This window comes from Heptranchias perlo, chromosome 21, assembly GCF_035084215.1.
Source record: "Heptranchias perlo isolate sHepPer1 chromosome 21, sHepPer1.hap1, whole genome shotgun sequence".
NCBI classification, from domain to species: Eukaryota; Metazoa; Chordata; class Chondrichthyes; order Hexanchiformes; family Hexanchidae; genus Heptranchias; species Heptranchias perlo.
The window spans coordinates 38325341-38397429 of record NC_090345.1 but is presented as its reverse complement, the minus strand read 5'-3'; the positions used below and the strand labels follow the sequence as shown (position 1 = coordinate 38397429).

The 72089-nt window shown below is 45.7% G+C and overlaps 2 protein-coding genes and 1 pseudogene across 3 annotated transcripts; all 3 read left to right on the top strand.

Moving 5' to 3' along the window:
• Positions 1-1659: 1659 nt before the first annotated feature.
• Positions 1660-7387, top strand: LOC137340162 (interferon-induced protein with tetratricopeptide repeats 5-like). The gene is made up of 2 exons (XM_068002514.1): positions 1660-1773; positions 5434-7387. Exons 1-2 carry the CDS (start codon positions 1670-1672, stop codon positions 6881-6883), a joined length of 1554 nt encoding a protein of 517 aa, XP_067858615.1. The 5' UTR covers positions 1660-1669; the 3' UTR covers positions 6884-7387.
• A 7697-nt stretch (positions 7388-15084) lies between these two features.
• LOC137340163 (interferon-induced protein with tetratricopeptide repeats 5-like) lies at positions 15085-54690 on the top strand. 2 transcript variants are annotated; one of them, XM_068002515.1, is made up of 5 exons: positions 15085-15247; positions 22846-22908; positions 25964-26085; positions 43553-43690; positions 52748-54690. In XM_068002515.1, the coding sequence occupies exons 4-5, from the start codon at positions 43686-43688 to the stop codon at positions 54198-54200; spliced, it is 1458 nt and encodes a 485-aa protein (XP_067858616.1). In that variant the 5' UTR covers positions 15085-15247; positions 22846-22908; positions 25964-26085; positions 43553-43685; the 3' UTR covers positions 54201-54690. The 2 variants fall into 2 exon arrangements, with proteins under 2 accessions (XP_067858616.1, XP_067858617.1); XM_068002516.1 differs by lacking the exons at positions 15085-15247; positions 22846-22908; positions 25964-26085 and adding an exon at positions 41632-41869.
• On the top strand, positions 36112-40940 carry LOC137340336 (interferon-induced protein with tetratricopeptide repeats 5-like; annotated as a pseudogene).
• Positions 54691-72089: the final 17399 nt, after the last annotated feature.

The following is a 72089-nucleotide window of genomic DNA, read 5'->3' as shown; positions in this document are numbered from 1 at the left end:
ATGAGGGAATTAGCCGAGGATTTTATAAGTCAGAATGTGGGAAAGGGCCTAGATGAACAATGCTCGCCCAATAGCCAAGGCCCTCGAGTCAAGGTGGCTTGGGAAACCACTCCAATCACCCCCGTGATAGTCACACCCAGTAAACAGGGTCGACGAAAGAGAGGGATAGGTGAATGGATTGGAATGGAGGCAGCAGCAGGTACTGCGGTATTGAACCAATTCGATATAGAATCAATGTGGGAACATGATGAGGCTATGAGACAACAAATGAAAGGTATCCTAACAAAAATGGTGGATGGGGACCATGATTTGGTAGTAGAACAGAAGGAGAGCTTTTCCTCCCTGTCAGATATGGTAGAAGGAATGAAAACCCTTGGGCGGGAGATCAATAGTATCATTCTGGAACATAACAGGGAAGTCACTTCTCCGAAAGTGTCAAAAGCCATCACCTGTGCGATTTATGTTAAAGCAAATACAAAACAGTCGAATGACATTGAAAATAACCGTATACCAAACTTTAGTACTGAGAGGAACATTGACAAATGGTATTGAGGCAAAGAGAGGTTCACAGGAGCGATTTTCAAATAAAATTTGACACTGAGCCACATGAGATAATAGGACTGGTGACCAAGGGCTTGGTCAAAGAGGTAGGTTTTAAGGACCATCTTAAAGGAGGAGAGAGAGGTAGAGAGGCGGAGATGTTTAGGGAGGGAATTCCAGAGCTTAGGGTCTAGGCAGCTGAAGGCACGGCTGCCAATGGTGGAGCGATTAAAATCGGGGATACACAAGAGGCAAGAATTGGAGGAGCGCAGAGATCTCGGGCAGTTGTAGGGCTGGAAGAGGGTACAGAGATAAGGAGGGGGGAGGACATGGAGGGATAGGTAGTGCCTATTTAGAAAGGGGAAAGTATTGTTTGCATACCACCAGTAAAACATATCAATATGGCACAAGGCGGTGTCCGGTGATGTATCCCACCTTTTGCTTCACCCCAGCAGAAAAAAACTTCAAAGGGTTCTTTGGTTAAATAAACTGCTCCAAACATAATTTTCCGTCCATCTAATTGCTGCTGTAAAAAAGAATACCTGCCTGGTTAGTGTGTGCTAAGGGTTAAGGAATCTCATTGATCATTTCTCCTGATTCCTTAAATAGAGGAAATAGGATACAACACACACACCAATACAATATCAACTTATAAACACGGCCTTTACTGTTTCCTTCAATAGCACCATTCTGGAGCAGAAGAGGGAAGTCACCTCTCAGAATGTGCCAAAAGCCATCGCCTGTGCGGTGTATGGGGGATTGCAAAGAGTAAAATTATAACTTTAAAAAACTGACCCGTGTACATTGGGGTAAATTTTTAACTTTGCTGCTTGGCCGATCCCCCACCCAATATAGAAACCTATGAAACAATATTGAAATCAACTTACTGCCCAAGCCATGAAGTTGAAAATTTAACCCATTGACTTGTGAATGGGCTACGGATTTATTTGCTCTTCGGATCTTACTTAAAAGGCCACAGTTTAGGATCATTCAGTTATATTCATCAGCTTGGCTATCCTGTTTGGATAAAACGTTCGTTCTTAGTTTCATTTTCCTGCTTAAGTTCCTATTCATGTTCAGGCAACATTTCCTGGAAATCACATGACTGGACAGTATAAATGTGCTGGGAATGATAACAAACCAAATCCTGTTTACGATCAGCTCACCACTGGAAGTAAAGTTAAAGCTGAAAAAGGAAATCAACAGCATTTTCCATCCGATCAGCATCATGAGGTACAGTTTATTGAGAATTCCTTCTGTATTTGAATTTACATGAGGACTATTGAACAAGGAGCTTATTTTCAGAAATAGAATAGCATACATTACAAAGCAGTTGAAATGCATAGAGCTGGGATTATTTGTTCACAGTGAGATGTATAGATAAGGGTATACTGCTTCACCAAGACTGGTGATTGTCCGAAGAAATAAGAGACAAAAGGCAGATCTGTTTATTGTATTATATCAGGTAACATTTCAAATAATCAATAAAATAAGTTTCCACTCAGACTTTGCAGAAAGTACCAAGATAAATTAGAATGTTGTACTGTCGTAGAAACGAGGGGTATGATTTTAGCCTGGAAAAACAGGTGAGTTGGGGACAGGCAGAAAAAATTGCAAAAATCTAAAAACCGCCCCCAACCCACCCACTTCTGGTTTTCACGGGGGTGGGATGAGGGTCTGGCAACCGACCTGCTCTCAGGAGGCGGGTCAGGCATTTTAAGGAGGCTGCGGGCCTCCATTTTCAAAGCTTTTTTGATTTTAGCCCCTGGGGACTGGAATTCTCAGGCGAGGGGAGGCGAGAAGGCCCGAAACTGCAGGTAAGTGCCTTTATAGCACAGCTTATAGCTCAGAGGAGCTTCTCCCAGGCCCAACAAGCCGACCTGCAGCGACCCCCCCATGGACCGCTGACCCCCGCGATGACCCCAACCCACCCAACGATCACCGACTCCCCAGTGACTGACCCTACCCCGCTGACTGACCCCCAACCCATGATGACTGACGCCACGATGACCCCCGATGTCTGACCCTCGATGACCCCCAATCCCTCGATGACTGACCCCTCCCCCTGATGACTGACCCCCCCCGCAGTAACCCTGATGCCCCCCATGCGCCCTCCCCCCCACCATCCATCTCATCTAACACTTACCTGAACACGTCCTCTTCCTTCCTCTTCTCCCGTCGGACTGAGACCAGCCTGTCAATCAGGCCGGCCTGTCGGGCGGGAAACCGTCAAAAAATAAATAAAACACGTCCTTACGTCAAAATCATAAGGACACCCATATTTCTGGGTTTCCTGTCCGCAATTCGATACCCCCCACCCCGCCCCCTACTCAGCTCCAGGCTAAAATTATGCCCACGTATCCTATAAGTGCATTCAGGCTGTATGCAGACTTTGAAGAAAGAAAGTTTTACTTTGTGTCCTTTGGTAATCTAGAAAAGATTTACAAATTTAAAATCGTGATTTTCAGCATATATACAAACTAAAGCAATCAGAAGTATAAAGCAAAGGGAGAGAACAGCATGAACTAGGATGGGGGGATGAATGTAGCATGAAATGCAGGAGAAGAGTGTCAGGTTAAAGTGGGCAGGAGAAGGGGAAGTGATTACTTAAATTGAGAATGGGGGGAGGGGGAGAAGAGTGCCCACATGAACTGGAGAAAAGGACAGGTGTACCAGTTTGAACTGGGTGGCAAAAGGAGGAATGCCACCATGAACTGGGGCAGGGGGGTAAGAACGACAGCTTGGATTAACAGGGAAAGGAAGAAGAGTATCAACATGAGCAAGAGGCAGGTGGAGTAGAGTGCAAGAATGAGCTGGGTTGGGTGGGAGATGAAGTGAGCTGGTGTGAATTGAACAGGAAGAAAGCAAGGAAGAATTTGTATTGATATAACACTTTATCACACCTCTCAGAAATGTCCCAAAGTGCTTCATACTCAGTGAATTATTTTGAAGTGCCGTCACTGTTGTTTTGTACGGAAATGTGACAGCTCAATTTGCACGACTACAACAACTTGCATTTATATAGCGCCTTTAACATAGTAAAACATCCCAGGCACCTCACAGGAACGTAATCAGACAAAAATTGATACCGAGCTAAAGACGATATTTTGAGGGGTTAGTCAAAGAGGTAGGTTTTAGGGGGAGTCTTAAAGGAGGAGAGTGAGGTGGAGAGGTTTAGCGAGGGAAATCCAATGTTTTGGGACTATCTGGGCTGAAGACACGGCCGCTAATGGTGGATAAAGGAAGTGGGGGATGGTCACTAGGCCAGAGTTAGAGGAATACAGAGTTCTCAGAGGATTGTAGGGCTGGAGGAGATTACAGAGACAGGGAGGGGTGGGGCCATGAAGGGATTTGAAAACCAGAATGAGAATTTTAAACTTGTGGCTTTGATGGACTGGGACCCAAAGTAGGTCAGTGAACACAAGGGTGATGGGTGAGTGGGACTTGGTACGGGTAGCAGAGTTTTAGATGAGCTGAAGTTTATGAAGGGTGGAGGATGGGAAGCCGGCCAGGAGAACATCGGAATAATCGTGTGGTGACAAAAGCATGGATGAGGGTTTCAGCAGCAGATGGGCTAAGACAGGGGTGGGTCAGGCAGTGGTACAGAGGTGGATGTAAACTGTCTTTGTGATGGAGGACTTTGTGGGGTCAGGAGCTCAGCACACAACAAGGTCCTAAAAATAGCAGCAAGATGAAAGACCACCTGAACCACTGGAACAGGCAGATGCTGCCTTGGTTTAACACCTCACCTGGAGGATGGCATGGTGGAAGATTTTCAGCAGGATAAGGGTCAGTTCAGGAAACATGGTCTTTTAGAACGCTGAGGGGTTCCTTTGTGATGGGCCTTCCTTTCTACTTTAAGGATAGGTGCTCCTTCTGCATGTTGGAGTGGGGAAATCATCTGGCTCATGGCTAGCAGGGTCCCTGTGGAGCACCAGGTTGGAGGTCCAGTTTAGTAGAGAGTTACTTGGACTGCCAATATGAGAGGGAGATCGTTTTAGAATTAGCAATCACCTTTTTAGTGAGGAGACCACTAATAAGCCCATAAAAAAGCAAACCAAGCACTGAGGTTTATTTCTAGAGGGATCATAGAATCATAGCTGGGGCTCTTTTCTCTAGAAAAGAGAGGACTGAGGGGTGACCTGATAGAGGTCTTTAAGATTATGAAAGGGATTGATAGGGTAGAGGTAGAGAAGATGTTTCCACTTGCAAGGGAGATCAGAACTAGGGGCCATAAATATAAGATGGTCTCTAATAATCCAATAGGGAATTCAGAAGAAACTTCTTTACCCAGAGAATGGTTAGAATATGGAACTCAGTACCACGAGAAATAATTGAGGTGACTAGCATAGATGCATTTAAGGGGAAGCTAGATAAACACATGAGGGTGAAAGGAATAGAAGGATATGCTGATAGGGTGAGATGAAGTAGGGAGGGAGGAGGCTCGTGTGGAGCATAAACACCGGCATGAACCTATTGGATCGAATTGCCTGTATCTGTGCTGTACATTCTATGTAAATAGACTCCCATTTTGGAATGTAATGGGCAAACCAAGAGGCAGACTGAGTATTTCAACCAGTGCTCCAGTTCATGTCATTAGGGGTGGGGTGGTTGAGGTGTTGCTGTGTGTTGGGTGAGAAGACTAAATGACCAGGAGCTAGTACATCAGCCGGCATGATGGAGACAAGTGTAAGTACAGCTGAGATTTTGCAGTCATGCCATTTCCTTTTGCAGGGAGTTTTGCAGAAGTTATCTTCGTGTGACTAGCGTCTTCATGGTCAATGGGTTCAGGAGTCAGGAGCAGGCCTTAGTTAAACAAGTTAAAGGAGATAGAGGGAAGTGTGTGCCTCAACCAGTCTAAGATGGATTTTGATGAATTTTGTTCTCTTGCAGCAACGCACGGAAGGATTTGTTGAAAGAGAAGCTCGATCAGCTTCAATGTCAATTCACGTGGGGCCCACAGAAAGAAATCATTGACTTGGATGACATGAAGCATAGATTGCAAGATTCAATACAGGCTGGTGTGAAATATCAAGCCATGTCTTACAACCAACTCGCTTTTGTAAACTGTCTGCAAGGAAACTGTGACGAGGCAATTCAAAACTTAAAGGAAGCTGAAAAGATTCTGTGGGAGAATCATGAACATGAATTTGAGAAAAGAAGCATCATCACCTATGGAAACTATGCCTGGGTATATTATCACATGGGCCAACTGACAGAGGTCCAGTCCTACCTCGACAAGCTGGAGATGATCTGTAAACGATTTACTAATGGCTCTCGGTATACAGCAATGATACCTGAAGTATACGGGGAGAAGGGTTGGTCACTGTTGAAATCTTGCAGGAAATATTATGACGAGGCAAAGGAATGTTTTGAGAAGGCTCTGGAGGAAGATCCTGATGACACAGAATGGAATGTTGGCTATGCGATTGCTCTGTTTCGTCTGGAAGGGTTTTCTTGTACCTCAGAGAGTGGTGAACACAGTCAATCAATGAAACAGTTGCGACGTGTGCTGGAGCTTGATCCAGATGACTCTGTAGCCATGGTGCTGTTGGCTCTAAAACTACAAGAGTTCAACCAAAAGGAAGAAGCATTCAAATTAGTTGAACGAGCATTGCAGAAGTCCCCTGATCTTCCATATGTAACTCGATATGCAGCAAAACTTTTGAGAAGAGAAGGAGCTGTGGAAAAATCTCTGCAGCTGTTGAAGAAAGCATTAGAAATTACCCCAAACTCTACCTTCTTACACCACCAAATAGGTCTGTGTTACAGAAGCAAACTATTTCAACTGAACAAAAATCCAGGCAGCAAAGACCCTCGCAATCCTGCTTTTCAACAGAGAGCCGAGTTGATCAAACAATGCAAGTTCTATTTTCAAAAAGCATTTCAGCTAAAGCCTTCGTTTATTATTGCACATCTGGATTTTGCAGGAATCTGTTCGTTAAATGGTGAATATCTCAAATCAGAGGAAATCTACAGCAATCTCCTGAAATTTAAAGATCTTCATCCACAAAATAAACAATCAATATGTTTACAGGTTGGGTTATTTGAACTGCATCACAAAAGATCTGAATCAAATGCCATCACCCATTTTCTGGAAGGACTTAAAATCCAACGTGGAACAAGAGAATGGGAATTGTTTCGCACAAACTTGAGAAAGATTGCAGCAAAACAAATTGACAGGAATCGAAGAGACAGCAAGGCCTTTGGTATTCTTGGGTTACTGCACCAGCTGGATGGGGAGAAGCGTGAAGCTATTGAATGCTTTGAAAAGGCCTTGGAGTTTGATGGTGATAATGAAGAATATCTAAGTGCTCTTTGTGAATTACGCCTTTCTATCTAGGTCAACGCTGACTTTCCCAGCTAAAAATAAACACAGAGTTTGAAAGATACATTAATACTCTCTGATCTGTGAACAAGTTTGGCAGGGTACTCATCTGACTTAACTTATTTAACAAACACTGTTCATACATTCATTCTAAGCAACCTTTTGTTTGTACATGCATAAATACTTGTGAGTACAGTCCCCACCACTGATAGTGGGCGTGTTTGTGCGAATGCGATTTGCCCGTTATACACGATGGCCGGAATAACATCTGAAGAAAGTTTATTTTCTCTCTCCCTGTAACGAGTCGCCCGCAGCTCCCCGATTTTGCAGCCTCTTCAGTGGAAGCCGTTAAATTCCATCGGGTGACTTATGACTGAAGCATATAAAAATAGTTTAAATTGGCTAAAAATAATAAAGCTTTTAGTTGCAGATACAGATTTTCCAACCAGAAATATTAATTTGCTGTATTATCAGAGACTGAGTGTTAAAATAACCAATAAAAAGAAACTGTAGCTACGATTTTATTTGTGTCATTGATCTGTGCTAATGCTGACAGTAAGTGCCGTTCATAGTCCAACCTTTGAGATGGTGAACTGTACCAGCTCTGTAAGGAACATTCAGACCAGCCTTTAACACTGGCAGTAAACTTAACAGCGGTTGTTTGTGAAGTGAAACATGGCACTTGCACTGCTAGCTGTAGTCATAACGCTGTTAGAGAAAGGTTAGAAAGGAATGGTTGGGAAGGTCCAGAGGATTAGGACAATGGAGGAACTTAACATTAGGAGAGTTTGCAGAGGCCTCACATCATATTTAGACCTATTGGAAAATCAGCACCGGGAAGTAGTCAGGCTTTCTATGGAGGTGTTGTCTCAGGTTTGTACAATGCTGGAAACTGATTTAAAGATATTGCAGGATGTCCAGTGCCCATGGGACAGTACCACTAATGAGTCAACACCTTCAGGAGAGGAGAAGAATGGAAAAATAGACAGAAGATATTAAATGAGCAACAAAAATCTTTGAGGCTCTTGAGTCCTTTCAGGCCCCCGGCTGTGCTTTTTGTTAGTGGGAGGGTTTATAACCACCTCTAATCAAGAGGTCACTGAGTGTTACATAGGTTTGATGCTCACATGTAGAGATATAGCACCCATAAGACCTTTGTCTCCTCAATGTACAGAGCGCTGTGATGCCAGAAAATTAACCTAATGCTGAATAGACAATGCACAGCTCCTTCACCCTGAGACAATCACGTGAGTGTGGTTTGTTTGAATTTTAACTTCTGGGAATTAAGGTTTGTTCTGACTCCATGGCCTGTGGTCCCAGTAAGAAAACCAAAAATAGTAACAGAAAAGATGGGGTTACACAAAGCAATGGAAACAATTATAGAATAAATCTTTGGCGTTCTCACATAGTAATTTTGGTGTCTAGTTCACACTGGGGTGCTTTACATTATGAAGTATCTAAAGAATGTCAAATTGTCTCCTTGATAGTCTTCCCTCTTTCACCAAAATCCACACTGAAAGAAAATTCCACAAACCTTGATAAATTAGCTGACAGGACTTAATTTTAACCTTGTACGTACTGTGATTGCCTTCAACCTAGGGTTACCGACCCTCCAGGATTTCCTAGAGTCTCCAGGAATTGAAGATTAATCTCCAGGACACTGCAGTGAGCAACCCGGGAGAAAACTTATGGGGACATTAAATAAATTGTGTGTTTTTCATTTTCTTTGAATACTTTTTTTGGTAATCATTAAAATATTGAAGATGGGGGAAAAACGCTGTTTGACTAACAGTTAAGAATCAGCCAATCAAATAATGAAGAGTCTGCTCGCTTTCCAATGGGTGTAGGAAGGCGGGGCGTCGTGAGGATGGTCGTGTCTGACGACCAATGGTGGGAGAGAGGGGGCGGGGCTGTTGGGGGTGGGAGACCATGTGATTGAAGCCTCCAGGCATACATCCAACCAGAGTTGGCAACCCTGCTTCAACCATCCCTGCAGCTTTTTTTCATGATATCTTTGTTATATCATTATACTTTCCTGGGCTGGGTTTTCCTTTGGGACTGGTTCGATGTTGGATGTGAGTTAAGCGGAACTCATTCATTTTCCTGGGTTGGGGCTGAGTAGAACTGCAGATTCCCAGCGGGATCTCCGCTACACTTCATGCAGCCCACCACTGCCAGCCAGGGAATTGTGGCATTGCACAGCAGAGCCAGAAAGAGGAAGGGCCACCATTAACGGGAGCAGAAGTGCCCCAAAGATTAGCAGTGCAATTTTATTTATGACTCGTTAATGAGCAGAGGTTAATATAAACTTAGTGACTGGGGACAGAAGAGAGAGAGAGAAGTGTCCACTATTAGTGCCATCACTGTCCAAAAGGGCATTCTGCTGCTTCCCCAGCTTGTACTGCCACCCCCCCTCCCCTGTTGTTTGGTGATACATCAGGTGGGAGGCTGGGAATTCGGCCTGCTACCCACGCCCTGCACCCCTCACCCCACAAACATATTAAATGCAGGAGGGCAGCCATGTTGGCGGTGGTGGCGGGAGGGATCTTTCCGGTGGTGCTCTGAGGAGTGAGGATCTGATGGTTGACTTCCTCTCCCCATTTTCATCCTTCTTCCATTTTCGGATGGTGAAGCAGAAGTAAATCCAGACCCTTGTTTCTCACTCAGTGGTGGATGTGTGAGTTGACTGTTGTTTCAATGTTAATTCTTTTGTCACATTTCTAATTCTACCAATCTGGCGATCAGTGTGAGTGATGTTACAAACACTTAATGCGTTTCTATCAAATTCCTCTCTGCTATTTTAAAATAAACAGGTTAACGCCTTTATTAAAATAATGGAGAGAGGATTTTGTTACAAGTTCATTCAATAAAAACATTCAGACTAATTTCCAGGCTCTTGTTTTTTTGGCTCCAAGACAATGGAGACGACCTGAATCTCTTCATTCGATCAATCTCTCAGTGCAAAGCTCCTTACGCGAGGAGGATTCAAGGGGAATAATTAATTGTTTTTAGAACAAACATCATGCTTGATTTATGTAACCTACTGGTTCAGATACAATTATTTAGCACAGTGTGAGCTTTAATACTGTATTCCAACATTTATCTATTGTTATTATTTATCTTCTGGTCCCTTTCAGTTGGAGTTTATTCCTAGAAATCTGATTGATCCCGTAGGAATCACATGATCCACAACTCAGTTATTCTTCTGCCAATTTCTTTGGTCCATGGGATCATGTGACCCAAATCCTTAATCCTGCTCCAGTGATCTGATTGGTCTGTGGGAACGTGTAACCTACGGGTGGGGTCTGACTGGTTTCTTTTCTTTCAATAATGACAGTCACTCTGATTCCTTATTTTAACCAGGCCCTGCTCCCACCTCGACCTCACCAGTCTGGGGCCGGAAGTGTCCCCCTCGGGGGCTTCAGGCTGTTGGTCTCACGTTCACTGCCCTTGTTACTGTATCAAGATAACTTTGTATATTTAAAAATTTTGAATACAGCCTTGTTTAAACGTCTCATCCAAAAGTCGGCAGCTCCGAAATGCAGCACTCCCTCAGTATTGTACAGAAGTGCCAGCCCAGATTATGCACCCAAGTCTCAAGAGTGGGGCTTGAGCCCACAACCTCCTGACTTAGAGGAGAGACATACAAGCTCATGAAGGGCGATGATGACTAGGGACAGCTGAGAAAAGTTGGGAATATTGTTCCCAGTCTTCATAGTCCTGTGGTGCTTGTTTTACAGAGTTCTATGGATATTGTACAGTTTGGATTATTGCATCGTGGCAGGGTTTTAGGGCAGTTTATAATGCAAAAGAAACACTGCTGGGAGTACAGTGACTGTACATGATTGTGAAAAATTATAATGTTCTCAGTCACCATGGCTTGGATAACGTGAAATTTTTTCTACGTTAAGGATGATTTCCTCCATCTCCGGACTCTTGTGCCTACCTCACTTCCTTTGCCCCACCATTGGCGGCCGTGCATCCAGCTGCCTAGGCCCTAAGTTCTGGAATTCCCTCCGTAAACCTCTCTGCCTCTCGACCTCTCTCTCCTCCTTTAAGACGCTCCTTAAAACCTACCTCATTGACCAAGCTTTTGGTCACCTGTCCTAATATCTCCTTATGTGACTCGGTGTCAGATTTTGTCTGTTAATGCTCCTGTGCAGCACCTTGGAACGTTTCACTGTGTTAAAGGCACTATATAAAGGCAAGTTGTTGTTGTTGGTGTAAACTCTCAACGTGGTGTAAATCAGCAATGACACCCAGTGCTTGTGATACTCAGGAAATGCTAAAGCTGACACAATGTGTCCCTGCCCCATCATACTCGTGTGATATCTCTCTATCTAATCCAGGGGTGTCAAATGTACGGCCCGCGGAACAGTTCCACCCGGCCCACGGTGCGCTTTACTTATTGCTGCCAAGTTTGAAGCAGTGCCCGGGAGAACTGCGCCTTTTAAATTTTGCCCCTCCCTTCCCACCCCGCTCCATGACCTCATTACCTCCTCCCTCGCTCCGTGACCTCACCAACCCCACTCCTCTGCTCTGTGACCTCACCACCCCCTCCCCCGCTCTGTGACCTCACCACTCCCTCCCCCGCTCCGTGACCCCACCACTCCCCAACTCCATCCAGCTCCATGACCTCACTGCCCCCTCCCCCACTCAGTGACCTCGCCACCCCCTCCCCCACTCAGTGACCTCACCACCCCCGTCCCCCGTTCCGCGACCTCACCAGCCTCTCCCCTGCCCACCTGCTGGCGCCCCCCTCGGGAGTAACCAGACTGGTTTGTGGAGGGGAGAGAGACACATGGAGCGAGAAGAGATGTGGTGTTGAGCAGGAGATTGGGATTCGGGAGATTGAGATTGGGAAGGGGAGGCATCATGAGATTGGGACTGGGAAGGGGTGACACCAGGAGTTTGGGACTGGGGAGGGGGGATTTCAGGAGATGGGGAATGGGTGTGGGGGGGGCTTCTGGAGATTGGGAGTAGGGAGGGGGATAAGAGAGGGAGGGGGTGACGGGACTCGGGAGGCGCTTGAGGGAAAAAGGGAGACTGGGGAATGAAGGTCGGGAGATCAGGGTTTGGATGGAGGGAGAGTGGGAAAGTTGGGTTTGGGGGATAGTTTCTCTGTTCTACCCTATCAAATCCCTTTATCAAATTAAAGTCCTCAATTAGATCAGCACTTCAAAACTCAGGGGAATACAAGCCAAGTTCATGCACGCTGGCTTCATAATTTAACCTTTTAAGCTCTGGTATGCTTCTGGTGAGTTTGTACTGTACCCCCTCTAAGGCCAAGATATCTTTCCTGAGGTTTGGTGTCCAAACCTGAATGCAGTTCTCCAGATGGGATCTGACCAAGGCTCTGTACAACTGAAACATCACTTCCTCACTTTTGAATTCCAACCCCAACATTCCAATAGACTTTTTGATTACTTTTTGTATCCGTGCAGTAGCTTTTAGTGATTTGTGTACATGGACACCTAAATCCCTTTGCTCCTCCACAGCTCCTAGTCTCTCACTATTAAGAAAATATTCTGAATTGCCTTTCTCAGATCTAAAGTGTGTGACCTCACACTCCCCCACATTGAACTTCATCTGCCGTAGTTTTACCCATTCACTTAGTCTGTCTATGTCGCTTTGTAAATTCCTGCTCCCATCTACCCAATTTACTGTGCCTCCTAACTTAATGTCATCTGTAAACATTGATGTACAACTCTCCATTCCTTCATCCAAGTCATTAATATACAGTGAAAAGCTGAAGCCCCAGCACAGATGCCTGAGGAACACTGCTTATCACAGCCCGCCAAGCACAGATCTTTCCCTTTCTCCCTACTTTCTGTCTCCTATCTCCCAACTAATTACCAACCCATGTCACAAGGTTACATCCAATTCAATGCACTCTCAATTTTGCTAATAATGTCTTATTTGGAACCTTATCAAATTTCTTCTGGAAGTCCATTTCGTCAACATCCATAGACACTCCCCTATTTACCATGTTAGTGACCTCCACAAAAAATTCAACTAGATTAGTCGGACATGACCTGGTCCTTCACAAATCCATGCTAACTCCATTTGATCAGCTTATAGTTCCAAATGCTCAGTCGCTCCACCTCTGATGGTAGATTCCGGTTTATCCCATTTTCTGCTGATTTTCTGTTCTCTGCAGTGATGATTTTAAGTAGAACTCATTCCCATTGCATGTTTGTTGGATGCAAAGTTAAATGTAATTTTTAAAATTTGCTGGACCTCCTGCACTCCTTGTGGGCTGCAGCAATTCAGTTGCCAGCTCTGTTCCCCCTTTGTAACTGACTTTGCGGCCCCAACTTTAACTTTCCTGTCCTGATCTGACTGTCTGCAATTTTAAATTGTAGGCAGCGGGGACACTCGTCCCAAGCTGGGCATCACGGGGTCCCGATCTGCTATTTTAACTGGAGGCCTGAGCGCGGTAGCAGTCACTGCTTCCCCACTAGGACAAACTTGACAGAAGCTGGATCGTGGATCAGAGAACCTTTGTAAGGTAAATTCTGGTATGCTCCTCTGGGCCCCACAAGGAAATCATGGGCCTCCCTTGCCCCGGGACTTACTTGACTGTCGAGGACTGTTCCCACTGATCCCCAGCAGCAGCCTCCTGCCATTCAAATTTTCGCTCCCATCCGCCGGCCAGGTAGAGATTCAAGCCGGGCTTGGGCGGGAGTTGGGGCCTGGGTATGGAAATGAGACCCGGGAGTTAAAATCTCTCTGGGCCTCAACATGTGAGCTTATTGCTCTCCCTGGCCCCCCACACAGAAGGATCCCGCCCCGCAATAAAATCGAGGCCTGTAAGTCAGGATGCCTTGTTGTTTGAAGCACTGATTCTACTCATCTCCATGGGCTCCTCCTCCTCCACTGCTTCTTAATTCTTTTAATACTGCATTTTTCATTTGACAAGGTCGCTATTTTTAATAGTTAATAATATGCATTTTCAAAGTCTTGCCTCCCTCTCCCTCTCTCTGTCTGTTCAAACTCCACAGACCTGACTTGCTTTAGCACAATTCGTAAAGCAAGGTTGCTGTTGTTGGAGTTGGTGGAGAACTGTTGTATTTTTTTGACAGTGAGCATTTTACTTTTCCATATAGCATTTTGCCTCTACATTGCATTTTTGCAACGGTTTCACTTTGTAAGGCAAAACTCTCCTTCAGTCTTTTCATTGATGCTGCATTATAAATTGTAGCAAACAATGTTGGAAGGATGGGAATCCCTTGGGCATTTCCATAGTGCTACATTAATTCAAGGAGGAAGATGCTTTCATGAGGGGCCAAAGTTTTCAGGTTCAACTACACCTCAATTGGTCTAATGGCCCCTGTTAATACCCAAGGACCTGTATTTATAGACTACACCACTTCTCCCTGGGTATGTCAGAGCAAACCTTTCTTCAGAACTTGCACTTCACTACGGAGGCAACAATTGGGCTATGGCATCTGCTGCAGACAGTGGCATTGATCCTTTGGGTACAGGGTCACAATAAGGTTCTGAACAACTGCAGTCATGCCAGATAACAGCGGCCTGCCTGCTCTCTGGCATTTCATCAATTGTCTGTGGGGTTGGGTGGAGTCAGTGGACATGGGGACAACCTGAGAAGAAGTTACATCAACTGTTCCTTCTCCCAGCTGCACTACCACTGATCGCCATGAAAGCAGTCTATAAGGTAAATCCAACATAGGTGAAGCTTGCCATCAAAGCTCTTTCCAGACAACCCCACAGTTCGCCAATTCCAGTAGCAATTGATTTGTACGAGTGGGAACCCAAAGTCTCAATCATGCCACTCACGCAGTTTGTGAAAGAAAATTGTTTTCTGCTTGTTCTCACTGTAATTTGACGCTCTCCTGCAGAGGGCAGTGAAGCTTCCACTTGTTCCATGGTACTCTGGGTTTGATTAAATCTCTTACACGTGACTGCAGTGATGTCGGAGGTGCACTCCTGCGCATTCTCTGCCAGCTGCTACAGGCTGCTAATGACAGACTCAAGGGTTATCATGAAGGTCTCTTTTTCCTGCATTAGCCTCCATCTGAAGGCAGGCCCAGTAGAGTGCCAATCCCTTGCCCATCCAGCAGAGGATCCCCTTGGGCTCTTCGCCTGGTTTGCTCTTTGACTGTTCCACTCCGATCACCCCCACTTGCTCCTCCTCACTCGTGACTGGTGAATCACCTGATGTACCTTCCTCAAACTCACTACCTGCATTCTCCACGGTGCTAGGATCAGTGCTGGTGTGTTGGAGAGGTGGAGTTCTTTTAATGCAAGTTGCTGTGATGTGCCAGGGCCGGTGGTGCCACTTGCTGTGCCCTCATCGTCTCGTGAAGAATTTATAAGAAAAGGAAGAAGAATTACAATGAATCCCCCATACAAAGGGTAAGGGCATAAGATATTTGGTGCCGCATAACCTTGTTGACCAAAGTTTGCCCTTGCCATGAGGATTGAGAAAGTGAGTCAATGTAGGAAGGATAATAATAAATGGGGAATGCTTGCTGTGTGGTGACTCCATGTGCATTAATGCGGTTCCTGCTGCACTTTTGGTGAATTGACGGTGACGCGGCAATTGAAAGTCTGAGGAGATTCAGGAGTTTGATTTGACCCAATAAGTAGACTCTGAATAGTGAATTCCAAAATTAGAGGCCTAGATTAATAATCCAGAGACCATGGTCTTGATATTAACCCCCCATGATGGGCAGAAGGGGGTCGGGGGTGGGGGGGGCTGTAAAAGGATTAAATACGGGGAACGTGTCCCCTACACACTGTGCACACGCCCTCTGCCTTTTTTTACAGTGCAATTGGGGGGAGCCGGATTTAAAATTCCTTGCTGCTACACAGGTTTCCCAAGGTTTCCTTTTGCCGAATCTGGCGAGCTGCGTTGGGACATCTGTTTCGTAACATGCAGCTCACCCAGTGAATGTAAATGAGACCAGAGCCTCAAAATCACGGGGCGGGGGGGGCGGGGCCACTTCACCGCCGGAATGGGCGGTCGACCAGCGTACTCCCACGGTCGGTCGCCCAAAAGTCAAAATAGACCCCATAGTGCCTGGTCTCCACCCCAGTTGCACTGCCCAAACTCTTCCTGCCAGCCTTCAGATGACAGGACAGAAACATTGTGCCACAAAGAGGTGATTTCTATTTAAATTTGATGTTCATTGTGCCCAAGTGACATCATACTGATCTGCGACCTGTTTACCTTCCTTTCTGCTGGTAGTAGGGCAGCTCAAACCAGCATTTCAAACACAAGACGCACTGAGGACATTGCTCATCACAAAACCCTTTGTGGAGCACTGAGCGTTTCCTAGAGCTTTACCTTGGGTAGTCAGATTGTTTTGTGGCATCTGGGAGTTTAAGGAAGGCACCATCCTCTGTAGCATATGGGGGGTCCCTTCTTTGTATCCCCTATACATGTGGGTCCTGAAGTTCAATGGGGGTTTCCCCCATCTCCCACTGCAGTAAACTGGGGAAATCCTGGGTAAACAGCAGAGACCCAGCGTTATGGCTGAGTTATGGCAGAAGACAGAGGAAACCCCCTCACCGTGGTATTTAGAGGAAGAGGCGGAGGATGAATAGGAAACCATCTTGGATGCCAGGGTGGGTGAGGCAGCACCATAGCAGGAGGGCACCTTTCCAGCGTTACCCTGTTGAAGTCAAAGGAAGTAAAATCGGGAGAGATGGAAAACACTGCCAATTCGCTATCACCCTTTTTACACTATTGCACAATGTCAAGATCTACCCCTTTGTCTTCAGGTTTACGCAACTAACTGTGCTCAATTTGTTTCTCATCCAGTTGAGCAAGTTTGCCTGGCTTAAATTTAAAATCCTGGTTTGTGACGCTTCCTTCTTCTCAAACCTAACATCAAATTCAGTCATATTATGGTCACTATTTGCAAGCTATTTCCTTACCGTCAGATTGTTAACTAATTCTGGTTCAATGCTCATCACTAAAACTACTATGGCCTGTTGCCTCATTGGTTCTAAAACATATTGGGGGTAATTTTAACTTCTGGCGATGGTATAAAACAGGTGATATCGGATTGGCCGCTTGTGATACATCTCTCCCGATTTTCCTTTCCAATGACATCAATCCAATAATTCAATTCGATCTGATATCACCCATTTTACACTATTGTCAAGAGTTAACATTAACCCTATTGTTCCAGAAAACTGTCCCTAATACATTCTAGAAATTCCTTGCCTTTGAGCTGTTCTGCTTCTCCCAATCTATGTGAAAATTAATATCTCCCATTATAAGCACATTTTCTGCTAAATGCTTCCCTAATCTCCATATTTATACATCTGCCCATGACATCACTAGTATCAGGTGGTCTGTCGACAACTCCTACCAGAGTCTTGCATCAATTACTGTTCCTTAATTCTACCCACATAATTTCTATTGTCTGTTCACCCTGAAATCCTCTCTTTCTACTGCTGTAATAAAATCTTTTATTAATATGTCTACTCCTCCTCCTGTCCCAATTTCCCTGTCCTTTCTAAAGATCTTGTAGTCTGGAATATTTAGATCCCAGTCATGCCCAGCTTGTAGCTGGGTCTCTGTAATGGCAACTACATCAGACCCTTTGAGCTGAATTTGTACTTCTAGTTCATTTGTTTTAATTTTATGCCCATGCTTTGCACAGATAATATTTCCTCATTCAGGAATCACAGAGAGATATATTCTCCTCCATTTTATTGAAGAAATTGACACACGTATAAAGCGGGAAACATTGTTTCCATAATATCATAGTAGGTACAGCACAGGAGGAGGCCATTCAGCCCATCATGCCTGTGCCTGCCCTTTAAAAGAGCTATCCAATTAGTCCCATTCCCCTGCTCTTTCCCCATGCTCACATTTATTTTTTTCACCAAAATCACCAAATGGAGGAATATGTACCTCGGAGAGCTTGATTATCTTTGTCTATACTCATCCTTTTAATCATAAATCCATTCCCAATCAGTTATTTAACTCATTTAAAGGGCGCAATTAATGCAGCATTGACTGCTCTTGTTGTTAATTTATTAAATTCAGAATTTGATTAATAAATTGACCTTGTATTATAATAATAATTTTAAATTATATCATTGTTTTTCCTTGGCTTAGTTTGAGATCTGTTAAATGAATTGTGATCTATTGTTCTTGACATCTTGAAGTTCAACATTGATAAACAGTGCCATCTTGTACAAATTAGAGTCAAAAGAATCAATTTAGTTTTCTAAAGCACATGATCATAAATGTCAATACAACTCAAAAAGATTAACAGCTTCCCCAAAAAAGGTGACAATTTAAAATACAATGTGCAAGTGAGAAACATCCCTGAGTAAAGGCTTCAGGGTGACTACATTACAACAGTGACTACACTTCAAAAGTACTTCATTGGCTGTGAATCGCTCTGTGATGTCCTGAGGTCGTGAAAGGCATGACATAAATGCAAGTCTTTCTTTCTTTGACTTATTAAGTGGCCTCACGTAAAGGAGGAGGTAGTGGAGAAATTTTATAGGATAAAAATAGATAAAGAGGAGGTACTTAAAAGGTTTTTTTAATTCATTCTTGGGATGTGGGCATCGCTGGCAAGGCCAGCACTTATTCCCATCCCTAATTGCCCTTGAGAAGGTGGTGGTGAGCCGCCTTCTTGAACCGCTGCAGTCCGGGTGGTGATGGTTCTTCCACAGTTAAGTAGGGAGTTCCAGGATTTTGACCCAGCGACGCTGAAGGAACGGCGATATATTTCCAAGTCGGGATGGTGTGTGACTTGGAAGGGAACGTGCAGGTGGTGTTGTTCCCATGTGCCTGCTGCCCTTGTCCTTCTAGGTGGTAGAGGTCGCAGGTTTGGGAGGTGCTGTCGAAGAAGCCTTGGCGAGTTGCTGCAGTGCATCCTGTGGATGGTACACACTGCAGCCACTGTGCGCCGGTGGTGAAGGGAGTGAATGTTTAGGGTGATGGATGGGGTGCCAATCAAGAGAGCTGCTTTGTCCTGGATGGTGTCGAGCTTCTTGAGTGTTGTTGGAGCTGCACTCATCCAAGCAAGTGGAGAGTATTCCATCACACTCCTGACTTGTGCCTTGTAGATGGTGGAAAGGCTTTGGGGAATCGGGAGGTGAATCACTTGCCGCAGAATACCCAGCCTCTGACCTGCTCTTGTAGCCACAGTATTTATGTGGTTGGTCCAGTTAAGTTTCTGGTCAATGGTGACCCCCAGGATGTTGATGGTGGGGGATTCGGCGATGGTAATGCCGTTGAATGTCAAAGGGAGGTGGTTAGACTCTCTCTTGTTGGAGATGGTCATTGCCTGGCACTTGTCTGGCGCGAATGTTACTTGCCACTTATCTGCCCAAGTTGGTAGGTTGGGCTAATAAGATTGACAGCGGTTGACAAAAGGTTGACAGCGCTCAAAGTAGAAAAGTCACCTGGTCCAGATGGAATGCATCCTAGGTTGTTGAGGGAAGTAAGGGTGGAGATAGCGGAGACTCTGACCGTAATCTTCCAATCCTCCTTAGATATGAGAATGGTGCCAGAGGACTGGAGGATTGGAAATGTTACACCCCTGTTCACAAAAGGAGAAAGAGATAAACAACAACAACTTGCATTTATATAGCGCCTTTAACGCAGTAAAACGTCCCAAGGTGCTTCACAGGAGCGTTATCAAACAAAATTTGACACCAAGCTACATAAGGACAGTTTTGACAGTTGAGGTAAGTTTCAAGGAGCATCTTAAAGGAGGAGAGAGGTAGAGAGGTTTAGGGAGGGAATTCCAGAGCTTAGGGCCAAGACAGTTGAAGGCACGGCTGCCAATGGTGGAGCAATTAAAATTGGGGATGAACAAGAGGCCAGAATTGGAGGAGCGCAGAGATCTCAGAGGGTTGTAGGGCTGAAGGAGGTTACAGAGATAGGGAGGGACAAGGCCACGAAGGGATTTGAAAACAAGGATGAGAATTTTAAAATCGAGGTGTTGCTGGACCGGGAGCCAATGTAGGTCAGCGAGCACAGGGGTGATGGGAGAAAGGGACTTGATGCGAGTTAGAATACGGGCAGCAGAGCTTTGGATGATGTAGGAATATAGTTTATACCAAAACACAGTCAAGTATCCCGACAAGCCCCAGGTTTGGGAGGGAGTTGGGGCCTGGGTATGGAAATGAGACCCGGGAGTTAAAATCTCTCTGGGCCTCAACATGTGAGCTTATTGCTTGCCCTGGCCTCTCACACAGAATAAAATCGAGGCCGGTAAGTCAGGATCCCTTGTTGTTTGAAGTACTGATTCTACTCATCTCCATGGGCTCCTCCTCCTCCACTGCTTCTTAATTCTTTTAATACTGCATTTTTCATTTGACACAGTCGCTATTTTTAATAGTTAATAATATGCATCTTCAAAGTCTTGCCTCCCTCTCCCTCTCTCTGTCTGTTCAAACTCCACAGGCCTGACAATCCGGCCGGGTGCCGGATGGGAAACTTCCCTACTCTTCAAATAGTGTCCTGGGATCTTTTATGTCCACCTAAGAGAGCAGAAGAGGCCCTGGTTTAAAGTCTCATCTGAACGATGGCACCTCTGACAGTGCAGCAGTCCCTCAGTGCTGCACTGAACTGTCAGTCTAGATTATGTGCTCAGGTCTCTGGAGTGGGACTTGAATCCACAACCTTCTGACTGAGAGGTGAGAGCCAAGTTTGCTTCAGATTGTCTTGGTTTATCCTTTATTTTGAGATTTTTATTATTTTTTAAGCCCAATGAGCTGGTTTTACTCTCATCAGAAACATTGGTCACTTATTTATATTTTGGGTCAACCCAGATAGTTTGATCCATTGAAGTTGCTCGTATTTTGTTGGGGATTAAAGATTATCCCCTTTTCTGTTCATAGATTTCACCAATTTCTACAGCTCTATCTCCATGAAATATAACAGTCATTTCTCTATCTTCGGTCTTGGATGCTGTTTTCTGCACTTTGACTGTCTGGTATTAACCGCACAAGTTAAAGTTCAGATTAATGTTGTGAATTTGGTGTTAGTTTAACTCTAGTTAGAAAATAACATTCTGAACAGCTCAGCAGTACATCAATGCAGTCAGCACACACTGGCCTGGAAATTGGTTTCGGCCCGTTTTCAGATGCAGAATAGTCGGTGCACTCAGGCCCGTGCCAGACGCCTGAGACTCGAGGCTCGGGCTCGACTGACATTGGACCTCGGGCCTCAGCAACATATTTCTGACCAGCTGCAGACATCATTCGGGTGTCAAAAGGAAATTTGTCAGACTCGAGCACCAATTCAGGTCTGCTGCCTCGCCAGGCAGTGACCCTCAGGGTGGTCCTGGGAAGGGGGAGGGGAGGAGTTTGGGAGAGGGGGTGAACACGGGCCAGCAGCGGCCCACAATAGTGCTGTGAAACTGGGGGAAACAATCCTGCTTCTCCTGGCTCCACATTAAGTTAAGTTAAAAAAAAACGTTATTTTTTGGTGACTTCCTCCAGCGGTCTCTTTAAGGACAGCTGGATAGGCCGCAGAAGGAATCAACATGCTGACGCCTGCTCCGTTCAGCGCTGATGATCTTCCAGGAACGGTCTTAAAACAGCTGCTATGCCCCTCATTAACATATGCGAGGGGCCTAACGCCTGGACGCCTGAATATTGTTTGGCCCAATAAGGCACCCTTGGGGCATGGGAGACAGCGCTGGGAAATTGATGCTTTTTTCCCCCATTATATACCCAAAAAAAGAGCGCAGTGGGGTCCAATTTCTACCCCACTCATTACTGAAAGTATGGGGAACAGTTCATGGAAATGATCTCATCGCTCCCCGATCATTGTCATCCCAAAACACTTCACATGTAATTAATTTCTGAGGAGGAATCCCTTCGACTGCAAGGCCGTCAGACAGTGGTCGACATGAAACGTTCTGTGAGCTCTGCAGGGAAAGGAGAGGGTGGATCCGATCGGGCAGTTCCCCGATCAGACAGCCGACACAATTTGACAGAACGTCTTGTCGTCAGAACTGACCAACAGGCACCAGGATGTAGCCTGGTTGGTGGTGAGAAGGGCCCTCCCAGTGCAGTCCTTCCAACACACACGGTATCTCAGTGCCACTGTGAGCTGCCCCCGAGGCTGTGGCGGGGGTGAGACTGTCGTCCACCTCCCGATGGACTGCCCCTTCACGCAGAAGGTGTGCAGAAGGATGCGTTGGTTTCTATCCCAGTTCATCCCCACCAGTTTGGTAACACAGGACACTGTGCTCAATGGGCTGTTCCCCAGGACGCACACCGAGACAGATATCAACTGCTGCTGGAAGATCATCAACTCGGTGAAGGAGGCCCTTTGGTCCACCCGATACCTGCTGGTCTTCCACCTAAAGGAGCTGCCCACAATCGATTGTTGCTGATTGGTACAGTCCAAGGCCCAGGAATACGTGCTGCGGGACGCACTGAAGCAAGGTGCGACCAACGCAAGGGCTCTATGGTGAAAAGCCTATGATGGCCCTGTAAGGCTATCTCACCTTGTATTGTACAGCATGTATTATAAGATATGTACTGTGTTTAAACAGTAATAGTGGAATCCAATATTACAATTTCAAACACAGTATATATCTTATAATCTTACTTTCTTATTGCGTACGATCCGTGTTGTATTGTTTTGAATTGTATTGCATTGGAATTGTGGTATCTTTAAATTTTATGAACTAAAGTGTATTTTGAAATTAAAAAAACATGCAATTAATTACTTTATAAAGTCCAGCCATTGTTGTGATGCAGAAGAAGATAATGTCAACAGAACAGTCAATGTACACACAGTAAGTTCTAAACAACACATGAATAAGCAAATAATCCGGGAGGGGCTCTTTTGGTTTGGTGACATTGATCAACACATTGTCTGCAGATTATAAATTACCTTTTGGTTTCATCGTCCAGCCTTAAGCACAATTTTCCAAAATCACCTGACTCCAAAGGGGGTGGATGGTGTATAAATATCTTGGAAGAGCCGAACAAACTTATTTCTGTTTTTCCAGCTGATCAGACAACGTAAGTGAAATTAAACAAGAAACTGGCCTATTCGTTCAGAGCATCATAAGGTAAGAGAGATTTTCATGTGTCAGCCATGGCTCAGTGGTAGCACTCTTGCCTCTGGGATCGATGAGTTATGGGTTCAAGTCTCACTCCAGAGGCTTAAGTACACAATCCAGGCTGACACTCCAGTGCAGTACTGAGGGAGTGCTGTGCTGTCTTTCGGGTGAGACGTTAAACCTATCTGCCCTCTCAGGTGGATGTAAAAGATCCTATAGCACTAGGTCAAAGAAGAACAGAGGAGCTCGAGTGTCCTGGGCAATATTTATCTCTTAACCAACATCACTAAAACAGATTACCTGGCCATTATCACATTGCAGTTAGGGGGACCTTGCTGTACCCAAATTGGCTGCAGCATTTCCTATATTACAACAGTGACTACACTTCAAAAGTATTTCTTTGGCTGTAAAGCACTTTGGGATGTCCTGAGGTCATGAAAGGTGTGATATAAATGGAAGTCTTTCTTTGTTTAAAAGATACTATCCTTTATATTACACTAATTCAACCATAGAAATCAGTATTCTAAAGTCTCTTGTTCACTCTGGGATTGAAGGCTTTCATTGTTTTAGTTAGTATCAATGAAACAAGTCAAAATGAATCAAGAACCTGGAGAAGGACAGCAGCTGAGAAGGAGAGAGAGAGAGAGACTCACAGCAAGATCAAGGTAGCTGTGCAGAAAAGCCCTGCACTAGTCATTTGCAATAAAGCAAGATATTACCAGCCTATCACTCCCCCTTCCCTCTCACTTTTTCTCTCACCATTTCCCCCTTTCTCTCCAACAGCAGCTCTGACAGGAAAGGGAAGGGAGTGAAATGGAGGGCAATGAAAGGGAGGTGAAGGGGAGAGATCAGGGGTAATGGAGGGCAATGTAGGGGAGGTGAAGGGGAGAGATCAGGGGGAAATGGAGGGCAATGAAGAGATAAGGATGGAATGGAGGGCAATGTAGGGGAGTGATGAGGGGGAAATGGAGGGCAGTGAAGAGGAGAGGGAAGTGTGGTGTCAAATCTGGTTTGTGAAGCACTCAGGGGGTCTGTTGAATCTCCTGAATATTTTCCAAACCGACCGAACCTTAATCTCAATGTTTGGGGAATCGAGATTCCACTCTCCACATTCTCTGACATTTAAATCTGTAACTTTTGTCAGACAGCTCTGACCGTGGTAACCTGACATGCACAGAGCTCTCTCCTAAACAGGACAGTTACAGCCAGGCGGTAGCTAATCAATGTAAACTGGGCTCTGCCTGACTATGACTTGCTTCAGTTGAAAGGCACTCGAAGTGTCAACAGACTCACTTGAATACTTTAACCTGCACTGACTAACTGTAGACCTGGAGCTCTGAGACACCAAATGCTGGTTTGCTGCCAGAACTTAATTTGCACATTTAATCAACAGACCAATATTTAATCAGCACACTGTTCAAACTATACAACATGCAGAAAGTTGACAATTCAGATTAACCTGATTGGGTAAAGAAAGAAAAAATGACTTGCATTTATATAGCACCTTTCACAACCTCAGGACATCATAAAGTGTTTTACAGACAATGAAATACTTTTGAAGTGTAGTCACTGTTGTACTGAAGCAAATGCAGCAGCCAATTTGTGTACAGCAAGGTCCCAAAAACAGCAACGTGATAATGACCAGATAATCTATTTTTAGTGACGTTGGTTGAGGGATAAATATTGGTCAGGACACCGGGGGGATCACCTCTTATCTTCTTCAAAATGGGTTCAAAAACAGAATTTATTTGGTTAGAATTAAGGAACAATAGAGGAGCTATTATTCTGCTGGGTGTACACTATAGGCCACTAAATAGTGGAAAGGAGATAGAGGAGCAAATTTGCAGGCAAATTGCAGAAAGATGCCAGAACTATAGAGTAGAGATAATGGGGGACTTCAATTATCCTATTATAGACTGAGATAGTAACAGTGTAAAGGGGAAAGAGGGGGAAGAATTCCTGAAATATGTGCAAGAGAATTTTCTTGATCAGCATATATCCAGTCCAACAAGGAAGGAAGCAGTGCTGGATCCAGTTCTGGGGAATGAAATGGGGCAAGTTTTCATTTTATTCATTTATGGGATGTGGGCATCACTGGCAAGGCCAGCACTTATTGGCCATTATTAATTGCCCTTGAGGAGGTTGTGGTGAGCTGCCTTCTTGAACAGCTGCAGTCCGTGTGGTGAAGGTTCTCCCACAGTGCTATTAGGTAGGGAGTTCCAGGATTTTGACCCAGCGACGATGAAGGAATGGCAATATATTTCCAAGTCAGGATGGTGTATGCCTTGGAGGGGAACGTGCAGATGGTGTTGTTTCCATCTGCCTGCTGCCCTTGTGGTTCTAGGTGGTAGAGGTCGCGGGTTTGGGAGGTTCTGTCGAAGAAGCCTTGGTGAGTTGCTGCAGTGCATCTTGTAGATGGTACACACTGCAGCCAAGGTGCACCAGTGGTGGAGGGAATGAATGTTTAAGGTAGTGGATGGGGTGTCAATCAAGCGGGCTGCTTTGTCCTGGATGGTGTCAAGCTTCTTGAGTGTTGTTGGAGTCTTCGCACTGAGGACACCTTCCATTGTGTTGTGTGGCACTATCACCGTGCTAAATGTCATAGATTCAGAACAGATCTAGCAGCTCAAAACTGGGCATCCATGAGGCAATGTGGGCCATCAGCAGCAGCGGAATTGTATTCCACCACAATCTGTAACCTCATGGCCTGGCATATCCTTCACTCTACCATTACCAACAAGCCAGGGGATCAACCCTGGTTCAATGATGAGTGTAGAAGAGGATGCCAGGAGCAGCACCAGGCATACCTAAAAATGAGGTGCTAACCTGGTGAAAACTGTAAATGGGTGGGTTGGAGGCGGGTTGGGGGCAGGTCTGATATTGTTGCAATTTTCAATGACCCCCTGCCCTCAACTCACCCATTTTCCCTGTTAAAATCCTGCCCATGGAGTTTGCAAACCACGATTGAAGCAAGGATACAATTAACAGAAATTAATTTTAAAAACATTTGTTTATTGTTTATTGTTTTTGTTTACAATTCCAAAAATTTGTTGCTACTTACCAGGTTCTTGGTGTTTGGAAGGAGTGCTGATCGGGGTACATTTACCATTACGATCTTGGTATCCTTCTTGGCACTGACGGAAAAGCAGTTTCTTAAAAACAGCAACAACTGATCAGCACCATGAGGTAAAAGCTCCATCCACAAGAAACTAACATTGATTGAACTTTGCAGGTATATTGGAATATAATGAGTCTTTATCAATCTGAACGAGAACTTTACTGGGACCAATCTTCCTGTAATGGTATAAGTCAGTGGGTTAAATTATGAGGACAGGCTGCATAAACTTAGCTTGAATATAGAAGATTGACGGGTGATCTGATCGAGGTGTTTAAAATGTTAAAAGGATTCGATAGGGTAGATACAGAAAAACTATTTCCTCTGGGTGAGGGATTCAGGAACAAGGGGAGATAATTTTAAAATTAGAGCCAGGCCATTCAGAAGAGAAATCAGGATCCACTTTTACACACAAAGGGTGGTAGAAATCTGGAACTCTCTCCCCCCCCACAACCCCACCAAAAGGCTGTGGTGCTGGGACATTTGGAGCTTTCAAGACTGAGGTAGATAGATTTTTGTTAGGTACGGCTATCAAGGGATATGCAGCAAAGGCGAGTAAATAGAGTTGTGTTGCAGGTCAGCCTGGATCTAATTGAACGGCGGAACAGGTCTGAAGGGATGAATGCCCTACTCCTGTTCCTAATGTTCCTGTGTCAGTTCTAAATGGTGCAAATCTCCCCAGAAGGGCAATGTTCTAATAACACTCAATTTTCTGGGGTCAGCCCCTTTTCACAGCTTGAAATAAAAACTTGGACAGGTGAGAGGAGATAGTCTTAGTGTGGGGCTGGAAATTTGTGTGTAAGGGGAAATTTAAAGGGATGCAGACAATTGAAGGGAATTGGCAGAATAGGGGAGAGAGATAAATCCTTTGCCACCTTTGGAAAGGCTCAAAAGGCATGTTAATCCATCGGCTATCTTTTGCTTAAGGCTGAATGGGGAGAGGGTTAAGAAGCAACAGGTAAGAACAAAAGGAAAACAAACCCCAATGTGTAAGCAAAGAGCCTACAGGCTAGTGACAGAGCAGCCCAGCACCCAACCCCTGTTTGAAGGCTGCTACGGTGGAGTTGGTGCTACCTGAGGTGTTTGTCATTCCATGCCACCATCCCCAGAGCTTGTTGGTAATCTTCAGTTACTTGACCCTGCATCAATGTGCATGAGCTTCTAACTAGGAAAATATGGGAATATTTGCAAATGTTTTATGTATTGGTTTTGCAAAGTAATGCAAACTAGTATTTGTATTAAAATTACTTGCACACTGTACTTTTGTTTAGTGTGAATTATATGGGATTTCCATAAGAACCAAATAGGAAATATTTGAACAATATTGGTTGGCATGTGCCTAGTTTGCCAACTCTGGTTGGTCATATTCCTGGAGGTATCATCACATGACCCTCCTGCCTTCAACCACCCCACACCCACACTCCTAACACTGATCGCCCGACACATCCATTATCGAGGGAGAGTGGTTGCGGGGGGGGGGATCCCCGGAAATACCGGGAACACGGAGGTCCTGCCGAATTTAACGAGTTGGCTTGGGGCCGTTACGCGATTTAACATTTTTAACCTCCCCCCCAACTCTCTCCCACCCGCCGTGCGGGATTAATATCGACCCCTTTGTAACCTGAATGGATGATTCTTGACTGGCAGTCAAACAGCCTGTTCCCCCCATCTCTAATATTTTTATGATGTGGAGATGCCGGTGATGGACTGGGGTTAACAATTGTAAACAATTTTACAACACCAAGTTATAGTCCAACGATTTTATTTTTAATCCCACAAGCTTTCGGGGGCTTTCCCCTTCCTCAGGCGGTGTGGAGGGGAAAGCCCCCGAAAGCTTGTGGGATTAAAAATAAAATCGTTGGACTATAACTTGGTGTTGTAAAATTGTTTACAATTAATATTTTTATAACTAACAAACAAAAGGGCTCAAAGTAAATGGGGAAAAAAACACATTTTTAATGCCCCTATGATTTTTCTCCAGAGTTGCTGGAAGCAGTGCCCAGGAGATCAATCATTAATTCCAGTAGACTTCAGGACAATCCTAGAGGGTTGGCAACCTAACATGTGCTCCCCCCCACAAACCATTCAGGAGTCTGCCTTGGCTTAGTGGGTAGCACCTTGATTGTGGATTCAAATCCCACAGAATCTATGCTGCCCACTTGGAGGTGCTGTCCTTCAGATGAGATGTTAAACCAAAGCCCCATCTATCCTCTTAGGTGGATGTATAAGATCCCATGGCTCTATTTCAAAGAAGAACAGGGGAGTTCTACCTGGTGTCCTGGTCAATATTTATCCCTCAACCAACTTCAGTAGCACAGATTATTTGGTCAATTTCTAGTTGTTGTGGGACCTTGCTGTGCTCATATCGTCTGCTGCCTTTCCCTGCATTACAACAGTGACTCGGCTTCAAAAGTACTTCATTGGCTGTAAAGCGCTTTGGGATGTCCTGAGGTTGTGAAAGATGCTATATAAATGCAAGTTTTTTCTTTCTTGAAAAAATACAATCCTTTATATTACACTAATTAAACCATAGAAGTCCGTGTTCTAAAGTCTCTTGCTCACTTTGGGTCCGTTCACTTTCTTTGTCTTAGGTCGTGTCAATGTAACATGTTGGAAACATGCTTTTGTTGATGCTACCAAGGGTTGTTAATTCTTCTTAATAATAACTTCCACAATGATTCGGGCCCGAGTGTGACTGAACATGCAAGCTTTATTATAGACACAAGAACAGCGTTCTAATGCAGTTATACCAAACACAAAGTATTTATATAACAATGTTCTAATACAGTTATATCAAATAAACAAAGATGGTACAACCTGTCCCTGGAAAGTTTCAAGCTGATCAGGCCTGGTTCGTCGGGTGTGTGGGCCTCCGTCGCCCCAGAAACTGCTTCTAACTTTAGTGGGACAGTGTTTCAGTTTATATGTCTTTCTTAAGCATATTTGCTTCTGTTAGCTTCTGCTGGCTTAACGACATTAGTCCCATGATGTAGTCTGTCCCGGACATCTCCTCTCCCCCAGGGTGCCCGTTGTTCCAGACATCTTTATCCATTCTATGGTGTTAACTGTAGTCCATTCTATCCATCTTATGAGGGAGGGACATGCCCTTATCTTTCTGCGCATTTGGATTGTTCGGATGCAGAAATTTAAAATGTCTCATCCTGTATTTGCCAATCGCTGAAGTTACCTAATTATCTGAACAAAGCTCCTGCAATTAACATACAGGATTAGTCTGTGTCCAAGCCCTCAGTCTTTGATTGGGCCTTGGGACATTTTGTTATCTGTTTCTGACAATTGGCCTTCAATGTGTCTGTTTCATGGTTTTATTGTCTGCAATATTCTCAATCACTTTGCCTGGTGTCAGGCATATCATTTCCTGTGGGATGCTGGCTCCCTCTGTATTCTCACAGACGCAAGGTCTGCCCACAGTCTCGCTTTTTAGCCAAGCGCCTAAAGCTTTGCAGGATGGGATACATGATTATGTCAAATTGTAACTGTTATCAGTGATACTTATAGTCACGGTCTGTCCATGATTGAGTGGAGATGAGGGAGAATGCCCGGGCACAGTGCCCCACAATCTGGAAGTAGTGTGAACAGCTGCAGTGGGTCACTTCAGAAGGTGGAGTGTGAAGTGGGCAGGGGGGTGAAGTTAGCCAGAACATGGGAAGACAGGAGGGAGGGGGGCCAGTACATGCAGGAAAGGAAAGAGAGGCAAAAAAGCTCCGAATGCTGTTTGGAGAGGAGAAGAGTTCAAGAGAGAAACTCAAGAGAGCAGCGTAGAGATGATAAGAGTCCCGAGAGCAGCCTGGAGAAGGACAGGAGCTGAGAAGGAGAGAGAGAGAGAGAGACTCACAGCAAGATCAAGGCAGCTGAGCTGAATAGCCCTGCACTAGTCATTTGCAATAAAGCAAGATATTACCAGCCTATCCCTCCCCCTTCCCTCTCACTTTTTCTCTCACCATTTCCCCCTTTCTCTCCAACAGAAGCTCTGTCAGGAATGGGAAGCGAGCGAAATGGAGGGCAATGAAGAGAATGTTTGGGGAATCGAGATTCCGCTCTCCATGTTCTCTAACATTTAAATCTGTAACTTTTGTCAGACAGCTCTGACTGTGGTAACCTGACATGCACAGAGCTCTCTCCTAAACAGGACAGTTACAGCCGGGCGGTAGCTAATCAATGTAAACTGGGCTCTGCCTGACTGTGACTTGCTTCAGTTTAAAGGCACTCGAAGTGTCAACAGACTCACTTGAATACTTTAACCTGCACTGACTAACTGTAGACCTGGAGCTCTGAGACACCAAATGATGGTTTGCTGCCAAAACTTAATTTGCACATTTAATCAACAGACCAATATTTAATCAGCACACTGTTCAAACGATACAACATGCAGAAAGTTGACAATTCAGATTAACCTGATTAGATAAAGAAAGAAAAAATGACTTGCATTTATATAGCACCTTTCACAACCTGAGGACATCCCAAAGTGTTTCACAGCCAATGAAGTACTTTTGAAGTGTAGTCACTGTTGTAATGAAGGAAATGCGGCAGCTAATTTGTGCACAGAAAGGTCCCAAAAACAGCAATATGATAATGACCAGATAATCTATTTTTAGTGATGTTGGTTGAGGGGTGATTATTGCTCAAGACACTGGAAGGAACTCCCCTGCTCTTCTTCGAAATGGGTTCAAAAACAGAATCTATTTGGTCAGAATTAAGGAACAATAGAGGAGCTATTATTCTGCTGGGTGTCTACAACGGCCACTAAATAGTGGGAAGGGGATAAAGGAGCAAATTTGCAGGCAAATTATAAAAAGATGCAATAATTTAAGAGTGGTGATAATGGTTGGCTTCAATTATCCTATTTTAGACTGGGAAAATAACAGTGTAAAGGGCAAAGAGGGGGAGGAATTCCTCAAATGTGTACAAGAGAACTTTCTTGATCAATATGTCTCCAGCTGAATGAGGAAGGAAGCAGTCTTGGATCTAGTTCAGAGGAATGAAGTGGGGCAAGTGGAGCATGTTTCAGTGAGGGAGCATTTAGGAAACAGTGATCACAATATTATTAGGTTTAAAGTAGTTATCGAAAAGGACAAGAAACGTGAAAACACTCTATTAGAGGAGAATTATTTTCAGTGAGTTGAAAAGGGATCTGGCCATGGTCGATTGGAATCAAAGATTGGCAGGTAAATCAGCAAATGAGCAATGGGAGGCCTTCAAGGAGGAGTTGGTTCGGGTACAGACTGGACACATTCCCATGAGGGCAAAAGGAAGAGCATGAAAAACTAGGGGGCCGATTTTCGGATGGCGTTGGGGGTGGGGGGGTGCTCCTAAAATCGTAGAAATCCGGAGCGGGTTCGGAGCCCGGCTCCAACCTGCTGACTTCTGGGTTCCCGGGTAACGCGTTAGGGTGCGTGTGCGCCTCCCGAATGCGGGACTCCCACCGGAAATTAAAGCAGGTGGGATGATAATTTAAATACCTGTCCACGTGGCTGAAGTACTTGAGACACCTCATTGAGTGGACATTTTGGCAGGGGTGCAATTTTGAAGGATCCTCAGCGTGTTTCCCGTGCTGTGGGAAGCACTCCCTGTTGCAACAGACGTATTTCAGCGAGCAGCCAGTGGGAGATGCAAATGAGTATTTGACAGGTGGGGGGAAAACCTCATTTATTGCAGCAGAGCACTCTGTCACTTCAGACAAAGGCCTTTGTGTTTTCACTCAAAATTCTTACTTTCCACCCAAAACTCTGCTGTGCAAACATTTACCTACTTTGCGGACCCCCTCAAACTCACACCGTCAGGATGGGGGGGGCGCCATGGCTGCATTCATCACTTCATCCGAGGACGAGCAACATCACCAGCCTCGCCAGGCACGGCGTCCACCTCCGCCACGTGGAGCTCCACAACACAGTGCTGCGCCACAGGCACCTGCACAACAGCACGGAGGGCAACAACAGAGAGAGCGCCGTCGCAGGAGGCACTACCCTCGTCACAGGGTCTACAGTCCGAGGCTCAGCTTCCTGGACCTCTCTGAGGAGCAGCACATACGAAGCTCAGAGTGAGTCGCCAGGTAGTCGCAGACATCTGCAGCCTCCTTCATGCTGAGCTGCTCCCGGCTGGGCCGAGCAGCATCTCCTTACCTGTCGCTGTAAAAGTCACCACTGCCCTCAACTTCTTTGCCTCCGGATCGTTCCAGGGTGCCACCGGGGACATCGCCAGGGTCTCTCAGTCATCTGCGCACAAGTGCACAAGGCAGGTCACCGACAGCTTGTTTCGCAGGGTCTCGCACTACGTCAACTTCCCGATGGACGACCTCAGCCAGACGGAGAGGGCAGTGGGATTCCACGCTGTGGCTGGCTTCCCACGGGTGCAGGGTGTAATCGATTGCACCCATATAGTAATACGAGCACCTCCACATGAGCCAAGACTGTTCATCAACAGGAAGGGCTATCGCTCCATCAACACTCAGCTCATTTATGACCACCACAAGAGATTCCTTCACGTGTGTGCCAGATACCCTGGCAGCTGCCACAATTCCTTCATCCTCTGGGAGTCCAACATCCCGTCCCTCTTCCACGCACCCAACACTCGCAAGGGCTGGCTCCTTGGGGACAAGGGATATCCCCTGCACACGTGGCTTATGACACCTCTGAGGAATCCCTCAACAGCGTCGATATAACAACAGCCACATCGCGACCAGGTCTATAACTGAGCATGTTATAGGGCTGCTCAAGATGCGCTTCAGGTGCCTTGATCATTCTGGGGGAGCACTTCAGTACGCACCAGACAGAGTGGGACGCATTATAGTCGTGTGTCGTGCCCTGCATAACATGGCACAACATAGAGGGGTGCCGCTGGAGAGGGCCTCATCCACATCTGCCACCCATGCTGAGGAGGAGGAGGAGGCAGAGGAGAGGGAGGAGGAGGAGAAGGAGGCGGAGGAGGAGGAGCAACCCATGGGCAGAACAGCAGCTCACCTGGCTACTTGTAAGGCCAGGAGTCACTGATATGTGAGCGGCTCTCCTAATATCAGACAGTGTGAAGACTCCAGTCCTCACCACCTGGATCGAGCAGCAGCTACACCAGCCCCCCCACCCCCCTCCTGGCATAAAACAGTCTTGCAATTACACATGCACCCACTTTAGAGTGACCCAACGGGTGGCATCAAGTGTGGGCGTTCATGGTGAACCTCATGAATGGGCCTTATTACAGAAGCCAGTCAAGAATGGCCAAGACGTGGCAGTAGTGGTGACATTAATATTATTTAATGTGCGTTTAGCAAAAATACAAATATAAATAAAAACATGACCAACCGTCAAACACCCTTGTGCATCCCCTTTGTGCTTAAAAAACCTTTGCCTTTCACTTCCGACTACTTCTACGTGGTGCATCCCCTGTGGCTGCAGCAGAGGTAGTGGCAGGTTGCTCATGTTCATGCCCTGACTGCTTAGATGCTTTGGGCCTACGCCCTATGGGTTTTGGCGCCGTGAGGGCCCCTCCAAAGACTGCTCAACCTGCATCTGTGCAGGTGCAGACTCGGCCACCTGGAGAGGAGGCAGCATTGCGGATACTGGTTAAGAGGGGCATAACGGGTGAGACATAGGGGCACTTTGAGTGGTGTCCCCACTTCCATGTCCCCTTTCGTCATCATCCCTCCCCTGGGCCAGGCCCACACCACTCCTACCACTCTGCTGTACGACAGTTTGGAGGACATATGTGAAGTCTTGTAAGGCCAGTGCTGGAGTATATGCCTGCCTGTATAAGACAGCAGAATGTTGTTTACCCAGAGTCCGAAGGGCCGTTGTCAGGGCCTGAATGGACTCCTTTGTGAGCTGTGCTTGAAGCTCCATGGAGGCTAGTCTTCCCTCCATCACAGACATTCCCGCACTTACCCGCGACACTACCTCAGAGATGCCCTCACGTCCCTGTGACAGTATCTCAGAGATTCCCTCCTGTACCTGCGTCACCATTCCACTCAAGCAGGAGTTGGACTCCTCCATCCTCTGCGTGATTGTGGAGAGTGCGCGTGGCACCTGTTCCAGCACCTCGTAAATGTGCTGCTGCCCCTCGATCATTCTCCTTTTAATGGATGGCCCCCAGGGTTCAGCATCTGTGTCCAGCTGAGCAGAGCCTGGAGAAGAGTGCTCCCACCGACACGGACTCTCCACAGCTGCCCCTGCCACCAGTGTCTGTTCATGCTCACATGTGTGTGCTTGCTCACCATGTGCGACCCCAACTAACTGCAGATGGTGACCCACTGAGTTGTGTGTATTTGCGCTGGTGGATGGTTCGCTCAGATGTGACGGTGCACCCTCAGAGGCTGGCAGGTCCTCTGAGGAATCGCCCTTTGCCGTCACAGCGGCCGCTGAAGTCCCTGTGAGAGAACGGAAGGCAATATTAAGCATGATGACAGATGGTGAGGTGCTGAAGATGGCAAAGCATGTTAACATCAATTGGTATTGTGTGTGCTGAATGTTAAAGTTCTGTCACCACACATTTGTTGGGTGCCAGTCTTGGCGTCCCTGACGGACAGGCACTCGAGGGTGCGGCTCAGCTCCAGCGCCTCCTGCTCCGCGTCTGTAAGCACGACTACCTATTGCAGTCTCACTCCAGTCCTCACTCTCTCCCGTGCATTCTGGGCTCTCTTCTCCTATAAGGGGAGAAAGTAGAGAGGCGTGAGTGAGTGATAGTGATGTGGCCAACCGCTGAATGCATTGGTTTGGGTGTGGCTGACCATGAAAGAGATGCATCAGAGGGTGAGTATGAGACAGAGCCATGATATTGTATGAGGATTGGGTTGAGTCGTAGTGGCAGGGTGAGTACTGGGAGGTGAGGAAGTGGCGAGGAAATGCAGGTAGGTTGAGGATCAGCTTTGAGTGGGTGTGAGGAGTGATGTGATAGAGTAGTGTTGGCAGTGCAGAATGAGTTGTGGGGTGGGGTCGGTGATGTGGAAGACGGTATGTAGGAGAATGAGTAAGTGCACTCACTTTGGCTGACCTAGTTAGGTCATTGAAGCGCTTCCTGCACTGGATCCAGGTGCGGGAGATGTTGCTGCTGCTGGTGACCTCCTCTGCCACCTCGAGCCAGGCTTTCTTGGTGGCAGAGGCAGGCCACTTCCTCCCATCCACCGGGTAGAACACATCCCTCCTCCTCCTCACCCCATCCAGTAGCACCTGGAGTGAGACATCACTGAATCTCGGGGCAGCTTTTCCCCTGTGCTACTCCATTGTGCTGTGTGGATGTTTCCTCCAGGAGCAGCCATTGGAGGACTGCCCCTTTAAATAGAGCTCCTCCAGCTGACAGCCTGTGATACGGGTGTGCAGTCCGCCCGCTGCGCAGGTTTCGGACTCCAAACCCGGAAGCCACGTTAAGTGGCTCCAATTTACCCGTGATCGCGTGGGGAACGTACAGATTTTATTGGACAGGTTAACCACGCGCCCAATCACCCTCCCGCTGCCGTCCCGCCTCCCCGCTAATATCAGGGCCCAGAACTCCTTGGATGACTAAAGATATAGCGATCAAAATGAAACAGAAAAAGGAGGCTTATGATAAATTTTAGGCTCACAATTCATTATAGAACCAAGCAGAATACAAAAAATACAGGTGAGAACTGAAAAAGGAAATAAGGGCAAAGATCGTGTGTGAGATTAGATTAGCGGGTAACTTATGAAGGAACCCAAAAGTCTTTTGTAAACATACAAATAGTGAAAGGGTAGTTGAAGGAAGGGTGGGACTGACTAGGGACCAAAAAGTAGATTTCCGTGTGGAGGCTGAGGGCATGGTTGAGGTACTAAATGAATACTTTGCATCTGTCTTCACTAAAGAAGAGGACGCTGCCAATGTCACAATAAAGGAGGAGGCAGTTGAGAAATTGGATAGGATAAAAATAGATAAAGAGGAGGCACTTAAAAGGTTGGCAGCGCTCAAAGTAGAAAAGTCACCCGGTCCGGATGGGATGCATCCTAGGTTGCTGAGGGAAGTAAGGGTGGAAATTGCAGAGACTCTGGCCACAATCTTCAAATCCTCCTTAAATATGGGAGTGGTGCCAGAGGACCGGAGGATTGCAAATGTTACATCCCTGTTCAAAAAAGGGGAGAGGGAGAAACCCGACAATTATAGCCCAGTTAGTCTAATGTCGTTGGTGGAGAAACTTTTAGAGACACTGGAGGGGGATCCTGATGACATTGAATGGAATGCAGCTCATGCAACTGCTCTGTTTCGACTTAAAGAAACCTTTGGAGACCCATAGCGTCCTGAACACTGCAAAGCAGTGAATCAGTTACACCGTGCGTTAGCACTGAACCCAAATGACACTTTTGTCAAGATCATGTTGGCTCTCAGACTACAGGAATTCAATCAAACCGAGGAATGTTTCAGATTAGTTGAAGAAGTACTGCTGAAATCTCCTGATGATCCATATATAATTCAGTATGCAGCCAAATTTTTAAGAAAACAAAGATCTGTTGAATATTCCTTACAGCTATTGAAAAAGGCACTGAAGATTAAATCGTCTTCAGCACTCCTTCACCACCAGATTGGCTTATGTTACAAATCTAAGCTGATTGCACTGAAGAAAACACGTCCTAAATACATTAATCATGGAGAAAGAAAAGAATTGATTGAACTTTGCAAATACCATTTCCAAACAGCGTTTGATCAGAAACCCTCACTTATTTTTGCAATATTTGATTTGGCTGAAATCCTTGCAGAATCCGGAGAACATTCCAAAGCCGATGACATCTACGTCAACCTACTTAGAAATGAAGATTGCAGCCTTTACTATAAACAATTAATACGTTGGAACTATGGACAGTACGAGCTGCATGAGAAGAGATCCCAGCTGAATGCCATTCATCTTTTCAAGGAATGCTCAAAACTCAAAGTTAACAATAAGAAAAACGAGGAATGCCGTGCAAAATTGAAACAAATTGCTGAAGATCGAATGAATAGATATTCAAGAGACAGTGTAGCCTTTGGTATATTGGGGCTAATACACCAGGTTGATGGCAAGAAATCAGAAGCCATTGAATTCTTTAAGAAAGCCCTGGAGGGTGATCCTGAGAATGAAGAATATCGAAGTGCTCTACGAGAGCTGCATCAGGTTACATAGGGCAATGTTAAAATGTGTCTCCGATTGACCTGAGGAAATTGAATCCCGTTTTCAATGTGTTGTTTTGTGGTAAATAGTTCAAAAATAATCTTAACATTAGTTGACAGACTTCCCATTTGACATAGGGTTGTGTTGCTACTCATCTACCCTATCATTCTGCATTCACGTTCCCACTTGCTATGGTTACAGTAATGATAAGTATAAATTTCTGAGCTAATGACAAGGTCTCAACTCATTTTTTTTACTGATTTCAACAGCTGAAACTGAAAGGGACATAGTTAGAAACTGTGGGGTAATTTTGACTTTGGCCGATGGTGTAAAACGGGCGATAGCGAATGAAGTGGAATCGTGAGTTGTAAGGAGGATGCAAAGAGGCGTCAAGGCGATTTAGACAAGTTGAGTGAGTGGGCAAATACATGGCAGATGCAGTATAATGTGGATAAATGTGAAGTTATCCACTTTGGAAGGAAAAACTGAAAGGCAGAGTATTATTTAAATGGTGATAGATTGGGAAATGTTGATGTACAAAGGGACCTGGGTGTCCTTGTACACCAGGTGCAACAAGCAGTTAGGAAGCCAAATGTTGGCCTTCATTGCAAGAGGATTTGAGTACAGGAGCAAGGATGTCTTACTGCAGTTATACAGGGCCTTGGTGAGACCACACCTGGAGTATTGTGTGCAGTTTTGGTCTCCTTACCTAAGAAAGGATATATTTGGCATAGAGGGCGTGCAGCGAAGGTTCACCAGACTGATTCCTGGGATGGCAGGACTGTCATATGAGGAGGGAGTGAGTTGACTCAGCCTGTCTTCACTCGAGTTTAGAAGAATGAGAGGGGATCTCATTGAAATGTATAAAATTCTGACAGGGCTAGACAGACTGGATGCAGGGAGGATGTTTCCCCTGGCTGGGGGGTCCAGAACAAGGGGTCACAGTCTCAGGATACGGGGTAGGACATTTAGGACTGAGATGAGGAGAAATTTCTTCACTCAGGGGGTGGTGAACCTGTGGAATTCTCTACTACAGATGGCTGCGGAGACCAAGTCACTGAATATATTTAAGAAGGAGCTAGATAGATTTCTAGACGCAAAAGGCATCAAGGGATATGGGGAGAGAGTGGGAATATAGTATTGAGATAGAGATTCAGCCATGATCATATTCAATGGTGGAGCAGTGTCGAAGGGCTGAATGGCCTACTCCTGCTCCTATTTTCTATGTTTCTATGTTTCTATAGACGTCCATTATACACCATTCCCGATTTTCCTTTTCATTGAAATCAACTGAATTCTAATTGCCCCGTTTTATCCCATCTCCCATGGTTAGATTTTCCCATTGTGAGTTTATAGGTGTTCCAACTTCTATAAAAGGGAAATCCAGACAGCAGTGGTTAGTCAAGGGTTAGTTGATTGAGGTGCACTGTCAGTTTGTGTAGTTTAAAGTAATTTCTTCGAACCATTGTTAAAACAGTTTAGTGACTAATTGCACCATTGTCCTTTAATAATGAAAGGCATTTCTGTAGAAGTGTGAACCTTGTGTGGGCCATCACTGTTGTTCAGGTTGTTTCAATATATTTTGAATGTTTATGATTTCATATCCTGTTTTAGATGGGTTGATAATATGATACGATTTGCTGTGGATGGAAATTTGTAAATATCTGAGAGGAGCCAAACGTGTGTGCCTGCCACTTGACTCTGTGTGAATATTCCTTATTAACATTCGACAGTATTTCTTCGAACATTGTATTTAATTGTAGAGTTCTATTAGAAGGGGTTACACCAATGTTACCATCAAAAATAGGATGGTTTCAAACTTGACGTGCAGGAGAATTTGAGTTTAAGAGCTGACCCTTGAACTTGTGATGGGGGAGAGATCATCTGACCTTTCATTCAAAAGAGAAGCTCCAGCAGCAGGAAGAAGAGTATTTGATGAAAGAAATATTTTGAAGATAAATTGACTATAATTATGTTCTTTGGTGGCAAAATCACCGGAGAAAATGAACTAATCCCTTGTGATCTCTGTAAAGGGCAGTTATAATTAATCGTTGTGTTCTATTGTTATTGCTTAATTATGAATTTGCTTTAAATTGTAAATAAATGTGTGAATGATTCTTAGTCTCTTAAAACTCAGAGCTGTCTGAATAGGTTCCATTGCCTGAAGATCCACTGCGAAGGTGGACATTATGTTGCACGAGGGTTGCGTTGTCTGGTAGGGCACCCAACCCATAGGAAAACAGTGCAATATACCTCGAGTGAGCCTGAGGCCTAAAAGTTAAGGGCAAAGTGATCTTCACAGCTACCGGCAGTAACCTGCCTGCCCTCAAGTTTGCCTACACAGCAGATTACAGCATGTGACACATCTCTGGCACTGCCTCCTTGGTGAATCAGAGCCGACACATGCCAAGTTCCACAGAGAAGTTCAGGCAATTCAGATTCTGCCTGTATTTGCAGGTGGACACAGGCCTCTGTGATACAGAGATACTCCCAATGGAAAGGTGATGTCGCAAAAATAAAGCAGAAAAAGAAAGAACTTGCATTTTACACAGCACCTTTTAAATCCTTGGGACATCCTAAAGCACTACATAGCTAATGAAGTACTTTTGAAGTGTAGCCACTATAGTAACGTAGAGAAACACAGCAGCCAACAGCAATGAGATAAATAACCAGATAAGCTGTTTTAGTGATGTTGCATGTTGAGTGGCAACAATTTTACATTCACAGTTCTAATTCAGATCCGTTTCTTCTTTCCTCTTCTCTCATGCGTAGAGCAGCAGTCCATCAATTTTCTTGACGATGATTCCTCAGAGGACATGATTCCATCTGAGGGTGCACCGTCACAGGATTAATACCATTCACCAGTGCAAATACTCGCACTTCGGTGAGTCCAGTTACACAGCTAGTTGGATTTTCACCTGGTGATTCACATTTCACAAGTGAGCACGAGCAGAGAGTTGTGACAGGGACAGGTGTGGAGAGTCCGGGTCAGAGGCAGCACTCCTTTCCAAGCTCTGCTGGACACAGATGCTGAACCCTTGGGGCCATCGATGAAAAGGAGAATTATAGAAGGACAGCAGCAAATTTGTGAAGTACTGGTAAACATGCCACTCACACTGTCCACAATAGCTGAGAGGATGGAGGAGTCCAGCTCGAACCTTGGTCACAGGCCATTGTGAGAATGTTTACCACGGAGAGAGTGGCCGTCTCCATGGAACTTCAATCATGACAATCAAACCAGTCCAGGCAGGCAATGTCCATGGCCGTGCAAACTTTGGATGCCAGCATGTCCGGGAGAGGGATGATGCTGAAAGGGGACATGGCAGTGGGAACTCCACTCAGAGCACTCCCACGTTTCACCCGTTGCGGCCCCCCTCCCCCAACCTGTACCTAACATGCTGCCTCCTCTCTTGATGGCCGAGTCTGCCCCTGCACTGGTGCAGGTTGAGCAGTCTTTGGCGAGGCCCTCACAGGCTCCAACACCCAGAGGCTCCAGGCCAAGAGCATCTCAGCAGTCCGAGCAGGGATCTGAACAGCCTGCCTCTACCTCTGCTGAAGCCACAGGGGTTGCAACAAGTAGGAGCACAAGGTAAACTAAGGAAAATAAATGTTAATTTACCATGGGTATGCACATGGGTGTTTGTGAACATTTTGTGTTAATAAGTTTCCTTTTGTTATTACCTCACATAAAGTATATTAATTTGCACCAATTCCCCGTATTGCCCATTCTTGTGTTCCAAGTGGCAACTTTTCAGTGGCTTGGCGATGAATGTGAATACATGATTTGATGGGACCAATTGGGGCATGTGCAATGGGTAGATGTTTGGTTAGAGGAATTGGTGAGTGGTTTGGGGAGGAGGGGGGGGGGGGTTCCGGGTGATGTGATAGTTACTTTGGTCCAGTGTGAATGATTAACTGAACCTTTGAGCTATTAGGGCATCCCTGGCATCCTGAGCAGCAATGTGAATGACTGTACTGAGGTAAGGTGCCCCATCTTCATCTTCCTTCTCCTCTTCTTCATTGGAATCATCATCAGATGATGATTGATGAGGGCCTTCCTCGTCCTCAACCTCTAATCCTCACCGCTGTGCAATGTTGTGCAGAACTCAGCAAACCACGATCATTCTGGAGACCCTCACTGGTGACTACTGAAGGGCATCTCCAGACTTGTCCAGCACCTGATGTGCATCTTCAACATGTCGATGGCTGGCTTAATGACAAAACTGGTGGTGATATGGCTCTCATTGTACTGCTCTTGGACTTCATTGGTGGGGCTCCTCATAGGTATCATCAGCCAAGTTTGAAGTGGGTGGCCTTTGTTTCCTAACAGCCACCCCTTAAGTCTGGTTCCAGGTACGAAGAGCTCAGGGATGTTGGACTACCTGCGGGAAGCCAGCCAGAGATGTGAATCTGAGTGCCTGCTTATTCTGGCTATTGTCGTCACAGGGGAAGTTGACATAAATGGATGCCCTGATAAACAACCCATTCATCACCTGCATTATGAATTTATGTGCAGCCGACTGAGAGACCCTCGTTATGTCTCCGGTTTCGCATTGGAAGGTGCCAGATTCAAAAATATTGAGGGCAGTGTTGACTTTCACAGCGACTGGCAATGTGTGATCACCAGGTCAAGCAGGGAGCAGCTCTTCATCTAGGAGGCTACATGTCTGCGACCACCTGAGGTGTCAATCTGAGCCTCTGGAAGTACTGTTCTCCAGAGAGGTCAAGGAAGCTGAGCCTCTGTCTGTACACCCTGTTAGGTGGGTAGTGCCTCCTGCAAATTCAACCCCTCTATTGTCCGCCTCTCTGTTGTCCACCTCTCTGTTGCCCACCCCTCTGCTGTCCACCCCTCTGTTGTCCACCCCTCTGATCTCCACCTCTCTGTTGTCCACCTCTTTGTTGTCCACCCTCTGTTGCCCACCTCTCTGCTGTCCACCCCTCTGTTGTCCACCTGCAGCTCCCACCAGAGCACAACCTTGCTGCTGATTCTCTTCCTCGTCCGAAGCCAATCTAAAGCAGCCATAGTGCCACTCATTGTGATGTCCACTGTTTGAAAATCTCTAAAGCTCTCCAATACATCTGTCACCATGAGAACTCTCAGCAAACCATTTACCAGAGGGTTCCGAGAAAGCAGCTGTGAGCACTGAGCCTTTATTCATATCGGGACACCTGACATTTACCATCCCATGAAGTGCTGCTCAATCTCGCCTCCGTTTCATTGACAAGTTTCCCGGGAAACTCGTGCAGGAGGCGTTAATTTCAAATTGCTGCCAAAATCTCATGAAAGTACCCTCATTAACATATTACAATAAGGGACCCGCCTCTCGAGAGCAGGTTACTCAAACCCGTCTCCGTTAAACCGGAAGTGAGCAAGTTGGAGGCGGGTTGGGTTCGGGTTTCCTATTTTTGATATTTTAACCGTGACCCCTCCACCCACCGCAAGCCTTGGCCGTCCTGGGGAGTTAAAATTACCCCCACTGTCACCAGGTTTACACCATCCGTCAAAGTCAAGATCTACCCCACCGTGTTCCCACAGCGTTCCTGGGATTTTAACTCCCGTGATTTGGGAGTGTGGAGTCTGTCCACCACAGGCAGACTGGGACCTTGTAAATATTGAAATGTCCCGGCCCAATGAGGAAATTCAGACCCCGATCTAATTTTAACTCTGAAATGTGCAATTTGTGCAGAGTCTCTGAACTGCCAGTGAAGCAGCATCGAGCCAGAAGAGGTCCACGTAAGTAAGAATTTGTTAAATTTTGGTACAGTTCCTTGTGGCCCAGGAGGAGCAGGAGTTCATTTCCTGGCCCAACAAGGAAACCATGGGCCTCCTCTGCCCCGGGCTTTACAGCCCCCACCCCGCACCCCCCAACCTCCTCCAGCCCCAATCAGCCCAGATTCCCTCTGCTGCATGTCTTACTTTGCCGGGGGCCGTTTCTATTGGTCCCTGGCGGCTTGTGGTTCCCATCGGTTTCGGGCGGGAGACAGAGTTGAACTATTGAAATACGGCCTGGGAGTTAAAAGGCCCAGGCCTCACACTATGGAGTGTGTGGGGGTTTCCCTCTCGCCTCACACTCCAGGCCCCGAGTTAAAATCAGGACTCCAGTTTCCGAATTGAATACTGTTACAATGTGGACAAGAATATGCTGTAAGTGTCCTCAGCCCCTTTTCAGACTTTAAAGGAGGGTTTATTTTGTGACCCATGGTAATCTAGAAGGGACTTACTAATGTAAACTAGTGAGTTTTAGCATATTGTGATGAAGAGATTAAAGCAATCACCGCCCATGGGAACAGAAAATAAACAAAGCTGTAAAATCCTGCGGAAGGACCCATGGAAATTGACTGCAATTTCTGCTGGTTTACTAATACAACCAACCTTCAGATGGAAGGATATGAGATATGGTCAGTTTCACTTTCCAGTTTCACTTTCCAGTTTCACTTTCCAGTTTCACTTTCCAGTTGCAATTCCTCAAAATCAGATGATTCCAGATGGTATAAAAATACCCGGGAAGCCAAACTCAGCAACTGTGTTTCAGTTACTGGACTGTCCGAAGTACAGGTGAAATCCAGACCAGCATCATGAGGTTAGTGATCACTTCACTTTACACAGCATTATTAGAGTATTGACATTTTTAAGAAAATCGGCCCCGATATTGACGCAGAGACAGGATCGGAGCGGAGCGGGGCCGGGTGGGGGGGAGGAGGGGGAAGCAGCGGGGGACGAACTTGCAGTATCGTGGGACAGGGGTGCCTCATTATCATTTTGTTTCTGAGTTTTGTGTCTCCACTGTGTGTGAACGGGTTTGATGTGGACCTGCCTGAAGCGAATTCACCTCGACTATTTAAAGGCCCACTTCACAGATGCAATGGAGGAGGAGGTTTAGAGTTTGCTACATTTGGTTGGAAGGAGTACATGCAGAATTATGGAAGGAAAGAGGGCAAAGGCTGTGCCCAGGTTTAATGAGGAGTCTCTGGATGTACTGCTGGGTGCAGTACGGGTGAGGAAGGAGGTCCTGTTTCCCAGCAATGGGGAAAAGAAGTCTGCAACCACGACAAAAAGGCATGGCTGGAGGTGGCCCAAGAAGTAAGCAGCAGGAGTGTGATAACGAGGATATGGATATAGTGCAGGAAATGTTTTAAAGACCTAACCAGGTCAGGAAAGATAAGCAAAGTTGCAGATTCACCTACATCATGTAGTGCCCGCCTGCCTCACTCTGTCCTGTCGAGCGTACTCCATTCACATCACTCCTGACACCCACTTAAGTTTCAGCAGCACCCTTCGTTCCATTTCAATGCACATCCTCACCTCTCCCTTCCTCCATCCACCACTGCCACTCGCCCCAATCCTCATTTAATCTGACACCACCTCAGTTTGCTCCCCCGATTCTCAGCACACGTCCTCAAATGGCACCATCAACACATTCCTCAAATGCATGCGAGTGTCACTCGTGATGCATCTGCCTGATTCTCACCCTCACCGAATGCACGGCATCCATTGGATTCACACATGCCTTACAGACACTCAGGCCTGCCGTGCCACCCTTGCAGGTGAAGAGAGCACAGAATACAAGGGAGCGGGTGAGGACCTGAGGCGGACCCCCACAGATCGTGGAGCTCACCACAGCGGGAGAGGAGACATTAGAGATAAGCAGCATCTCTGCCTCCCTCAGCACTGGAGTAGGCGAGATTGGGAGTGCATTGCTGCAGGGTGACAGAATTAATCTCTCAGACCCACATCTCCTACAAGACAAATTCATCTTGAGTTGACTTCAGCGCTTGATCAAATATGATCACCTTAATCATGGGCATTTCAACATTTGTACCGTCCCATAACTAAATCATATCCTAAATCATATCTAAATCAAGGATGGTAACAGGTTAAAAGAAAAAGCATACAACATAGCAAAGATGACTGGTAAGCCCGAAGATTGGGAAAACTTTAAAAACCAGCAAAGGATGACCAAAAGAATAATAAAAGAATATGACAGTAAACTAGCAAGAAATATAAAAACTGACAGTGAAAGCTTCTACAAGTATATAAAAAGGAAGAGGGTAGTTAAAGTAAACATTGGTCCCTTAGAAGATGAGACTGGGGAAATAATAATGGAAAACAAGGAAATGGCAGAGGAATTGAACAGATATTTTGGGGTCGATTTTCGCACCCACGATCGGGTGCGTTGGTGGCGGGGAGGCTACGAAAATCAGCGATTCCCAGGGCGGTTCGGGAGCCCGGCTCCAACCCGCCCCATTTCCAGGTTTCCCACTGACGCACTCACAAGAGCGCACAGCCCCCGCATGTGGGACTCCCGCCGGCAATGAAAGCCGACGGGGTGCCACTTAAGGTATTTATTTAGGTATTTCAGGTCGTTTACAGACCTGATTAACATGACATTTTAGGAGGGGTGGGATTTTGAAAACAACTGGGACTGTTTCCTGTACAGGGGGAAACACTCCCAGTTCAAATGGACGTGTTGCAGCCATCAGCCTGTGGCAGCTGCAAAGGTCCATTTGACAGGTGGGGGGGGAGACCCTCACTCATTGCAGGAGGCCACTCTGTCACTTTGGACAAAGTTTGGACTCCACCACCCTCCTCCTAACAATAAAATTCACCAACTTGCTCACTTACCCTGGTGTCCAGACACCTTGCGGACCCCCTCAGATGTACATCTTCCGGATGGGGGCCGCCGTAGCTGCAGTCATGACCTCCTCAGAGGGCGAACAGCATCACCAGCCTCGCCGGCCACGCCGTCTACCTCTGACACGTGGAGCCCCACAACACAGTGCTGTGACACATCCACCTGCACAGCAGGAGGGAGGGCAACTGCAGAGAGAGATGCGTCGCAGAGGGCACTACCCTCGCCACAGAGTCCACAGACTGAGGCTCAGCTTCCTGGACCTCTCTGAGCAGCAGTGCACACGGAGGCTCAGATTCACTCGACATGTAGTCGTGGACATCTGCAGCCCTCCTTCATGCCGAGCTGCTCCCGGCTGGCCCGAGCACCATCTTCTTACCTGTCGCTGTCAAAGTCACCACTGCCCTCAACAACTTCTCCTCCGCATCCTTCCAGGGTGCCACCAGGGACATCGCCGACGTCTCTCAGTCGTCTGCACAAAAGAGCCCTGCAAATACACCTACACCCACTCTGCAGTGACACAATGGGTGGCATCAGGTATGGGTCTTCATAGTGATCCTCAGGAAAGGGCATTATTGCACAAACCAGACAAGATTCGCAAAGACGTGGCAGTAGTGGTGCCAATATAATATGTAATGTGAGTTGCTCAGAAATTAATTATAAGTAAAAACCATGACAAACCCTCAAACACCCTTGTGCATCCCCTTCATGCTCACAACACGTTTGCCTTACACTTCCTACTGCACATATGTGATGCACGCCCTGTGGCTGCAGCACAGGTAGTGGCAGGTTGAGTGAGGCTGACCGTGAAAGAGATGCATGAGAGGGTGAGTATGAGATAGAGCCATGAGATTGTATGAGGATTGGGTTGAGTGGTAGTGGTGGGATGAGTACTGGGGAGGTGAGTAAGTGCAGGTAAGATGAGGATGAGGTTTGAGTGGGTGTGAGGGGTGATGTGACAGAGTAGTGTTGGCTGTGCAGAAGGAGATGTGGGGTGGGGGCGGTGATGTGGCAGACGGAGTGTAGGGGAATGAGTAAGTGTACTCACTTCGGCTGACCTACTTAGGTCATTGCAGCGCCTCCTGCACTGTATGCAGGTGCGCGATATGTTGGTGGTGCTGGTGACCTCCTCTGCCACCTTGAGCCAGGCCTTCTTGGTGGCAGAGGCAGGCCGCTTCCTCCCGCCCGCCGGGGGGAAGATCTCTGTCCACCCCCTCCTCCTCACCCCATCCAATGATACCTGGAGTGTGGCATCATTAACATGGGAGCAGCCTTCCCCCTGGGCTGCTCCATGCTGTAATTTTTCCTATTTGTTGCAGCATCAGTCAGTGGAGGACTGCCCCTTTAAATAGAGCTCCTCCAGCTGATCGACCTTACTGCGCATGCTCAGTCCGCCCGACGCGCAGCTCAGCAGCGGGGAACCCGGAACAAGAGGTAAGTGGATCCAATCAACCTGCGATCACGCACGGGGCAGACTGATTACACCGGGCGCGTTACCCACGCGCCCAATCTACCCCCCGCCGCGAACCCGCCACCAGGGACAGCTGTGGAGAGTCTGCGTCGGAGGGCGTGGTCCTCTCCAAACTCTGCTCAGCTGGACAGAGATCCAGAACTCGGGGGGCCATCAATGGAAAAGGGAATTATAGAAGGTCAGCAACAACTGTGTGAGATATTGGCAGTCCTGCCAGGCAAATTCACCACAATGTCCCAGAGGATAGAGGAGACCAGCCCAAACATTTGTGGAGTGATGTCGCAGGTCCTTGCGAAGATACAATCTTCCATTGGGAGACTGGCCTCCTCTGTGGAAGTTGAATCACGGAGCAGTAATGAGTCCCTGCAGGCCCAGACGGCAGCCTGGCAAATTCTGAACACTAACATGTCCACCGCCTTACACAGGCTGACCGATAGATTAGACATGAGCTTCCAAGGAATCACTGATCTCTTCTAAGCTGCTCTCCTGCAGAGAGGCAGGAGTGATGTGCCCATGACCCAGGGGAGGGAGGCTGGTGATAAGGGAGATGAAAGTGCAGCCTCCTCTCAAAGCGTTCCCATGTACTCGGCACGCTGCCTCCTCTCCCCCTGGCCCGGTCTGCCCCTGAACAGGTGCAGATGGAGCAGTCTTTGGCAGGGCCCTTTGGCTCTAAAATCCAGTGGTTTTCGGCTGCGAGCACCTCAAAGGTCAGAGCAGGGATCAGAGCAGCCTGCCTCAACCTCTGCTGAAGCCATGTGGATTGCACCATGTAGAACTGCCAGAGTTAGAAAGAGAAAGAGAAAAGCTTCATAGTTCACTTAGGGTATTTTTCAATATTTGTTAATATATTTAATTTCTTAAATCACATTAAATTTATTACTTTGCTACACTTTCCCCACTCTTGAATGGCAAGGGCCAACTCTGCTTTTTATTTGTTTGGTGCTGAAAGCGAAGACATGAATTGACTGAGACCAATTGGTGGATGTGGAATAAGTGGATGGGTGGTTACAGGACTTCTTGTGTAAGTGGGGGGTCCAGGGGATGTTATAGTTACTTTGGTCCAGTGTGAGTGACTAACTGAACCTTCGAGCTATTAGGGCATCTCGAGCAGCAATGTGATCGGCTGGTCTGGTGTTGGGCACCCAATCTTCCTCTTCCTCTTCCTCCTCGCCATTGAAATCCACATCAGATGAGGAGTGCTGAGCGGCTTGTTCCTCCGGCACCTCTAATCCTCACTGCTGTGCTACGTTGTGCAGAGCGCAGCGCACCACGATTATCCTAGAGTCCCTCGCTGGAGATTACTGACGGGCGCCTCCAGACCTGTCCAGACCACCTGAAGAACAACTTGAGTATGTCAATGCCTTGCTTGATGACACATCTGGTTGTCATATGGCTCGTATTGTAGCACTCCTGGTGTTCATCAGTGGGATTCCTCAGAGGTGTCATCAGCCCGGTTTGAAGGGGATACACTTTGTCGCCTAGCAGCCACCTTTTAAGGCTGGTTCCAGGTCTGAACATGTTGGGGATGTTGGACTGCCCCAGTAGGAAAGCATCATGGCAGCTCCCAGGGAATCTGGCGTAGACCTACATGAACCTTTTTTTGTGGTTGCACTAGGTGGCAGGCGCATGCACGGTGGGTTAGGATCGCGTTTCACCTATTTGACTGTTTACTCCCCAATCCCCGTCCCTCTCCTGTCTGTCGTTAATATCGAGGCCATTGTTTTCAAATCCACTGAAATGAAGGGAGCCGGAGCTATTTATTTACAGCAGAAGGATGTTTATAGCAAGGTAACTGCCTCAGGGCAAGCGCCTTCCTAAACCTGCCTCCCTATGCCTGCTGCAAGGAAGATAGGACATTTCTTAAAGCTGGGGATTGGTGATGTGGAATTTCTCTCTCTTTACCTCTCTCCATTGTATCTCCCTGTATTCCCTCCCTCTCTGTGAGTGCTGGGAATGGTGCATACACTCGGTTCCAGAGGGTGACAGTGTAGAGTTATTAGTTGCACGCATTATTACTGTACAAACAGATTGTGCGTTTTTTTTAAGACACAGACAGGAATCTCCAAGTACGTTGCTAATGGTTACTTGAAGGATATCCTGTTTTATAACAATAATCATGTATCATTGTCAGGAGCCATTGATTTATGATAATAGGATCTGTCAAATTACATTTTTGTTACCTGCTATTGTGGAGTTTTTAATCAGTGTTTTGGGGATGGAGATCTGGTAGAAGGAGAAAGGGTGAGTCTAGGTTTGGGAGAACTTCATGGGATACGGGAGCCATGGGAGTTGTGTCCTGAAGTCTGGCAATATTGGAAAGAGGAACTGGGGTGAGGGAGCATGGGGAGGGGACTGGTGGAAAGGAGGGATCTCTGGGTCTATGAGCACTTAGAGGAAGGGTTTGCGATCTTTGGGGTGATCCTGAAATATCAGATGACTGGGAGAGATGGGGGTGGGATGGGAACTAGGGTATGGGAGCATTGAAAGATCAATCCCAGGATCTGCTAATACTTTGAGGCAGGGCCTGTGGTCTTACAGCTTTGAAGGATAAGGAATTGGTTAGGAGGTAGGAGACAGGGAGTAGGGACAATGGGTATGTACTCCAATTGGCAGGATGTAATTATCAGTGTCCCCCTGAGATCTGTACTGGGACCTCAGCTTTTCACTCAATTAGATGAAGGAATTTAGAGTTGTATATATGAACATAAGAATATAAGAATTGGAGATGGAGTAAGCCATAGGGCCATTCGAGCCTGCTCCACCATTCAATAAGATCATGGCTGATCTTCGATTTGAACTCCACTGACCTTCCCGATCCCCATATTCCTTGATTCCCTTAGGGTCCAAAAATCTATCGATCTCAGTCTTGAATATACTCAATGACTCAGCATCCACAGCCCTCTGGGGTAGAGAATTCCAAATATTCACAACCCTCTGAATGAAGAAATTCCTCCTCATCTCAGTCCTAAATGTCTGACCCCTTATCCTGAGGCTATGTCCCCTAGTTCGAGACTCTCCAGTCAGAGGAAACAGCCTCTCAGCATTTACCCTGTCAAGCTCTCTTAGGATCTTACATGTTTCAATGAGATCACCTCTCATTCTTCTAAACTCCAGAGAGTTTAAGCCCATTCTACTCAATCTTTCCTCATGGGACAACCCTCTCATCCCAGGAATCAATCTAGTGAACCTTCGTTGCACCACCTCTGAGGCAAGTATATCCTTCCTTAGATAAGGAGACCAAAACTGCACACAGTACTCCAGGTGTGGTCTCGCCATATCCCTGTACAATTGTAGCAAAACTTCCTTACTCTTGTACTCCAACTCCCTTGCAATAAAGGCCAACATACCATTTGCCTTCCTAATTACTTGCTGTACCTGCATGTTAACTTCCTGTGTTTCGTGTACAAGACACCCAAATCCCTCTGAACACCATCCAATTTAATAGCCTCTTGCCATTTAAAAAATGTTCCGTTTTTCTATTCTTCCTACCAAAGTGAATAACCTCACATTTTCCCACATTATACCTCATTTGCCACTTTCTTGCCCACTCACTTAACCTGTCGATATCCCTTTGCAGACTCTTTGCATCCTCCTCACAGCTTAATTTCCCACCTAGCTTTGTATCATTAGCAAACTTGGATACATTACACTCAGATCCTTCATCTAAGTCATTAATATAGATTGTAAATACTGAGGCCCAAGTACCGACCTCCCATCCTCGATCGCTGACCTTCCCTCCCCCCGATTGCAGGGGACGGTCCCCATGGGTCCGCGTCTGCGGCCTCCTGCTGCTGTTCGGTTGCCGGGAAGGAAACGGATCAAAAAAATGATAATCTGGCACTGCCGTTAAGTTCGGCAGGACCGCCCCGCCCTCGACCTTGTTCCTCGGCCATTATCGGCCTTCCCTGCATCCATCCCACCTCCCCGTAAATATTGGGCTGTGGAGCGAAGAGAGGTGCGGGGTTGAATAGGATATTGGGATTCGGGATATTGGTACTGGGGGAGGGGGTCTTTGGGAGATTGGGGCTAGGGGAGGGGAGATTCGAGAGATTGGGACAGAGGGAGGGGAGGGGTTCGGGAGTTAGGAACTGGGGAGGGGGGACAAGAGAGGGAGAGGGTATCGGGAGTCAGGGGAGGGGCACGACGGAAGAAGGGAACACTGGGGAATGGGGGTTGGGAGATTGAAGTTCGGGCAGGGGAGAGAGGGAATCTTGGGGTTGGGGGATACTTTCTCTGTTCTACCTTATCAAGTCCCTTCACCACTTTAAAGACCTCAATTAGATCACCCCTTCTAAACTCAAGGGAATATAAGCCAAGTTTGTGCAACCTGACCTCATAATTTAACCCATTAAGCCCGGTATGCTTCTGGTGAGTTTGTGCTGTACCCCCTCCAAGGCCAAGATATCTTTCCTGAGGTTTGGCGCCAAATCTGAATGCAGTTCTCCAGATGGGGTCTGACCAAGGCTCTGTACATGGACACCTAAATCCCTTTGCTCCTCCATAGCTCCTAGTCTCTCACTATTAAGAAAATATTCTGAATTGTCTTTCACAGATCCAAAGTGGATGACCTCACACTCCCCCACATTGAACTCCATCTGCTATAGTTTTACCCACTCACTTAGTCTCTTTATGTCGCTTTGTAAATTTCTGCTCCTCATCTAACCAATTCACTGTGCCTCCTAACTTAGTATCATCTGCAAAGTTGGATATAAAATTCTCTATTCCTTCATCCAAGTCACTGATGTATATGGTGAACAGCTGAGTCCCCAGAACAGATGCCTGAGGAACACCACTTGTCACATCTCACCAATCAGAGATCATTCCCTTTCTCCCTACTTTCTGTCTCCTATCTCCCAACCAATTAACAACCCATGACACAAGGTTACATCCAATTCCGTGCATTCTCAGTTTTGTTAATAATCTTTTGTGTGGAACCTTATCAAATATCTCTGGACGTCCATATAGACAATATCCATAGACACTCCCCTATTCACCATGTTAGTGATCTGCTCAAAAAATTGAACTAAATTAGTCAGACATGCCCTTTCTTTCACAAATCCATGCTGTCTCTTTTTGGTCAGCTTTTATTTGTCCAAGTGCTCAGTCACTCTATCTCTGATGATAGATTCCCATGCATCCTATTTTCTGATGATTTTCTGATCTCCACAGTGGTGATTTTAAGTAGAACTCATTCCCACCATTCAGAACTCTAAGCCTAAGTAACTGGTTCATTCAGGAAATCAATAGAAGTTCTCAGATTCATAGTGAAAGTATAATATGAACAAGTGACATTACACAAGTGATGTTGACTATAATTCACTTGTAACTTCAATACTTGAGAGTCACCAGCACAGTCCACTACTGGAATATAATTAAATGCCGTAGATTAATAATGTACCATTGGTAAATATCCCTTCTCTGTCATCTAGTACTAATCAAAGGCCAGTGTTAGAATTAATCACAAGGATCAAAAATGTAAAATGGACGAGTTACAGTTGCAGCTAAAAGAGTTGATGAAAGATGTTTTTCTCTTGCAGCAACGCACGGAAGGATTTGTTGAAAGAGAAGCTCGATCAGCTCCAATGTCACTTCACGTGGGGCCCACAGATAGACAGTATTGACTTGGACGACATGAAGCATAGATTGCAAGATTTGATACATGTTGGTGTGAAATATCAAGCCATGTCTCACAACCAACTCGCTTTTGTAAACTGTCTGCAAGGAAACTGTGATGAGGCAATTCAAAACTTAAAGGAAGCTGAAAAGATTCTGAGGGAGAATCATGAACATGAATTTGAAGAAAGAAGCATCATCACCAATGGAAACTATGCCTGGGTATATTATCACATGGGCCAACTGACAGAGGTCCAGTCCTACCTCGACAAGCTGGAGATGATCTGTAAACGATTTACTAATGGCTCTCGGTATACAGCAATGATACCTGAAGTATACGGGGAGAAGGGTTGGTCACTGTTGAAATCTTGCAGGAAATATTATGACGAGGCAAAGGAATGTTTTGAGAAGGCTCTGGAGGAAGATCCTGATGACACAGAATGGAATGCTGGCTATGCGATTGCTCTGTTTCGTCTGGAAGGGTTTTCTTGTACCTCAGAGAGTGGTGAACACAGTCAATCAATGAAACAGTTGCGACGTGTGCTGGAGCTTGATCCAGATGACTCTGTCGCCATGGTGCTGTTGGCTCTAAAACTACAAGAGTTCAACCAAAAGGAAGAAGCATTCAAATTAGTTGAACGAGCATTGCAGATGTCCCCTGATCTTCCATATGTAACTCGTTATGCAGCAAAATTTTTGAGAAGAGAAGGAGCTGTGGAAAAATCTCTGCAGCTGTTGAAAAAAGCATTAGAAATTACCCCAAACTCTACCTTCTTACACCACCAAATAGGTCTGTGTTACAGAAGCAAACTATTTCAACTGAACAAAAATCCAGGCAGCAAAGACCCTCGCAATCCTGCTTTTCAACAGAAAGCTAAGTTGATCAAACTATGCAAGCATTATTTTGAAAGGTCATTTGAGCACCGTCCATTAACATTTATTACTGCACAACTGGATTTTGCAGGAATCTGTTCATTAAATGGAGAATATCACAAAGCAGAGGAGATCTACAGCAATCTACTGAAATTAGAGGATATTTGCCCTGGTAATAAGCAGGCAGTATGTTTCCAGGCTGGATTATTTCAACTCCAACATAAAAGATCTGAATCAAATGCCATCACCCATTTTCTGGAAGGACTTAAAATCCAAAGTGGCACAAGAGAATGGGAAAAGTGTCGCACCAACTTGAGAAAGATTGCAAAAAAACAAATTGACAGGAATCGAAGAGACAGCAAGGCCTTTGGTATTCTTGGGTTACTGCACCAGCTGGATGGGGAGAAGCGTGAAGCTATTGGATGCTTTGAAAAGGCCTTGGAGTTTGATGGTGATAATGATGAATATCTAAGTGCTCTTTGTGAATTACGCCTTTCTATCTAGATCAACGCTGACTTTCCCAGCTAAAAATAAACACAGAGTTTGAAAGATACAGTAATAATCTCTGATCTGTGAACAAGTTTGGCAGGGTACTCATCTGACTTAACTTATTTAATATACGCTGTTCATACTTTCATTCTAAGCAACCTTTTGTTTGTAAATGTATAAATATTCGTGAGTACAGTCCCCACTACTTATAACGGGCGCGTTGGTGCGAATTCGATTTGTCAGCTATACACGATGGCCAGAATAACGTCTGAAGAAAGTTTATTTTCATTGTCGCCCTGTAACGAGCCCCCCGCAGCTTCATGATTTCCAGCCTCAATGGAAGTGGTTAAATTCCATGGCTAAAGGATATAAAAATAGATTAAAATGGTTACAAATAATAAAGCTTTTAGTTGCAGATACAGATTTTCCAACCAGAAATGTTAATTTGCTGTAATATCAGAGACTGAGTGTTAAAATAACCAATAAAATGAAACTGTAGCTACGATTTTATTTGTGTCATTGATCTGTGCTAATGCTGACAGTAAGTGCTGTTCATAGTTCAACCTTTGAGATGGTGAACTGTACCAGCTCTGTAAGGAACATTCAGACCAGCCTTTAACACTGGCAGTAAACTTAACAGCTGTTGTTTGTGAAGTGAAACATGGCACTTGCACTGCTAGCTGTAGTCATAACGCTGTTAGAGAAAGGTTAGAAAGGAATGGTAGGGAAGGTCCAGAGGATTAGGACAATGGAAGAGCATAACTTTGGGGGAGGCTGCAGAGGCCTCACATCATATTTAGATCTGTTGGAAAACCAGCACCGGGCAGGGCTCAGCCTTTCTATGGAGGTGTTGTCTCGGGTTTGTACAATGCTGGAAACAGATTTAAAGGTATTGGAAGTTGTCCAGTGCCCATTGGACTGTACCACGAATGAGTCAACACCTTCAGGAGAGGAGAAGAATGGAAGAATAAGCAGAGGATAGTAAATGAGAAACAAAAGTTTTTGAGGCTCTTGGATCCTTCCAGGCACCGTAATCACCTCTATCAGGAGGTCACTGAGTGTTATCTATGTTTGATGAGGTACAGGAACCATTAGACCTTTGTCTCCTCAATCGACATTGCAATGTGATGCCAGAAAATTAACCTAATGCTGAATAGACAATGCACAGCTCCTTCACTCTGAGGCAATAATGTGAGAGTGGTTTGTTTGAATTTTAACTTCTGGGAATCAAGATTTGCTCTGACTCCATGGCCCGTGGCCCCAGTGAGAAAAACAAAATAGTAACAGAAGAGATGGGATTACACAAAGCAATGGAAACAATTATAGAATAAATCTTTCATGTTCTCAAACAGTAATACCAAAATATGAAATTGATGGACAGGAAAAGACCATCTGGTCCATCAAGCCTGCCCCACACCATGATGGCCGGGCCATCATGGCTAAACACTTCTTCTCTCCCCCGACCTCTGCCCTTCACACCTGCCCCACAGGTATGTTATCTCCTGCGAGAGGCAAAAAACAGAAAAACCCAGGGCCAAAAATAAGAACATAAGAAATAGGAGCAGGAGTAGGCCAATCGGCCCCTCGAGCCTGCTCCGCCATTCAATAAGATCATGGCTGATCTGATCCTAACCTCAAATCTAAAGAACACAAGAAGTAGGAGCAGGACCCGGCCACTCAGCCCCTGGGCCCGCTCCACCACCCACAGGGCCTTGACCGATCCAAACTTAGCTTCATGTCCAATTTCCTGCCCACTCCCCGTAATCCCTAATTCCCTTTACTTCTAGGAAACTGTCTATTTCTGTTTTAAATTTATTTAATGATGTAGCTTCCACAGCTTCCTGGGGCAGCAAATTCCACAGACCTACTACCCTCTGAGTGAAGAAGTTGCTCCTCATCTCAGTTTTGAAAGAGCAGCCCCTTATTCTAAGATTATGTCCCCTAGTTCTAGTTTCACCCATCCTTGGGAACATCCTTACCGCATCCACCCGATCAAGCCCCTTCACAATCTTATATGTTTCAATAAGATCGCCTCTCATTCTTCTGAACTCCAGTGAGTAGAGTCCCAATCTACTCAACCTCTCCTCATATGTCCGCCCCCTCATCCCCGGGATTAACCGAGTGAACCTTCTTTGTACTGCCTCGAGAGCAAGTATGTCTTTTCTTAAGTATGGACACCAAAACTGTATGCAGTATTGAAGGTGCGGTCTCACCAATACCTTATATAACTGCAGCAATACCTCCCTGTTTTTATATTCTATCCCCCTATCCCCCTAGCAATTAAAGCCATTCCGTTTGCCTTCTTGATCACCTGCTGCACCTGCATACTAACTTTTTGATTTTCTTGCACTAGGACCCCCAGATCCCTTTGTACTGCAGTACTTTCCAGTTTCTCGCCATTAAGATAATAACTTGCTCTCTCATTTTTCCTGCCAAAGTGCATAACCTCACATTTCCCAATATTGTATTGCATCTGCCAAATCTCCGCCCACTCACCCAGCCTGTCTATATCCCCTTGTAGGTTTTTTATGTCCTCCTCACTCTCTACTTTCCCTCCCATCTTTGTATCATCTGCAAACTTTGATATGTTACACTCGGTCCCCTCCTCCAAATCGTTAATATAGATTGTAAAGAGTTGGGGACCCAGCACCGACCCCTGTGGAACACCACTGGCTACAGGTTGCCAGTCCGAGAATGAATCATTTATCCCAACTCTCTGCTTCCTGTTAGATAACCAATCCTCCACCCATGCCAGAATATTACCCCCAATCCAGTGATTCTTTATCTTGAGCAATAATCTTTTATGTGGCACCTTGTCGAATGCCTTCTGGAAGTCTAAATGCACTACGTCCACTGGTTCCTCTTTATCCACCCTGTACGTTATGTCCTCAAAGAACTCAAGCAAATTTGTCACACATGACTTCCCCTTCTTAAAGCCATGTTGGCTTTGTCCTATTAAATTATGTTTATCTAAATGTTCCATTACTGTCTCCTTAATAATAGACTCCAAAATTTTACCCACCACAGATGTTAGGCTAACTGGTCTATAATTTCCAGCCTTCTGCCTACTACCCTTTTTAAATAAGGGTGTTACATTAGCAGTTTTCCAATCTGCCGGGACCTTTCCTGAGTCCAGAGAATTTTGGAAAATTATTACCAAAGCATCCACAATCCCTACTGCCACTTCCCTCAAGACCCTAGGATGTAAGCCATCAGGTCTGTTTGAGAGGGGGATGGGCACAGGGAACCTCTGCACTACCTGCCTGCACCTCTTACACTGCCTGGTGGTCACCCATTCACTTCCTGCCTGTACACCCTTTACCTGCGGTGTGACCAACTCGCTAAAAATGCTATCCACGTGGTTCTCAGCATCGCGAATGCACCAGTATGTATCCATCTGCAGCTCCAGTGCCACAATGCGGTCTGTCAGTAGCTGCAACTGGATACATTTCCCGCACAGGAGGTCGTCAGGGACACAGAAAGTGTCCCTGATTTCCCACATAGAGCAGGAGGAGCATGCCACGAGGCCGAGCTGTCCTGCCATGACTTACCCTTTAATTGATTTAAATTAAATTAAAATTAAATGGATCCCACCAATCACACTGGAATTAAGTGATATACTCAAGGGCCCCTGCTTAACAGTCGTCCCTGCTGCACAAAGAGACCGTAGTAACCACAAAATATATTAGATTAACATAAACCAAGCAAAAACAAATTAAGCCTCAAATACAGTTATTTTTGAATATATTACTCCAGTTAAGTAGTTTAAGCTTTAATTTTAATAAGATACCAGTAGTTTTACGCTTCTAGTTTTTAATTCAATTTTACCCAATTCCCTAACTCAGAGAAAAAAACTAATACTCACCAGCCAATCACCTACTTGCTGTCCTGTGACGGCACTCCTTGTTTTTTTCACCAATTGCCTCTCGTCTCCAAGTCCCGCGCTCTCTCCCAGGTCCGCTCCCGCCTGTAGCTCCGCTCCGAGTGCGGATAGGCCCTCGAGCCTGGGCCTTTAGTAGTCTCCAAGTCCCGCGCTCTCTCCTAGGTCCGCTCCCGCCTGTAGCTCAGCTCTGAGTCTATAAATTTCCTCTCCGATCCCCTCAGGCGATCGATACCAGTCCAGTAGATCACATGGACCAAGGGTTATCTATAAATCCATATGATGCTATCTCTTCCCCAGTCAGGAACCAGTCCAGCTCCCTCTTGAAGGTATGCAGAGAGTCAGCACTCACCACACCAGCCGGCAATGTATTCCAGAGGCTCACAATGATCTGGGAAAAGAAGAATTGCCTAACACCCAGTCTATTCCTATTTTCCATGGTTTAAATTCGTGTCCCCTGGTCCTCCCCAGTCTGTTAAACTGGAATAATCTATCAATAGAGACACTATCCAGCCCTTTAATTATTTTATAGACCTCTATCAGGCCACCTCGAAGTCTACGCTGCTCTAAAGTAAATGAACCAAGGTCCTTGAGCCTATCTGAATAGCTGAGATTCTTTGAGCTAGGAATCAGTCTTGTAGCTCTCCTCTTGACCTTTTCCAAGGCCGCCTTTGTCCAAAAGAGCATTCTGCTGCTGACACCAACTTATACTGTCACCCCTCCCCTGTTGGTTGATGATACATCAGGTGGGGGGCAGGGAATTCGGCCTGCTTCCCACGCTTTGCACCCCTCACCCCACAAACATATTAAATGCAGGAGGGCATCCACATTGGTGGCGGGGGGATGAGGGGGGCATGGGAGATTTTCTGGTGGTGCTTCCCCTCCCAATTTTCATCCTTCATCCATTTCCGGATGGTAAAGCGGAAGTAAATCCAGACCCTTGTATCTCACTCAGTGGTGGATGTGTGAGTTGACTGTTGTTTCAATGTTAATTCTTTTGTCACATTTCTAATTCTACCAATCTGGAGATCAGTGTGAGTGATGTTACAAACACTTAATGCGTTTCTATCAAATTCCTCTCCACTATTTTAAAATAAACAGGTTAACGCCTTTATTAAAATAATGGAGAGAGGATTTTGTTACAAGTGCGTTCAATGTTAGTGCAATAACAACATTCAGACTAATTTCCAGGATTTTTGTTTTTTTGGCTCCAAGGCAACGGAGACGACCTGAATCTCTTCATTCGATCAATCTCTCAGTGCAAAGCTCCTTATGAGAGGATGGTTCAAGGAAATAATTAACCCTTTTTAGAATAAACAACATGCTTGATTTATGTAACCTACTGGTTCAGATATAATTATTTAGCACATTGTGAGCTTTAATACTGTATTCCAACATTTATCTATTGTTATTATTTATCTTTTGGTCGCTTTCAGTTGGTGTTTATTCTAGAGATCTGATTGGTCGATTGGAATCACATGATCCACAACTCAGTTATTCTTCTGCCAATTTCTTTGGTCCATGGGATCATGTGACCCAAATCCTTAATACTGCTCTAGTGATCTGATTGGTCTGTGGGAACATGTAACCGATGGGTGGGGTCTGACTGGTTTCTTTTCTTTCAATAATGACAGTCACTGTGATTCCTTGTTTTAACCGGGCCCTGCTCCCACCTCGACCTCACCAGTCTGGGGCCGGAAGTGTCCCCCTCGGGGGCTTCAGGCTGTTGGTGTCACGTTCACTGCCCTTTTTGCTGTATCAAGATAATTTTCTATATTTAAAAATGTTGAATACAGCTATACTGAGTGGGCTGCAAAGGACCAGGAACTTTGATCTTAGGGTGGGTGATGCCCTGGAAGCATCCTCCCCCTTTATACTAATGGCCCTGTCCCTGAGATTGGGAATGGTGTCAGTGCTGGGGCAGACTGGTGGGCGGGAAGTCCTGCCACAGCCCAGTCCCAGTGGCTCAGCAGCCTGACTCGAATTTCGGTGTAACAGACACTTAGATCATTTTATCATGGAGATGTATTTGAAGCATTTTGTCTAAGTGGATTTCAGAAGCGGTGACTGAGGAATATGTTGAGAAAGCAGAGTTGAGATCAACCATGCAGGTTGGGTTTGTTGGGTCTTTCTCTGATGGTGAACAGGCCGATGTTGGTAATGGGACCATTGGAGTTCTGTGACATCATACACTGCTCATGTTCTGGCACCACTCCCCCTGGAGAGCAAAACAGTGGTGGTTAGTTTCGATTATCAGGTTCAGTTTCTAGTTTCACATTCAGGAAACAGATAAGCTGGAAATGATAACACACTGAGCACTGTTCTTGATCAACTCACCATTGGAGGTAAATTTGAAGAAGGAATTCATTGAATTTTCCATCTGATCACAATTATGAGGTAAAGATTATTGGAATTCCTTCTGTATTTAAATTTACGTGTAGACTATTGAATAAGGTGCTTGTTTTGAGAAATTCAATAGTATACGTTACAAAGCAGTTGAAAAGCATAGAGCTGGAATTATTTGTGCAGTGAGACATACAGATAAGAGTATAGTGCTTCACCAAGGCTGGTGATTATCAGAAGAAATAAGAGACAAAAGGCAGATCTGTTTATAGTATTTTAACAGGTAATATTTCAAATACAATTAAAATTCAATTCCACTCTGACTTTGTAGAAAATACAAAGTTAAACTTAAATTTTATACTGTCATATTGTTGAATCAAGTATTCTGTAAGTGCTCTGAGGCAGATATTGTGGCTTATGATCATCTAGAAGGGATGTACTAATGTAAAATGATGAGTTTCATCACAGTAAAGGAGGAGGTAGTAGGGAAATTGGATAGGATAAAAATAGATAAAGAGAAAATGCTTAAAAGATTGGTAGTACTCAAAGTAGAAAAGTTACCCGGTCCAGATAGCATGCATCCTAGGTTCCTGAGGGAAGTAAGGGTAGAAATTGTGGAGGCTCTGACCACAATCTTCTAATTCTCTTTAGATACAGGAGTGGTGCCAGAGGACTCGAGCATTACAAATGTTAAACCCCTGTTCAAAAAAGGGGAGAGAAATAAACCCGGCAACTATAGGCCAGTCAGCCTAAAGTCGGTGGTGGGGAAAGTTTTAGAGACAAAAAACTAGGGCCAAATTAACTGGCACTTGGAAAAATATGGGTTAATAAATGAAAGCCAGCATGGATTTGTTAAAGGCAAATCATGTTTGACCAACTTGGTTGAGTTTTTTGATGAAGTAACATAAAGAGTTGATGAGGGTAGTGCAGTTGATATTGTGTATTTGAACTTTCAAAAGGCGTTTGATAAACTACCGCATAAGACACTCGTTATCAAAATTGAAGCCCATGGGATTAAAGGGGCAGTGACAGCTTGGATACATAATTGGCTAAGGGACAGAAAGCAGAGAGTAATGGTGAACGGTTGTTTTTCAGACTGGGAGGGAAGTATACCGTGGTGTCCCCCTGGGTTAGTGCTGGGACCACTGCTTTTTGATATATATTAATGACCTGTACTTGAGTATACAGGGCATAATTTCAAAGTTTGCAGATGACACAAAACTTGGAAATATAGTAAACTGTGAGGAGGAGGAGAGTAACAGACTTCAGGAGGACATAGACAGACTGGTGAAATGGGCAGACACATGGCAGATGAAATTTAATGTGGAGAAGTGTGAAGCAATTCATTTTGGTTGGAAGAAAGAGGAGAGGCAATATAAACTAAATGGTACAATTTTAAAGTGGGGTGGGGGCGGCAGCAACAGAGAGACCTGGGGGTGAATCTACACAAATCTTTGAAGGTGGTAGGACAAATTGAGAAGGCTGTTAAAAAAGCCTATGATATCCTGGGCATCATTAATAGAGACATGGGGCTCGATATTATCAGGGCAGCGGGTTCGCGGCGGGGGGTCCATTGAGCGCGTGGGTAACGCGTCCGGTGAAATCAGTCTGCCCCGCGCGCAATCGCAGGCTGATTGGATCCACTTACCTGTTGTTCCGGGTTCCCTGCTGCTGATCTGCACGTCGGGCGGGCTGCGCATGCGCAGTAAGGTCTGTCAGCTGGAGGAGCTCTATTTAAAGGGGCAGTCCTCCACTGACTGATGCTGCAAGAAATAGGAAAAATTACAGCATGGAGCAGCCCAGGGGGAAGGCTGCTCCCAGTTTAATGATGCCTCACTCCAGGTATCATTGGATGGGGTGAGGAGGAGGGGGAGGACAGAGATCTTCCCCCCGGCGGGCGGGAGGAAGCGGCCTGCCTCTGCCACCAAGAAGGCCTGGCTCGAGGTGGTGGAGGAGGTCACCTGAACCACCAACATATCGCGCACCTGCATACAGTGCAGGAGGCGCTGCAATGACCTAAGTAGGTCAGCCAAAGTGAGTACACTTACTCATTCCCCTACACTCTGTCTGCCACATCACCGCCCCCACCCCACACCTCCTTCTGCACTGCCAACACTACTGTATCACATCACTCCTCACACACACTCAAACCTCATCCTCATCTTACCTGCACTTACTCAACTCGCCAGTACTCATCCCACCACTACCACTCAACCCAATCCTCATACAATCTCATGGCTCTATCTCATACTCACCCTCTCATGCATCTCTTTCACAGTCAGCCTCACTCAACCTGCCACTACCTGTGCTGCAGCCACAGGGCATGCATCACATATGTGCAGTAGGCAGCGTAAGGCAAACGTGTCGTGAGCATGAAGGGGATGCACAAGGGTGTTTGAGGGTTTGTCATGGTTGTCACTTATATTGAATTTCTGACCAACTCACATCACATATTATATTGGCACCACTACTGCCACGTCTTTGCGAATCCTGTCAGGTTTGTGCAATAATGCCCTTTCCTGAGGATCACAATGAAGACCCACAACTGATGACACCCATTGTGTCACTGCAGAGTGGGTGTAGGTGTATTTGCAGGGCTCTTTTGTGCAGACGACTGAGAGACGTCGGCGATGTCCCCGGTGGCACCCTGGAAGGATGCGGAGGAGAAGTTGTTGAGGGCAGTGATGACTTTGAGAGCGACAGGTAAGAAGATGGTGCTCGGGCCAGCCGGGAGCAGCTCGGCATGAAGGAGGCTGCAGATGTCCACGACTACATGTCGAGTGACTCTGAGCCTCCGTGTGGACTGCTGCTCAGAGAGGTCCAGGAAGCTGAGCCTCGGTCTGTAGACCCTGTGGCGAGGGTAGTGCCCTCTGCGACGCATCTCTCTCTGCCGTTGCCCTCCCTCCTGCTGTGCAGGTGGATGTGTCACAGCACTGTGTTGTGTCAGAGGTGGCCGGCGAGGCTGGTGATGCTGTTCGCCTTCCGAGGAGGTCATGACTGCAGCTATGGCGGTCCCCATCCAGAAGATGTACATCTGAGGGGGTCCACAAGATAGGTACATGTGTCTGGACACCAGGGTAAGTGTGCAAGTTGATGAATTTTGTTGTTAGGAGGAGGGTGGTGGAGGCCAAACTTTGTCCAAAGTGACAGAGTGGCCTCCTGCAATGAGTGAGGGTCTCCCCCCACCACCTGTCAAATGGACCTTTGCAGCTGCCACAGGCTGATGGCTGCAACACGACCTGAAATACCTAAATATAGCTTAAGTGGCACCCCGCCGGCTTTAATTGCCTGCGGGAGTCCCACATGCGGAGGCTGCGCGCGCACATCAGCGCATCTGTGGGGAACCCGGAAGTGGGCGGGTTGGAGCCGGGCTCCCGACCCGCTCCGGGAATCCCCGATTTTCGGAGCCCCCCCTGCCAGGAACGCACCCGATAGCGGGTGCTAAAATGAAGCCCATAGAGTACAAAAGCAAGGAAGTTATGATAAACCTTTATAAAACACTGGTTAGGCCTCAGCTGGGGTATGGTGTTCAATTCTGGGCACCACACTTTAGGAAGGATGTCAAAACCTTAGAGAGGATGCAGAAGAGATTTACTATGCTGGTACCAGGGATGAAGGACTTCAGTTATGTGGAGTGAATGGAGAAACTGGGGTTGCTCTCCTTAGAGCAGAGAAGGGTAAGAGGAGATTTGATGGATGTGTTAAAAATCATGAACTATTTTTAAAGTAAATAAGGAGAAACTGTTTCCAGTGGCAGAAAGGTTGGTAATCAGAGGATACAGATTTAAAGTGATTGGCAGAAGAACCAGAGGCGACATGATGAAACATTTTTTTACGCAGCAAATTGTTATGATCTGGAATGCACTGCCTGAAAGGATGGTGGAAACAAAATTAATAATAACTTTCAAAAGGGGATTCGATAAATACTTGAAGGGAAAAATTTTACAAGGCTATGGGGAAAGAGCAGGGGAGTGAGACTAATTGAATAGCTCTTTCAAAGAGGCGGCACAGGCACGATAGGCTGAATGGCCTCCTTCTGTGCTGTATCATACTATGAAATTATGATTCTATGATCCCGATGAACAGACTAAAACAATCAAGAACTATAATTCCCATAGCAACAGAAAATTCACAAAATTGCAGAATGAAATTGGCCATCTTGAATCTGAATTAGGAACCAGAGGTCATTAAGCTGATCAGCAAATTGTGGCATTGAAAACTTTCTGCATTTGCCGCTGTCTGTTTCCATTACTCTGCTGCTGTTTGGTACAGGTCTCTGTTCCAGTGCCTGCTATATGCTGGTTGGTACAGGTCTCTGTTCCAGTGCCTGCTATATGCTGGTTGGTACAGGTCTCTGTTCCAGTGCCTGCTATATGCTGGTTGGTACAGGTCTCTGGTACAGTGCCTGCTATATGCTGGTTGGTGCTGGTCTCTGCTCCAGTGCCTGCCATATGCTGGTTGGTACAGGTCTCTGGTACAGTGCCTGCTGTATGCTGGTTGGTACAGGTCTCTGTTCCAGTGCCTGCCATATGCTGGTTGGTACAGGTCTCTGGTACAGTGCCTGCTATATGCTGGTTGGTACAGGTCTCTGTTCCAGTGCCTGCTATATGCTGGTTGGTACAGGTCTCTGGTACAGTGACTGTTCTGCTGCTTCAATCTCCTTGTCTCCCATTCTTTCCTCATTACCAGGTACTATAAGTAGCAGTAAATATTATTAAATTGCAAAACATATACTTTTTAAAAAAAAAATACAAAGTGTGTAATTGTTCCTAGTCCAGGGGCCCTAAAGGTATATGTCTGATGATGCTTCAGGGCATTAACAATTACATAAAAAGAAAGACTTGTATTTATATAGCACGTTTCACAAACTCAGGACAACCCAAAGTTGTTAATCTCGATAACATCATTTTCAGAGTGCCCATGGAAGCTGCAATATGATCCTTAAAATGCACATTCCAAAGGCCTGCCTAATAAAAACAGATTTTGTGATATTCAGTGGCCGAGCTGATTATTCACCCACGTGAAGGCTGTCTCTTGTGACCTCCCGCCTATTACAATTTAGGCCCAATACTCTTTATTTGTGCTCGCTGTGAATGTCAGTCTCCATAGGCAAGCCTGTGCTTCCTAAGAACCAGAAATATCTGGGATTGCAGGTCACAGGGCGACCAACAAACCTTTCTTCCATTGGGGAATGAAATGCTCTGGAAAGTTTGGCCTTCCCACTGTATTATCTAGATACCAACAGATCATAGAATCGTAGAAGAATCATAGAAAATTTACGGCACAGAAGGATCCTCTCTAATCGAGACAGATCCTCTCTAATCTGGCAGAAAACCCACACTGGAAGCATTATCAGGCAAAAAACTGCTAATCAAATTCATTATAATAAATAAAATTATGTAGAAACAATTGGATAAACCAGCTGTTGGAATGCTAATACAATGCTTAATTTCTTACTGGTTCTTTTAAAGCTGCTATCTACTATTAATAGTCTTTTGATAATCTTTATGATGAAATGGGGGAAACCAAACTAAATAACCAGAAAAAATTGTCACATTTATTTCCCAGATCAGGCAATTTTGAGCTATCGAACTGTTAATAAAAGTCAGAACAAAAGCACAAAGGTTTTATATTCTGTGTAAATCAGCGATGACAACCAGTGCTTGTGATACTCAGGAAATGCTGAAGCTGACACAATGTGTCCCTACCCCATCATACTCGTGTGATATCTCTCTATCTAATCCAGGGGTGTCAAATGTACGGCCCGCGGAACAGTTCCACCCGGCCCACAGTGCGCTTTACTTATTGCTGCCGAGTTTGAAGCAGTGCCCGGGAGAACTGTGCCTTTTAAATTTCACGCTGCAGAGGCCTCACATCATATTTAGACCTATTGGAAAAGCAGCACCGGGAAGGGGTCGGCCTTTCAGTGGAGGTGTTGTCTCAGGAACGTGCAATGCTGGAAACTGATTTGAAGAAACCACTGACACTCCAACTGCACTAACTGAACCTGTGAAGCTGACAGCAGCCATTAACTCTGATACTGAATTAGCTCAGCTTAGCTCGAGAACCAGGTGGGGTAATACAGTTACCCTCGCACCCTTGTGACCAAGGGTTATCTATAAATCCATATGATGCGATTTCTTCCCCAGTCAGGAACCAGTCCAGCTCCCTCTTGAAGGTATGCAGAGAGTCAGCACTCACCACACCAGCCGACAATGTATTCCAGAGGCTCACAATGATCTGGGAAAAGAAGAACTGCCTAACACCCAGTCTATTCCGACTCGTCTGTGGTTTAAATTTGTGTCCCCTGGTCCTCCCCAGTCTGTTAAACTGGAATAATCTATCAATAGAGACACTATCCAGCCCTTTAATTATTTTATAGACCTCTATCAGGCCACCTCTAAGTCTACGCTGCTCTAAAGTAAATGGACCAAGGTCCTTGAGCCTATCTGAGTAGCTAAGATTCTTTGAGTTAGGAATCAGTCTTGTAGCTCTCCTCTTGACCTTTTCCAAGGCCGCCTTTGTCCAAAAGAGCATTCTGCCGCTGACACCAACTTATACTGTCACCCCTCCCCTGTTGGTTGGTGATATATCAGTTGGGGGGCAGGGAATTCGGCCTGCTTCCCACGTCCTGCCTCCCTCATGCCACCAACATATTAAATGCAGCAGGGTGGCCACATTGGGGTGTTGACTTTCCGGTGGTGCTCTGAGGAGTGAGGATCTGACAGTTGGCTTCTGCCCCCCATCTTCCTCTTCCATTTCCGAATGGTAAAGCGGAAGTAAATCCAGACCCTTGTTTCTCACTCAGTGGTGGATGTGTGAGTTGACTGTTGTTTCAATGTTAATTCTTTTGTCACCATTTCTTATTCTACCAATCTGGAGATCAGTGTGAGTGATGTTACAAACACTTAATGCATTTCTATCAAATTCCTCTCCACTATTTTAAAATAAACAGGTTAACGCCTCTATTAAAATAATGAAGAGAGGATTTTGTTACAAGTGCGTTCAATGTTAGTGCAATAGAAACATTCAGACTAATTTCCAGGCTCTTGTTTTTTGGTTCCAAGGCAATGGAGACGATCTGAATCTCTTCATTCGATCAATCTCTCAGCATAAAGCTCCTTATGAGAGGAGGGTTCAAGGAAATAATTAATCCTTTTTAGAATAAACATGATTCATTTATGTAACCTACTGGTTCAGATACAATTATTTAGCACATTGCGAGCTTTAATACTGTATTCCAACACTTATCTATTGTTATTATTTATCTTCTGGTAGCTTTCATTTGGTTTTGATTCCTAGACATCTCATTGGTCCATAGGAATCACATGAGCCACAACTCAGTTATTCTTCTGCCAATTTCTTTGGTCCATGGGATCATGTGACCCAAATCCTTAATACTGCTCTAGTGATCTGATTGGTCTGTGGGAACATGTAACCTACGGGTGGGGTCTGACTGGTTTCTTTTCTTTCAAGTAACATTCGCGCCAGACAAGTGCCAGGCAATGTCCATCTCCAACAAGAGAGAGTCTAACCACCTCCCTTTGACATTCAACGGCATTACCATCGTCGAATCCCCCACCATCAACATCCTGGGGGTCACCATTGACCAGAAACTTAACTGGACCAGCCATATAAATACTGTGGCTACAAGAGCAGGTCAAAGGCTGGGTATTCTGTGTGATGGAATATTCTCCATTTGCCTGGATGAGTGCAGCTCCAGTAACACTCAAGAAGCTCGACACCATCCAGGACAAAGCAGCCTGCTTGATTGGCACCCCATCCACCACCCTAAACATTCACTCCCTTCACCACCGGCGCACTGTGGCTGCAGTGTGTACCATCTACAGGATGCACTGCAGCAACTCGCCAAACCTGCGACCTCTATCACCTAGAAGGACAAGAGTAGCAGGCACATGGGAACAACACCACCTGCACGTTCCCCTCCAAGTCACACACCATCCTGACTTGGAAATATATCGCTGTTCCTTCATCGTCGCTGGGTCAAAATCCTGGAACTCCCTTCCTAACAGCACTGTGGGAGAACCTTCACCACACGGACTGCAGCGGTTCAAGAAGGCGGCTCACCACCACCTTCTCAAGGGCAATTAGGGATGGGCAATAGCCCATGAACGAATAAAAAAAAATAATGACAGTCACTCTGATTCCTTGTTTTAACCGGGCCCTGTTCCCACCTTGACCTCACCAGCCTGGGGCCGGAAGTGTCCCCCTCAGGGGCTTTAGGCTGTTGGTGTCACGTTCACTGCCCTTGTTAATGTATCAAGATAATTTTGGATATTTTAAATTTTTTGAATACAGTTGTACTGAGCAGGCTGTAAAGGATCAGGAACTTTGGTCTTAGGTTTTGGGGGGGAGGTGGGCGGTGCCCTGGAAGCATCCACCCCCTTTATACTAATGGCCCTAACCCCGGGATTGGGGATGGTGTCAGTGCTGGGGCAGACTGGTGGGCGGGAAGTCCTGCCACAGCCCAGTCCCAGTGGCTCAGCAGCCTGATTAGAATTTCCAAATTTCGGTGTAACAGACACTTAGATCATTTTATCATGGAGATGTCTTTGAAGCATTTCGTCTAAGTGGATTCCAGAGGTAGTGACTGAGGAATATGTTGAGAAAGCAGAGTTGAGATCAACCATGCAGGTTGGGTTTGTTGGGTCTTTCTCTGATGGTGAACAGGCCGATGTTGGTAATGGGACCATTGGAGTTCTGTGACATCATACACTGCTCATGTTCTGGCACCACTCCCCCTGGAGAGCAAAACAGTGGTGGTTAGTTTCGATTATCAGGTTCAGTTTCTAGTTTCACATTCAGGGAACAGATAAGCTGGAAATGATAACACACTGAGCACTGTTCTTGATCAACTCACCATTGGTGGCAAATTTGACGAAGGAATTTGTCAAATTTTCTATCCAATCAGCATTATTAGGTATAGATCATTGGAATTCCTCCTGTATTTAAATTTACATGTAGGCTATTGAATAAGGTGCTTGTTTTTGTTACAAAGCAGTTGAAATGCATGGAGCTGGGACTGTTTGTTCACAGTAAGACATACACATAAGGGTATACTGCTTCACCAAGACTGGTGATTGTCCGAAGAAATAAGAGACAAAAGGCAGATCTGTTTATAGTATTATATCAGGTAATATTTCAAATACAATTAAAATTAGTTTCCACTCTGACTTTGTCAAAAATACAAAGTTCAACTTAAATTTTATCCTGTCATAATGTTGAATCAAGTATTCTGTGTGTATTCTCAGGCAGATATTGTAGCTCATGGATATCGACTAGGGATTTATTAATGTCAAACGGTGAGTTTTGGCACATCCAGCACAGCAAAGAAGGGGGTGGTATAGAAATTGGATAGGATAAAAATAGATCATAGAGTCACAGAATGATACAGCACACAGGAGGCCATTCGGCCCAACGTGCCTGTGCCAGCTCTTTGAGCTATTGAATTAGTATCATTCCCTTGCTCTTTCCCCATAGCCCTGTAAATTATCCAATATTTATCCAATTCCCTCTTGCAAGTTACTATTGAATCTGTTTCCACCACCCTTTCAGGCAGTGCGTTCCAGATCATATCAACTTGGTACATAACTTATTTTTTCCTCATGTCACCTCTGATTCTTTTACCAATCACCTTAAATCTGTTACCGACCCTTCTGCCACTTGTAACAGCTTCTCCTAATTTACTCTATTAAAACCGTTCATGATTTTGAACACCTCTATCAAATCTCCTCTTAACCTTCACTGCTCTAAGGAGAACAACCTCAGCTTCTCCAGTCTCTCCACATAACTGAAGTTCCTCAACCTGGTACCAGCATAGTAAATCTCTTCTGCATCCTCTCTAAGGTTTTGATATCCTTCCTAAAGTGTGGTGCCCAGAATTGAACACAGTACTCAAGCTGAGGCCTAACTAGTGTTTAATGAAGGTTTTGCATTACTTCCTTGCTTTTGTACTCTACGGCTCTATTGATAAAGCCCAGGATCCCATTTGCCTTTTTAACAGCCTTCTCAACTTGTCCTGCCACCTTCAAAGACTTGTGTACGTACACCCCCAGGTCTCTCTGTTCCTGCACCCCCTTTAAAATTGTACCATTTAGTTTATATTGCTACACCTCATTCTTCCTACCAAAATGCATCACTTCACATTTCTCTGCATTAAATGTCATCTGCCATGTGTCTGCCCATTTCACCAGTCTGTCTATGTCCTCCTGAAGTCTGTTACTATCCTGCTCATTGTATATTTTACTTCCAAGTTTTGTGACATCTGCAAACTTTGAATTATGGCCTGTATACCCAAGTGCAGGTCATTAATATATATCAAAAAGAGCAGCAGTCCTAATACCGAACCCTGGGAAATACCACTGTATACTTCCCTCCAGTCCAAAACAACCGTTAAAGAGGAGGTACATGGTTGGCAGTGACCAAAGTAGAAAAGTTACCCAGTGGGAAAGGTTCGAATCGGATGCATCCCAGGTTGCTGAGGGAAGTAAGGGTAAAAATTGCGGTGGATCTGGCCACAATCTTCCAATCCTCCTTTCGATATGGGAGTGGTGCCAGAGAACTGGAGGATTGCAAATGTTACACCCCTGTTCAGAAAAGGGGATAGGGATAAACCCAGCAACTACAGGCCAGTCAGCCTAAAGTCAGTAGTGGGGAAACTTTCAGAGACAATGATCTGGGACAAAATGAATTGGGACTTGGAAAAATATGGGTTAATTAATGAAAGCCGGCACAGACTTGTTAAATGCAAATAGTGTTTGACTAACATGATTGAGTTCTTTGATGAAGTAACGGAAAGGGTTGATGAGTGTACTGCAGTTGATGTGTATATGGACTTGCAAAAGGCGTTTGATAAAGTACCACATAACAGACGTTAGCAATATTGAAGCCCATGGGATTAAAGGGGCAGTGACTACGTGGATATGAAATTGGCCAAGGGACAGAAAGCAGAGAGTAGTGGTGAGTGGTTGTTTTTCAAACTGGAGGGCGGTGTGCAGTGGGTGTCCCTCAGGGGTTGGTGTTGGGACTCCTGCTCTTTTTTATATTTATTAATGACCTGGACGTGGGTATACAGGGCATAATTTGAAAGTTTGCAGATGACATGAAACTCAGAAATGCAGTAAAAAACGAGGAGGATAATAACAGACGTCAGGAGGACATAGACAGACTGGTGAAATGGGCAACCACGTGGCAGATAAAAGTTCTCGCAGAGAAGTGTGAAGTGATACATTTTGGTAGGAAGAATGAGGAGAGGCAATATAAAGTAAATGGTACAATTTTAAAGTGGGTGTAGGAACAGAGAGACCTGAGGGTGTATGTGCACAAGCCTTTGAAGGTGGCAGGACAAGTTGAGAAGGCTGTTAAAAAAGTATACGGGATCCTTGGCTTGATAAACAGAGGCATAGATTACAAAAGAAGGAAGTTATGCTAGACCTTTATAAATCATTGGTTAGCCCCCAGCTGGATTATTGTATCCAATTCTGGGCACCACACTTTAGGAAGGATGTCAAAGCCTGTTAAAAAGGCATATGAGATCCTTGGCTTTATTAATAGAGACATAGAGTACAAAAGCTAAACCTTTATAAAACAATGGTTTGGCCCCAGTTGGACACCTATTTTAGGACTTAGAGAGGGTGTAGATGAGAATTACTAAAATGCTA

Excerpts from the sequence above, each read along its gene's own strand:
- LOC137340162 (XM_068002514.1), top strand. The coding sequence starts at position 1,670 with ATGATAACAAACCAAATCCTGTTTACGATCAGCTCACCACTGGAAGTA. Across the intron at positions 1,774-5,433 it reads CATCCGATCAGCATCATGAG|CAACGCACGGAAGGATTTGT; the intron begins GTACAGTTTATT and ends GTTCTCTTGCAG.